Source organism: Physeter macrocephalus, chromosome 2, assembly GCF_002837175.3.
Source record: "Physeter macrocephalus isolate SW-GA chromosome 2, ASM283717v5, whole genome shotgun sequence".
Classification (NCBI taxonomy): Eukaryota; Metazoa; Chordata; class Mammalia; order Artiodactyla; family Physeteridae; genus Physeter; species Physeter macrocephalus.
The window spans coordinates 7112655-7182954 of record NC_041215.1 but is presented as its reverse complement, the minus strand read 5'-3'; the positions used below and the strand labels follow the sequence as shown (position 1 = coordinate 7182954).

The window sequence follows — 70300 nt, the reverse complement described above, 5'->3', positions numbered from 1 at the left end:
AAAAATACAATATTAGAGCATTTGCATTCCACTTTCAGGTGTACACTGCTACTTACATGGGTTGTATAGCACACACGTCAAGAGCTCAGGAAGGGTTCTGGAAAGATGGACCTGGTTTTAAATCTGACATCACAACTTACTAGCTGTGTAACCTAAGCATGTTACTTCTTAAGCCTCATATCCCTCATCTGTAAAATAGGGATTGTAACAGTATGACTCTCATAGGGTTGCATTAAATACAATAATGTATGCTAAGTGTTTCAGGAAAGTACTTACAACACCATACTCAATAAATGGTATTCTATCCGTTTGTTGTTATTGCCTGAGCACTAAGGTTCTTGGTAAATATTGCGTAATTAATGAATATTTAGCATATTTTATATTAGGAAATAAGCGTACCACTAACTTTAATTCTATCCTAAGTTAAATAATGATAAATAGTTGCAATACTATTTAAGAGCAGTTTACTGTTTACAAAGCCCTTTAGACATCCATAAACTCATTCTGATCTCCACAACATCCTTAGGGGATAAACACTTTTAAGATACGTATTCTAGAAATAAAGAAACTGGTACCCATCAGGGTAACACGGAGTCAAGGTTACCTAAGTCTCCTCCAACCAGATTCTCCAGCTCAGGGATAAAGTGCTTAGTGTCCAAAGTTCTTAACCCAAACATCCACTAAAAGGAGGCATATTCCAGCAAGTTTCCCACCCTCCTCAAGCAGAGTCAAGAACGTGAGCCCAGGAATAAGCCCGGGGTAATAAATCCCGTCAGACGGCACTGATGACATTTATCATGCATTGTTTCATTACGAGGTGTCCTCCCACACCTTTAGGGCGGGGGCTAGTCCTGACCCCACTGCCACCAGAGCGCCCAACACAGGGCCTGGCACCCAAGAGGCCCTCAGTAAACGTTTGTGGAAATGGCATGGGAGGCTGGTAGGAGGCCTTCCAGAGACCCGAAACGAGGCCAACTCCACGGTGGAGATTAAGCATCCCAGTAGATCCAGAGTCGTTGGCGGAGAGGGTCCAACCAGTAACCAGGCTGGAAAGCATGGCTGAGGACGGGCGCCGCTAAGGGGAACCCGGGAAGCTGACCCTCTTGAGGGGAGAGAGGGGGAGCGGGTCTGGCCGCAGCCATTCCTGGAAGGCTGGGGACCGACAGAGGCTCGGGGGCCGGGGGCAGCAAGCAGGGCATCTGGCGCCTGGGGGGGAGGGGGCCGCCTGCTGGTCTGAGAAGAATCTCGGGCCCAATCTGAGCAGGGTTCTGGGCTCCTCTAGGGACCCACTCCCTAGCCCGCGGTGGCATTCGCTTCACCGAGTACTCGCTGCTACCTGAAACTGCAGCAGCTTCTCTGTCTGCTCCTGGGTTAGATCCCGCTCCTCAGGCGCCGCCATTTTGCAGCCGCCTCTACGCTTCTGACCCGTCCGCACCGTCACCCGCCGGAAGTGACCTCAGCAGCAACCACATCCGGTCTGAACAGCCGCCGGCGCGGAGCTGCGTCTGCGCTTGCCGGCCCAACCTGGAGGCCGGGGATGGTGACAATTTCCGCCGCTAGAGGGCACCACTCTCAGGCCGATCCCGAACACTTCCGAAAATTGTCGGGGGAGTGTCTGCCCAAGTCGCCCTTAGGAGTTAGGCGACGAACGGATCTACCAGAGACTTGACTCTCGAATAGATCGCAAAGAGCCGAGAGGTCCCGAATGCCCCTCGAGAAGCTTCGGAAATTCACGAATGCCCCTCGGCAGATTTCGCCTTCTTCCTAACCATTTTCATCTCCAATGTTTCTGAATGTTTCTTAGGAAGTTGCGGTCGTTCAGAAATACCGGCCGTTTGATGTTTGATTCCTGCCATGATGTTTCCAAGATCCCCTGACCATCTCTCAGGAGGTTCCGAAAGTCCCTGAATACTGGGGGCGGGGTGGGGTGGGGGCGTTTCCCACGCCGCCTTCGAGCCGGAAGCTGTAGAAGGTGTGCGCCCCTTGAAAATTGTTGGCTCTCGGCCACCCGGGCACGCCAGCCTTAGGCAGAGCTTTCCGTCCACCCTCTTGCGACTCTGCTCCTGCCTGCCTCAGGCCCTCACGCGTCTCTCTGCCCACTGGCCCGTCTTCCCTGTGACCAACCGAAGGAAGATCCCAGGACTGGGATCAGGAGACTTGGATTCACGTTCTAGTGTCCACCTGGCAAAGTGCTGGACATCTCCGGGCAAACCACCTCCTCACTGCTCTAGTTTTGCCATTGATGGAATGAGATTCACCAACAGCCCCAAATATGCTGTCTCAGCTCATTCTCCTTGGAAGCAGTCCCCCACCCTTTCCACTGCCTTATCTCCACCCCTCAATGTCTGCCTTCTTCTGCATTTTCCTTGCCCCTTTTAACCCGCCACCTCTCTTCAGATCTCCCATTTTCATTTCCATTTCTTTTCTCCTGCCATCCACCTTCTCTGTCCACTGTCCAGAAGGCCTTGGGAGGCAGAGGGTTCATGGTCTGGTGCTTTTCCACAGGCTACCGATCTGACTCCTAGCAAGGCACTCAGCCTCCTGGGCCCCCGCTGTCCTCCCCATCTGTGGAATCTCACCCCATGAACTTCACGGGGTTGAATTAGATGAGACAGAACCGGAAGTGCTTTGAAAGCTGAAGTTCTGTGAAGAGTACATTAAAGGATGGAAGGACTTAAGTTTTGGCTGTTTCTTTCTTTCAGGCCTGAATCAGGTCTTACTAGGTCTGCCCAAACTTCATAACAATGTCCTAGAATTTTTCTTAGACCCTTAAGGTAAAATTATAAGCAAGTAGAGCCACTTTGGAGAATTTCTTTTACATCAACCGGAAGAACTAGATGAGGGATTGCAAAGTCAGGTGCCATCTGGAGTTGTTGCATAATTCTGATTTAAGATGTATTCTTTCCACACACAAACTTTGCGGTTATATTAAACACCATTGAATGTTCTTCTCTTCCTTTAAGACACAGACACCCTCTTAGTCTACATTTCCCTTTTCTTGTTTGAATTAAAGATGTGGCTACAAGAAATATTTTACTTAAAAAAAAAAAAAAAAGCAACAGCAGCAACAACTCGACCATAGGAATACAATATGGCAAACTGGAGAGTCCATTCCCTAGACAAAGGCGGTTTCTGCTTTTTAGCTGTACTTTTTGGCTTACATGTAAGACCAGTACTGGGGAGGGATTAATTAGGAATTCGGGATTAACAGGTAGATACTACTATATGTAAAATAGATAAACAACAAAGACCTACTGTATAGCACAGGGAACTATATTCAGTATCTTATAATAACATAATGGGAAATAATCTGAAAAAGAATATGTGTATGTATATATACATATAACTGAATCACTTTGCTGTACACCTGAAACATTGTAAATTGACTAAACTTCAATTTAAAAAAAAAAAAAAAAACACAACTACTGAGCCTGCGCTCTAGAGCCCGCAAGCCACAACCCCTGAGCCTGTGTGCCACAACTACTGAAGCCTGCGTGCCTAGAGCCCGTGCTCCACAACAAGAGAAGCCACCGCAATGAAAAGCCTGCGCACCGCAACGAAGAGTAGCCCCTGCTCGCCGCAACGAGAGACAGCTCGCGCGCCACAAGGAAGACCCAACGCCGCCAAAAATAAATAAATAAATAAATAAAATTTTTAAAAAAAAGACCAGCATTGCCACAACTTCCCCTTTTCTAAGAGCATCTAACAAATAAGGATCTGTGTATGAAATCTCCCCATTTTGAAATGGTAATAACTAATTCAGTTTTTAAGAAAATTACTGTGTCAACCATAACTGCAAGCCACATTTCAGCCCATGAGCTACCAGCCCACCACTCTGACCTAGGCAGAATCCTCATGGCCTCTGTTTGCCACGGGAAAAGCAGGCCTTGGAAGAAACCTAAGCTTTTTTGATAAGTTCAAGATGAAGAGCGTGGAAAGTGGCATCAAATATTGGCTTGCCATCTTCTTTAAGATTAATTTTTTCTGACCTTTATTTTCCTTTTTAGAGCCGTGTTGTCCAATCAGAATACAATGATAGCCACATGTGTAATTTTAAATACTATAGGATCACATTTAACACAGATGAGATTAATCTTAGTAATATATTTGATATAACCCAATATATCAAATATATTATATTTTTTTGTACTAAGTCTTCAAAATCTGGGGTGTATTTTACACTTCCCTAAATGTCTATTTGTACTGGCCACATTACAAGTACTGGGTTACCACACATGGTTAGTGACCACTGTATTGGACAGTGCATTCTAAAGCATTCTGAAGATATTTTTTAATAGATTTATTAATTATATTCATCTACATATCACCTATGTGTGGCATCTAAACTACAACACAAATGAACGTAACTACTAAAAAGAAACAGACTCACAGACATAGAGAACAGACTTGTGGCTGCCAAGGGAAAGGGGGGTGGGGGAGGGAAGGACTGGGAATTTTGGATTAGCAGATACAAACTATTATATATAGAATGGATAAACAACAAGGTCATACTGTATAGCACAGGGTATTATATTCAATATCCTGTGATAAACCATAATGGAAAAGAATATGAAAAGAATGTATATATGTGTGTAACTGAAACACTTTGCTGTACAGCAGAAATGAACACAACATTGTAACTCAACTATACTTCAATAAAATTAAAAATTTTTTTTCATCTACAGATTTTAGGGGTCGATTCAACAAACATTTACTGAGTGCTTATTCTGAGCCAGGCTCTGGACCAGATGCTATAAAGTTAAGACACAGCCACTGTCCTCGAAAGAACACACAGTTTAATGAAAAATTAAATGAATTTTCATCAGTCTCTGGACTGGTGTGTGTGTGTGTGTGTGTGTGTGTGTGTGTGTGTGTGTGAGAGAGAGAGAGAGAGAGAGAGAGAGAGAAAGAGAGAGAGGTTTTGAGTGCACACAGGGATCTGTGACTGAGAGCTTTCTCAGAGAATCTAATGAATATTTGTTTCTCTAATCCTAGTAATAAGGCTTTGCTGACGCCTTACCATTTTGTTCCTGATAAAGGATGAATTCTGTCCTGCTGAGTCATGGAAATCCTAGAACAAGCCCTCAATTTCTGAGTAACTGGAACATAAGATATTTTCTGTCAGTTGGGGACATGGCATTTTGATTGCTGTGTAAAGCAGACCATTGAGATGTCAGCAACAGTTTTTTGTTTGTTGCCCTCCTATCCATCAAATTATTCATTATTGATTAAGTGGAGCTAGCAGGAATTAAGGCGACTCAACTAGATTCATCCAAAAAGTAAGGGGAGTGAGAGTAGTAATACCTGCACCCAATAGTGTGTTTTAGATTCTCAGGCTTCTGCTAGGGGTGTTTGGACTGATGAAAAAAAATTAAGCTTGGAAGCAAAGTTTTGCCTTATGTAAGTCACAAAGTACATCTCATGCTCTGCAGGGACACCTGAGTATTGCACCATTAATTGTGTGGTTTTGGAAAGTGAACCTCTCTGTCTCAGTTTGCTCATCTCTCAGCTGTAAACAAATAGTCTCCACCTCACAGTTTGTGGCAAGGGTTAACTCAGAGAGGACATGTAAAATTCATGGCCTCCTCATAGCCACCTTGCAGATTTAGGAGAGGACAGAATGAAATAAAGTATTAACGGAAGGCTTTATCCAGCACTATTCACAATAGCCAAGACATGGAAAAAACCTAAATGTCCATCGACAGATGAATGGATAAAGACGATATGATTGATACACACACACACACACACACACACACACACACACACACACACACATATATCCAATGGAATATGACTCAGCTATAGAAAAGGATGAAATAATGCCATTTGCAGTAACATGGATGGACCTAGAGATTATCATACTAAGTGAAGTAAGTCAGAAAGAGAAAGACAAATACCACGTGATATCACTTATATGTGGAATGTAAAATATGACACAAATGATCTTATCTACGAAACAGAAACAGACTCACAGACAGAGAACAGACTTGTGTTGTCAAGGGGGAGGGGTTGGGGGAGGGGTGGATTCGGAGTTGGGGATAGGCAGATGCAAACTATTATATATAGAATAGCTAAACAACAAGGTTCTACTGTATAGCACAAGGTACTGTATTCAATATCCAGCGATTAAATCATAATGGAAAAGAATATGAAAAAGACTATATATATATATATAAAAACTGAATCACTTTGCTATACGTCAGAAACTAACACACATTGTAAATCAACTATACTTCAGTAAACTAAATTTGGAAAAAAGGGAGAAGGCTTTATCATTGCTAAAGCCCTTTGCAGAAGTTAGATTTTGCTATAGATTGATTCAATATGTGTTACTGTCTTACAGTTACTCAGCTCTGGCGGTGACCTAGCCTCAGGAATCTCCTAGAATAACAGGAAGTCAACTGCAGTATCAGGAGGAAAGTGACAGAGACCCAAAGGTCGATAATAGACTGTATCTGTCACATAGGTCCTCTTATCTCCCCATCTCATCTCTCCCCTGGAACGCTGCAGTTCCCTCCTAACTGGTCTCCTGGATTTTACATTTGCCCCTCTCTGATTCAGTCTCATCACAGATGCCAGAGAAACGTTTCAAAAAGTAAGTCAGGGGACTTCCCTGGTGGCGCAGTGGTTAAGAATCCGCCTGCCAATGCAGGGGACACGGGTTTGAGACCCGGTCCGGGAAGATCCCACATGCCGCGGAGCAACTAAGCCCGTGCACCACAACTACTGAGCCTGTGCTCTAGAGCCTGCGAGCCACAACTACTGAAGCCTGCGCACCACAACTGCTGAAGCCCGTGCACCTAGAGCCCGTGCTCCACAGCAAGAGAAGCCACAGCAATGAGAAGCCCGCACACCTCAACAAAGAGTAGCCCCCACTCACCACAACTAGAGAAAGCCCGCGTGCAGCAACAAAGACCAATGCAGCCAAAGATAAATAAATAAATTAATTAATTAAAAAAAAAAAAAGTAAGTCAGATCCTATCACTCCCCAGCTCCAAACCCTCTATTGGCTTCCCATTGTCCTTAGAATAGAATCCAACCTCCTTCCTGTGGCTGACAAGGAAGCCTAACTTACGCTTCTCTGACCTCGTTACTGTGAACTCATTACTCTCAAACCTCCACCTCATTATTCGTATTCATACCTCAGGGACTTTGCATTTGCAGTGCACTCTGCCTGGAACACTTTTCTTGAGCCCTCACATGGCTGGTCCCTTTTGACATTCAGATCTCACTACATGTGTACAGCATCCTCAGAGAAAACCTAAAATGTATGTTTTCTTCAAATCACTTGTCATTAGATGATACTGTCTTATTTACCTGTTTATTGTTTATCTGCCAGCTCTGCATTCCAGGAGAGAAAGAGAGGCCAAGTTGGCTTGGGCCACCACTGAGTCCCCAGTACTGAGAGCTGCACTGGGCACAAAGTCAAAGGTCTGTAAATATTGGGCCCAGGCTAGATCCTTAGAGCAAGGACCTCATGAATGTGGGTGGACTTATGGGAGTAGAGCCTTGGGAACTAAATCAGGAAATAAAGCTACTGCCTGTGGGATATAGAGGGAAAATCTTTAAGTAGAGCATCTCAAATCAGAGGATAAAAGGAGGACCACCTCAGTTTTGCGTGATGGGGGAAAGGATGCTGAATACAGTGACCTTTAAAGCAGAGATTCTTTTTTAAAGCAAAGATATTTTATTGCTTTTTAAAAACCCCGTGTTCAGGGCTTCCCTGGTGGCGCAGTGGTTGAGAGTCTGCCTGCCGATGTAGGGGACACGGGTTCGTGCCCCGGTCCGGGAAGATCCCACATGCCACGGAGCGGCTGGGCCCGTGAGCCATGGCCGCTGAGCCTGCGTGTCCGGAGCCTGTGTTCCACAATGAGAGAGGCCACAACAGTGAGAGGCCCACGTACCACAAAAAAAAAAAACCAAAAAAAAAAAAACAAAAAAAACCCGTGTTCATAAAAAAATTTCATGATTTGTGAACTGTGAACAAGTTCAAACAACACCTCAGTTGGCAGGGTGGGAAAGGGAGGAAAAGCAGGAGACCTATTTAGAGATGGTTTAAATAACTCAGATGCATTGAAATTGTCCCTACAATCTTAGACTCTGTCTGGCTTGGGGCAGGGGGAGGGGAACATGTTTCCAGGGGATATAGTGTAGGTTCCACTGAACCAGATGCTGGGATTACCATCTGGATACTTTGAGCTCAATATGCCAATGAACCTGGAGGTGGAGGAGTTACCATACTGGCAGGGCAGTGCCCCTGATTACAGTGAGGGGCCAGGGTTGCTGTTACACACAACAGAGTCAGAAAGAGTATGTCTGGAGCCCAGGGGATTCACTTGGGACACCTCTGGTTGCCTTTATACCCAGTGACAACAGAAAACAAGCAATTGCAACAACTACAACTTGACAAGGGCCAGGTAACTAAAGGCTCAGACTCCGCAGAAATGAAAGTCTGGATCACTCCACTGGAAAGCAATCAGGCCAACTGAAGTATTAGCTAAGAGTGACAAAATCTAGACTGAACAGTGGAGGAGGGAGATGATGTGATTATCACTTACAGCCTTGGGACCAGCTTCAGCTGCGGAGAACTGTAGCTTGTCTCACTAACTCACGTTCCCTAAGTCTTAAGAGAGAGTGTAGCTGGTTACTGCCTTAAAGGGAATTTTATGAATGATTGGACTTGTACCACCCCTTTTGGAAGGAGTGAGGGCATTTTGTTCCCACAGTAGAGGAGAACCCATATTGTCATATGGACCAGGCATAATGAGAGGGAATGAACAGCATGGAGGGGTCCAAGGGGTGTGCTGTATCAGATGCCTCTTATGTTTTCACTTCAGATCTTTGCAGTCTCACCTGTCTCCAAGGCCCTTGGCCACTTGTTTCACCTTGGCCACTTCTGTGGTGACCAACTCTACACGGATTCTGTCTAGTCACCACCATGGTGAGCCATTTACACAGACACAACCCGACAGCACTTCACCTCACCCGTGCACCACCAGCCTCCCGCCTCCCCCCCTACAGCTTGCCTGTTGCTACTGGAGCACAAGACACTGCGGATCAGCAGGGGGCCCACACATGCACTACCCAGAAATGTGGGGGAATTCATGTGCCATGGGCCAAAACCCTGATCAGTGACAGACGGGAATCCACCACATGAAAATTTCTCATTTCCTGCCCTGTGTTGAGCTGTCTTGAGATGCGGTCATTTATATGGTCTCTCTGAACCCATGGGATGGAGCAATGTACTTCCTACCCTGTACTTGTCCCTATTCCTTGCCTCCCTGCTTCATTCTCTCATGGCTGATACCTTGGAATTGTACTCTCCAGTAAAGTATAAACATGTAAGCTTTTGATTCAGGCTATGTTTTCTATGGGACCTAGCCTATGATGCTGTGTATCAAATTAGTGGCTCAACCACGGAGAAAATAATAAGAAAATAATAACTTTAAGTGAATTTAAAACACAGTAGTTTGCCTATAAATTCCTGATAGGCTATATCCTAAAAACAGAAAGAAATCTTAAATGATATTTAGTAATCATGGGTCAATAATAATATTGATGTTGTTATTTTAAAACTACACAGACATAGAAAACAAATTTATGGTTACCAAAGGTGAAAGGAGAGGGAGGGATAAATTAGGAGATTGGGATTAACAGTTTCACACTACTATATATAAAATAGATAGATGCACATATGTATAACTGAATTACTTTGCTGTACACCAGAAACTAATACAACATTGTAAACAACTATACTTCAATAAAAAATAAATAAAATACAAACTATATATTCATGTAGATAGAGCAAAAAAGAGTGATTATGTTATGCATTAGAACCAAGATTTTTGGTGAAAGATAAGTGTATATATATATATATAAAATCAAAAGGATTGAGTAAAAACATTGTAATCTTAAACTTGAATTAGAAATATTAGTAAGAACACAATGTATTTTTCTCTTTCAAACAGAAAATGTGTTGTCTAGTTCTGTTGACTGAAGAGGTCTATAAGAAATAACTACTGAGGAGCCCAGACAGTGGTTTCTAAATATCATTTGCCACTAACAGGTCATAGAACTCTTCGAAGAAATGACTAATTCCAGTCTGGGGGCAGGAAATGTACAGGATGAGCCAGGAAGGTGTACCAGAGAACAAAGAAGCTGTCAAACTGTTACAAGGGGCAAAAGATGGGAAAATTTAAGCATCAAAAAGTATAATGACTATCTCTCTTCCACTGAATTGCCTTTGCAACTTTGTCAGTAATCAGTTGTCTATATATGTGCATGTCTTTTTCCAGACTATTTTCTTCCATTGATCTGTTTGTTTATCTTGATACTGATACCACACTGTCTTGATTACTGTAACTGTATAATAAATTTTGAAATCTGGTAATGATAGTCCTCCAACTTTTTCTTTGCTGAAGTTGTTTTGACTATTTTAGGTCCTGCTGGGATTTTGTGATTGCATTGACTCTGTAGATTAATACGAGGAGAATTTACATCTTACTATTGAGTCTTCTAATCAATGAACAAAGAATATCTCTCCATTTATTTAGATCTTAACTTCTCTCAGCAATATTTTGTAGTTTTTAGTGTACAAGTCTTTCATTTTATTTGTTAGGTTTATCTCTAAATATTTAATATTTTTGATGCTATTGTAAATGGCATTTTAAAATGTCAATTTCCTCTTGGTCACTGCTTTTGTATAAAAATACAATTCATTTTGTGTGTTCATCTTGTATTCTGTAAACTTGCTGAACACACATATTGGTTCTACTAGATTTTTGTAGAATCTATTTTTCTACTTAATCATATTGTCTATATATGTATATAAAGGTACTTTTATTTCTTCCTTTTAAATCTAGAACCTCCAGTACAATGTTGAAAAGAAGTGTTAGAAGAGGACAACCTTGTGTGATCTCTGTTCATAGAGGAAAAGAGTTCCGTCTTTCACCATTAAGTTTAATGTTAACTGAAGGTTTTTCATAGCTGTCCTTTATCAGGTTGAGGAAGTTTCCTTCAATTCTTAGTTTGCTGAGAGTTTTAATTAGGAAGATGTTGGATTTAGTCAAAGGCTTTTTCTGCATTGAAGTGATCATATGGTTTTTCTCTCTTGGTTTTTTTTTTTTTTTTGCGGTACGCGGGCCTCTCACTGCTATGGCCTCTCCCGTTGCGGAGCACAGGCTCCGGACGCGCAGGCTCAGCGGCCATGGCTCACGGGCCCAGCCGCTCCACGGCACGTGGGATCTTCCCGGACCGGGGCACGAACCCGCGCCCCCTGCATCGGCAGGCGGACTCCCAACCACTGCGCCACCAGGGAAGCCCTCTCTCTTGGTTTTTTTTAATGTGGTCAATTACATTCATTGATTCTTTAAAAGTGCGGTAAAAAGTATATAACATAAAATTTACCACTTTAATCATTTTATAGTATACAATTCAGTCTTTTTATAGCTGAATCGTATTCCATTGTATGGGTGTACCATATTTTGTTTATACACTTGTCAGTTGATGAACATTTGGGTTGTTTCCACATTTTTGCTATTGTTAATAGTGCTGTTATGAACATTTGTAAGCAACTTTTGGCTTGAATACCTGTTTTTGATTCTTTTGGATATATACTTAGGAGTAGAATTTCTGGGTCATATGGTAATTCTATGTTTAACCTTCTGAAGAACCACCAAACTGTTTGCCACAAAGGCTGCCTCATTTTACGTTCCACCTGCAATGTATGAGGGTTCCAATTATGCAACATCCTGGCCAATACATTTTCCTTTTTTAAAAAAATTACAGCCGTTCTAGCAGGTATAAAGTGGCATCTCATGTGGTTTCAGTTTGCACTTCCCTAGTGACTAATGGTGTTGAGCATCTTTTCATGTGATTGCTGGCTATTTGTATGTCTTCTTTGGAGAAATGTCCATTCATGTCCTTTGCATATTTTTTTAAATTGGGTTGTTTGTCTTTTGGTTGTTGAATTATATGAGTTTATTATATATTCTGGATATTAGATCCTTACCAGATGTGTGATTTGCAGGTATTTCCTCCCATTCTGTAGGTTGTATTTTTCTCTTTCTTGATAGTGTCCTTTGATGCACAAAAGTTTTTAATTTTGATGAAGTCAAGTTCATCTATTTTTTTCTTTTGCTGCTTGTGCTTTGGGGTCATCTCTAAGAATCTATTGCCAAATACCAAGTCACGAAGATTTACGCTTAGGTTTGAGAGTTTCACAGTTTTAAGTCTTACATTTACATCTTTGATCCATTTTGAGTTGATTTTTTATGTTATGAGGCAAGTGTCCAACTTCATTCTTTTGCATGTGGGTATCTAGTTGTTCCAGCACCATTAGTTGAAGAAGTTATTCTTCTCTTATTGACTAGTCTTGGCACCCTTTTCAAAAACATTTGACGATAGGTATATGTGTTTATTCCTGAGCTCTCAATACTCTTCTATTGATTTATCTTTATGCCAGTACCTCACTCTTGAGCACTGTAGCTTTGTAGTAAGTTATAAAAGTGGGAAGTGTGAATCCTTCAACTTTGTTTTTCCTTTTCAAGACTGTTTTGGCTATTCATGGTTCCTTGAGATTCCATATGAATTTTAAAATCAACCTTACCATTTCTGCAAAAATGGTCATTGGGATTTTGATAGCAGTTACACTGAACCTGTAGACCACTTGGGGCTGTTTTGCCATCTTGACTATATTAAGTCTTTCAATCCATGAACACTGCACATCTTTCCATTTGTGTAGGTCTTCCTTAATTTCTTTGAGCAATATTTTGTAGTTCTCAGTGTACAAGCCTTGCACTTCCTTTGTTAAATTTTTTCCTAAGCATTTTATGCTTTTGATGCTATTGTAAATGAAATTGTTTTCTTAATTGCATTTTTGGATTGTTCATCGCCAGTGTATGGAAATACAACTTTTTTTTTTTTTTTTCGGTACGTGGGCCTCTCACTGTTGCGGCCTCTCCCGTTGCGGAGCACAGGCTCCGGAGGCGCAGGCCATGGCTCACGGCCATGGCTCACGGGCCCAGCCGCTCCGCGGCATGTGGGATCTTTCCGGACCGGGGCACGAACCCGTGTCCCCTGCATCGGCAGGCAGACTATCAACCACTGCGCCACCAGGGAAGCCCCAATACAACTTAAAAAAAATTATTTTATTAAGGGCTTTCCTGGTGGTGCAGTGGTTAAGAGTCCTCCTGCCAGTGCAGGGGACATATGTTCGAGCCCTAGTCTGGGAAGATCCCACATGCCGTGGAGCAACTAAACCCGTGCACCACAACTACTGAGCCTGAGCTCTAGAGCCCTCAAGCCACAACTACTGAGCCGGCGTGCCACAACTACTGAAGCCTGCGTGCTTAGAGCCCATGCTCCACAACAAGAGAAGCCTCCGCTCACCCCAACTAGAAAAAGCCCACGCGCAGCAACGAAGGCCCAACGCGGCCAAAAAAATAAATAAAAGACATAAAACAAATAAAACATTAAAAAAATTACTTTACTGAAGTATAGTTGATTTACAACACAACTATTCTTTGTCTGTTGATCTTTTTATTAATAAATTTATTTATTTATTTATTTATGGCTGCATTGGGCCTTCGTTGCTGCACATGGGCTTTCTCTAGTTGCGGCGAGCGGGGGCTGCTTTTGGTTGGGGTGCGCTGGCTTCTCATTGTGGTGGCTTCTCTTGTTGTGGAGCATGGGCTCTAGGCGCACGGGCTCAGTAGTTGTAGCTCGCGGGCTCTAGAGCACAGGCTCAGTAGTTGTGGCGCATGAGCTTAGTTGCTCCATGGCACGTGGGATCCTCCTGGACCAGGGCTTGGACCAGGGCTCGAACCCGTGTCCCCTGCATTGGCAGGCGGGTTCTTAACCACTGCACCACCAGGGAAGTCCCTGTCTGTTGATCTTGAACCCTAAAACTTTGTTAAATTCATTTATTAGCTCTAATAGTTTTTGATGTGTAGTCTTAAGGATTTTCAATATATAAAATAATTTCATCTGTAGATAGAGAACATTTTACTTCTTCTGTTCCAATTTGGATGCCTTTTATTTCTTTTTCTTGACTAATTGTTCTGGTTAGAACTTCCAGTACAATGTTGAATAGAAGTGGCAAAAGTGAGCTTTCTTTTATAGGAAGGTTTTAAACTAAAAATTCTGTTTCTTTAACAGATATATGGGTATTCAAGTAGTTTGTGCCTTTCAAGGAAAATTCATCATAGACTTAGATGTAAAACACAAAACTATAAAACTTCTGGAGGAGAACATTAGACAAAAATCTTTGCGACCTGGGGTTAGGCAAAGATTTCTTAGATAAAATACAAAAGTATGATCCATAAAAGAACTGATAAATTATAATTCATCAAAATATAAAACTTCTGCTCTTCAAAAGTCTCTGTTTAGAAAATAAAGACAGACTGGAAGAACATATTTGCATATTACATCTGATGAGAGACTTTAGTCAGAAAATATAAAGTACTGTCAAAACTCAATAGTAGGGACTTCCCTGGTGGACCAGGGGAAAAGAATCCATCTTCCAGTGCAGGGGATGAGGGTTTGATCCCTGGTTGGGGAACTAAGATCCCACATACCGAGGGGCAACTAAGCCCCCAAGCCACAAGTGCTGAGCTCTCGTGCCTCAACGAGAGAGCCTGTGTGCTGCAAAATAGAGCCCACATGCTCTGGAGCCGCGCACCACAACCAGAGAAAGAAAAAAAACCTGCGTGCCACAGCTAGAGAGGAGCCTGTGCGCCGCAACGGAGAACCCACCATGCTGCAACTATGACCCGACGCAGCCAAGAAAGAAAGAAAGAAAGAAAGAAAGAAAGAAAGAAAAACTCAATAGTAAAATAAGCAAACAGTCCAATTTAAATACTAGGTAAAAGCCTTTAAATAAAATATAATAATATTATACTAACTTTAGTTAATGATATATCAATACTGTTTCATTAACTGTGACAAATATACGATATTAATGTAAAATGTTAATGGGGGAAAGTGGGTATGGGATGTATGGAAACTCTCTGTACTACTTTCACAATTTTTCTGTAATCTAAAACTCTTCTAAAAAATTAAATTTTTAAATGATAAAAATAAAAGTTAAGCCTACTCCTACCCTATGATCCAGCCATTCCACTTCTAGGTATTTACCCAATAAAAAAGAAAACATGTATTCACACAAAGACTTGCACACAAATGTTCATAACAACTTTATTGATTAACGGGAAACAGAAACAGCAACTGGAAACAACCCAAATATCTATCAACAGGTGAATGGATGAACAAATTTTAGTACTCAGCACAATAAAAAGGAATGAACTATTGATACATGGAACAACATAGAATTACGCTGAGTAAAAGAAGCCAGACAAAAAAGAATGAGTCTTGTATGATTCCATTTACATAAAACTCAAGACAATACATAAAACACATCAGCGGATGTCTGGGGATTGGAGGGAGGCAGGGAGGTAAGGGAGAGAGGAATTACAAAGGGAACATACATGTTTCAGGTTATTGGAGATGTTCATTATCTTGATTGCAGGGAGGATTTCCTAGCTGTACACATATGTCAAAATTTCTCAAATTGTAAAATTTAAATATGTGCAGTTTATTACATGTCAATTATACGTAAATAGAGGTACTTAAAAAGTATAATACCTGCAATGAATTGAAACACATCAAGTATATATGAAACCAGGAGCTTATTATGATATCAAAAAGAGAACAGCCACAAACCCATGCTCGTTAATTGCTTTTGGAGATTGCCAGCACATCAGTTCATTTTTCTGAAAGCTGATAAATTAAGAGAAGCAATCAAGCATTGGTCTTACCTGTCCTCTATGAACTCTACCTGTGGGCAACCAATCTGATAACAAGAGAAAATTCTTTAAGAATTTCCAGCTAATGCATCACAGAAATAATGAACTGGGAGATTGGGATTGACATGTATACACTGATGTGTATAAAATGGATGACTAATAAGAACCTGCTGTATAAAAAAATAAATTAAATTAAAAATAAATAAATAAATTTAAAAGAAAGAATTTCCAGCTAATGCAGATATAGTGAGAGAAATAGAATCACCACAGTTTCAACCCCAAATAAAGTAACTGATTTAGATAAAAATCACAAAGAGTGCTAAAAGTCTGAGATGAAAAGCTGATCTGAAACTTTATTATCAAATGATCAGGCTGACAACACCTAAACCTGCTGATCAGTGTTAATGTTACTAAGAGGCGACTAGACATGATGTGATATATGATGTGATACAATGGGAATTTCCCAACATCATGTATGAAATATTCTTGCAAAAAATTCATCTGGAATCTGCTCAAGCCTCTAGATCAAGGTTTCTCAGCTTGGGCTTTACTGACATTTTGGGGTGGATAATTCTTTTTTGTGAGGGGCTGTTCTGTGCATTGTAAGATGTTTAGTAACATCCCTGGCTCCCACCCACTAGCTGATATTAGCAGCCGGCAAGTTGTGACAATTAAAAAAGGTCTCTAAACATTGCCAAATGGTCCCTGGGGGGGTGAGATCAACCCTGGTTGAGAACCACCACTCTAGGTCTGACTACTAATTTATAGGAAGTAATAAAGGTCCTGAAGAGCAAGTTAAACACCACCACAGGAATGCAAATGGATAAACCTACACTGAGATAAACTCTACAAAGCAATAGGATTTCTTCAGCAACAGCAACAACAAATTGCAAGGAAAGATGACTAATAAGAACCTGCTGTATAAAAAAATAAATTAAATTAAAAATAAATAAATAAATTTAAAAGAAAGAATTTCCAGCTAATGCAGATATAGTGAGAGAAATAGAATCACCACAGTTTCAACCCCAAATAAAGTAACTGATTTAGATAAAAATCACAAAGAGTGCTAAAAGTCTGAGATGAAAAGCTGATCTGAAACTTTATTATCAAATGATCAGGCTGACAACACCTAAACCTGCTGATCAGTGTTAATGTTACTAAGAGGCGACTAGACATGATGTGATATATGATGTGATACAATGGGAATTTCCCAACATCATGTATGAAATATTCTTGCAAAAAATTCATCTGGAATCTGCTCAAGCCTCTAGATCAAGGTTTCTCAGCTTGGGCTTTACTGACATTTTGGGGTGGATAATTCTTTTTTGTGAGGGGCTGTTCTGTGCATTGTAAGATGTTTAGTAACATCCCTGGCTCCCACCCACTAGCTGATATTAGCAGCCGGCAAGTTGTGACAATTAAAAAAGGTCTCTAAACATTGCCAAATGGTCCCTGGGGGGGTGAGATCAACCCTGGTTGAGAACCACCACTCTAGGTCTGACTACTAATTTATAGGAAGTAATAAAGGTCCTGAAGAGCAAGTTAAACACCACCACAGGAATGCAAATGGATAAACCTACACTGAGATAAACTCTACAAAGCAATAGGATTTCTTCAGCAACAGCAACAACAAATTGCAAGGAAAAAAGGGTGTGGGGGGAAATGTGTAAATTAAAAAAGATTTAAGAAACATCCTTAAAGCCAGTGAGCTAGGAAGCTCCCCAAAGTTAAATTTCACCACATATGGATAGAGTGAGACCCTAAGAGACCCCAGACTTTAAGGGTAAGTAAGATATGGACCTCTCATACCATAGAGACCAGCTACTTGCCCAGGACAGGGAATTAATGGAGGCTCCTGTGAGGGAGACACTCCAGTTTGCATTACAGAAGGAGAAGAAATGTTCCTCCAAAATGCTAATTTAGAACTAAGACTCAGGTACGGAACAGATTGGTGGTTGCCAGAGGCAAGGATGAGGGGTGGATGAAGTGGGTGAAGGGGGTCAAAAAGTTCAAACTTCCTGTTATAAAATAAGTAAGTCATAGGGATGTAATGTATAGCAAAGTGACTATGGTTAATAATACTGTACTGCAGATTTGAAAGTTGCTAAAAGAGTAGATCTTAAAAGATCTCATCACAAGAAAAAAAAGTTTGTAACTATGTAGGGTGACAGATGTTAACTAGATTTATTGTGGTGATCATTTCACAATATATACAAATATAGAATCATTATGCTGTACACCTGAAACTAATATGATGTTATATGTTATATGTCAATTTAAAAAAAAAAAAAAAAGAACTAGGACTCAGGGTTTGTTTCACGGTTTTTAACCTGGCAAAAAGGCAAAGGGCAGGACCATCTCCTGAACAAGCCCTGTCAGCCCAGGCCCAGAAAAAACAGGGCTACGTTATGGGCAGTAAAGATGCTGAAAGTCAGGAGAACAGAGAAGAAAATGTCAATTTCATGTTTGGGCATAGAGAAAGAGTCTCAGCACAGCCAGATCCTTTAACTGGATGACCCTGCAGCCTTCAGTGGCCTCCGAGGGCCTGAATTTTCTAGGCAGAGACAGGTATATCAGAGACACAGACATCCCAGGAAAATTGTGAATTCCCAAGATCAACAACAGTGAAGGTATTCTCCTTCCTTCCATGGCCCCCAGGGTCCATGTGCCCAATCCAGCACCAGCCAGGACGCACCAAGAATGCCAGGAACCTCAGAATGCCATCTCCATCTTTAGGGATGTGTATTCATTGTCAACCAGAAAGCCCTCCTCCAATCTCTACAGAGAAGAAAATTTTGTTCAAAGAAATGTCTCCATTCAGTTTCAGCAACTCCATTAAGTCTCTGAGAAGCACATCCTCTAATGAAGTTTAACTCTGCTTTTCACAAGCAGTGATATTTATCCTTCATAAACACATTCGTTTGTTTTTTTTTTTAAAAAAAAGATTAAGAGGAGATTTCTACTTTTCTCCACTGGCCATGAAGGAGTAACAGGGTTCAAAATTACTCTCCCACAATACACAACTAGAAAACTGGACAAAATATGTGATAGAATTGTTTTTAGAAATTGACACAGCACAGAATTGTGATCCCTGAGAGAAGAGAAACAAATAAGTAAGCCCTGTGATTTTCCAGGCTTTCTGCCTGAAGGAATTTCTAAACTGCTGAGTATGAAAGGGGACCACAAACAGAGCTCAGTTGTTTCAAAAATAGGAGACAGAGATAGGAGTTTGGGGAGATTGAAGTGGATAGGGTTTACAGGGCAGGGTGCTGGAGAGGAGGGAACGAGGCAGAGCAAGTATTCCAGAAATATGCATAGGAATTGCCCTTGATTCTATGACCAAATAACAATCTACATGTGGTTACATGATTTTATATGTAGAAAACCCTGAAGCTTCCACACACACACAAAACTGTTAGAACTAATATTGGGTGGGCCAGAAGGTTCATTCGTTTTTTTCCATAAGATGGATCTAGTAGTACTTATTTGTCTTCAACTTCATTTGAAACAATTTTATTAGATTGTATGTGACAGCTGTCATATCAGCATGCATTTTAAAAAGGACTTATCAAAATTGTGTAGCCATTTTAATATTGAAGATGGAAGAAAAAAGCAACATTTTTGGCATATTAGGCTTTATTATTTCAAGAAAGGTAAAAGCGCAACTGAAATGCACAAAAAGATTTGTGCAATGTATGGAGAAGGTGTTGTGACTGATCAAACGTGTCAAAAGTGGTTTGCAAAGTTTCGGGCTGGAGATTTCTCACTGGACAATGCTCCACAGTCGGGTAGATCAGTTGAGGTTGATAGCGATCAAACTGAAACAATAATTGAGAACAATCAATGTTATACCACGCAGGAGATAGCCGAAATACTCAAAATATCCAAATCAAGCGTTGAAAATCATTTGCACCAGCTTGGTTATGTGAATCGCTTTGATATTTGGGTTTCACATAAGTTAAGCGAAAAAAACCTTCTTGACCATATTTCCATATGCGATTCTGTATTTAAACGTAATGAAAATGTTCCTTTTTTTTTTTTTTTTTTTTTTTTTTGTGGTACGCGGGCCTCTCACTGTTGTGGCCTCTCCCGTTGCAGAGCACAGGCTCCGGATGCGCAGGCTCAGCGGCCGTGGCTCCCAGCCCGGGGCACGAACCCGTGTCCCCTGCATCGGCAGGCGGATTCTCAACCACTGCGCCACCAGGGAAGCCCCAAATGTTCCGTTTTTAAAACAAATTGTGACGGGCTATGAAAAGTGGATACTGTACCCCAATGTGGAACGGAAGAGATCGTTGGGTAAGCTAAATGAACAACCACCAACCACACCAAAGGCTGGTCTTCATCCAAAGAAGGTGATGTTGTGTATGTGGTGGGATTAGAAGGGAGTCCTCTATTATGATCTCCTTCCAGAAAACCAAATGATTAATTCCAAAAAGTACTGCTCCCAGTTAGACCAACTGAACGTGGCACTCAGTGAAAAGCATCCAGAATTAGTCAACAGAAAATGCACAGTCTTCTATCAGGGTAACGCAAGACCGCATGTTTCTTTGATGACCAGGCAAAAACTACTACAGCTTGGCTGGGATGTTCTGATGCATCCACCATATTCACCAGACATTGCACCTTCGGATTTCCATTTATTTCTGTCTTTACAAAATTCTGTTAATGGAAAAAATTTCGATTCCCTAAAAGGCATCTGGAACAGTTCTTTGCTCAAAAAGATTAAAAGTTTTGGGAAGATGTAATTATGAAGTTGCCTGAAAAATGGCAGAAAGGGGGGCTTCCCTGGTGGTGCAGTGGTTGAGAGTTCGCCTGCCGATGCAGGGGACACGGGTTTGTGCCCCGGTCCGGGAGGATCCCACATGCCGCGGAGCGGCTGGGCCCGTGAGCCATGGCTGCTGGGCCTGCGCGTCCAGAGCCTGTGCTCCGCAACAGGAGAGGCCACAACAGTGAGAGGCCCGCGTACCACAAAACAAAACAAAACAAAAAAAATGGCAGAAGGTTGCGGAACAAAAAGGTGAATATGTTGTTCAATATGGTTCTTGGTGAAAATGAAAAATGTGTCCTTTATTTTTACTTAAAAAACCGAAGGGTCATCTTGGCCCATCCAATACATGGATTCAATAAAGCAGCGGGATACAAAGTCAACATACAAATTTAAGTTGCATTCCTTTAAAACAACTCCTTCAATGAATGGTTCTGGGAGAACTGGATATTTACACACAAAAGAATGAAATTGAACTCTTACCTAACACTGCATACAAAAATTAACTGAAAATGGATCTATGACTTAAATGTAAAACCTAAAACAATAAAACTCTTAGAGGAAGACCCAGGACAAAAGCTTCCCAATATTGGATTTGGCAATGATTTCTTGGATATAACACCAAAGGCCCAGGTAAAAAAAAAAGAAAAGATAGACAAACTGGACTTCATGGAAAAACTTTAAATTTGTGCCTCAAAAGACACTATCCACAGAGTAAAAAGGCAACCCACAGAAAGGGAGAAAATATTTACATATCATAAGGAATTAATATCCAGAACACATAAATAAATCCTAAAAGTCAGCAACAAAAAACAAACAAACCAACTTAAAAATGGGCAAAAGGGGACTTCCCTGGTGGTCCAGTGGTTAAGAATCCGCCTGCCAATGCAGGGGACACAGGTTTGAGCCCTCGACTGGGAAGATCCCACATGCCGCAGAGCAACTAAGCCCGTGAGCCACAACTACTGAGCACACGTGCCACAGCTGCTGAAGCCCGTGAGCCTGGAACCCATGCTCTTCAACAAGAGAAGCCACTGCAATGAGAAGCCTGTGCACAGAAATGAAGAGTAGCTCCCACTCGCCACAACTAGAGAAAACCCGTGTGCAGCAACGAAGACCCAATGCAGCCAAAAATAAGTATATAAATTAATTAATTTTAAAAAAGGGACAAAGGACTTCAACAGACATTTCTCCAATGAAGATATACAAATGACTAGTAAGCACACGAAGAGATGCTCAACATCACTAACCATCAGGGGAATGCAAATCAAAACCATATTGAGAAAACACTTCACACCCATTAAGATGGCTGCTGTCAAAACAAAATAAAGCAGAAAATAGCAAGTATTGTCAAGGATATGGAGAAATTGGAATGCCTTGTGCACTGTTGGTGAGAATGTAAAATGGTACAGCCGCTATGGAAAACAGTATGGCAGTTCCTCAAAAAATTAAAAATAGAATTACAATATGATATAGCAATTCCACTTCTGGGGATATATTCAAAGGAATTGAAAGCAGGGTCTTGAAGAGATATTTTCACATCCATGTTAACAGTAGCACTATTCCCAATAGCTAAAATGTGAAAACAACCCAAATGTTCATCAACAGATGAATGGATAAACAAATTGTGGTATACACATACAATGGAACATTATTCAGCTTTAAAAAGGAAGGAAATTATGACATATGCTACAACATGGATGAAACTTGAGGACATTATGTTAAGGGAAATAAGCTAGTTATACAAAGATAAATACTTCATGATTCCACTTATAAATACTTAGAGTAGTCAAAATCAGAGACAGATGGTAGAGTGGTTGCCAAGACCTGCAGGGAGGGGAGAACAGGGAGTTATTCTCCCCCTTGTATGGGTAAAGAGTTTCAGTTTTACAAGATGAAAACAATTCTGGAGATGGATGGTGGTGATGGTTTGCACAGCAATATGAATGTACTTAATGCTCTAGACCACATACTTAAAAATTGTTAAGACAGTAAATTTTATGGTATGTGTACTTCACACAATAAAAAAATTAGACAAATTGACAAGAAAAAAGACAATTGGCAGATTAAATCAAAAAATCATTAGTATATTGTGTGGTTTAAACCATACATAGAAATAAGTGTAGAATAAAAATTGCACAAAAAATGAGAGGGAAGAAATGGAGGTATAATGTTGTAAAGTTTTTATACATGAAAAGATACTACATTATTTGAAGATAAACTCTGATAAGTTAAGGATGAGTATCATAAAACCTAGAGCAACTACAAACAAACGAGCAAACAACAACAAAAAACATACACAAAGAGGCATAATTAGTAAGCCAATAATGGAGGTAAAATTGAATCCTAAAAAATATTCAGGCAAGAAAAAGGAAACAAAGAACAAAGAGGAGGAGGGAGAAGAGAAAACCAATAGCAAGATCTAAACCCAGTCAGATTAATAATTATATTAAATGTAAATGTCTAAACACTGCAATTAAAAAGCAGAGAATATCAAACTGGACTTAAAAGCTAGACTCAACTATATGCTTTCAATAAGGAAATCACTTTAAATGTAAAGACACAGGTAGGTTAATAGGAAAGGATGAGAAAAGATATACCATGCAAACACTAATCATAAGAAAGCTGAAATGCTTATATTAAGATCAGACAAAATAGATTTCACAACAAGGAGCATTATCAAGGATAAAAAGGATCATATCATCATGTAAAAGGCTTAAATCCATCAGGAGACCTTACAATCCAAAATATGTATGTACCTAATAATAATAAAGCCTCAAAATGGTGAGAAGCAAAAACTGATAGAACTAAAAGGAGGAAAAGACAAATACACAACTATAGTTGGAGATTTGAACACTCCTCTCTCAGTATTTGATCGAACAAGTATAAAGTAAATCAGTAAGGATATAAAAGACAAAGAACACTACCCACCAACTTGAATTAATTGACATAAAATACTCCACCCTGAAACTGTAGAATACATATGTTTTCAAGAGCACATGGTAGACTGTATGGGTCATAAAACAAGCCTCATAAGATTTCAGATTATTGAAATCATATAGAATATATTCCCTGTAAAACCCTCCAAATATTTGCAATTAAATAACACACTTCTAAATGACTGAGAAGTCAATAAAAAAAGTCATGAGGGAAATTAGAAAATATTTGAATTAAATTAAAATTAAAAACAACATATCAAAATTTGTAAGATGAGGCTAAAGCAGTGCTTAGAAGGAAATTTATAGCATTACATATTTATATTAGAAAGTAAGAAAGGTTTGGGGAATTCCCTGGCAGTCCAGTGCAGTGGTTAGGACTTCATGCTTCCACTGCAGGGGGCATGGGTTCATTCCCTGGTCCAGGAACTAAGATCCCGCAAGCTGCTCAGTGCGGCCAAAAAAAAAAAAAAGTAAGAAAGGTTTAAAATGAGTACACTAAGCTTCTCTAAGTAGGTGGAAGAAGAAGCCCAAATTCAAACTCAAAGCGTAAGAAATGGAGTGATAAAAACAAAATAACAAAATGTTAGCAAATTGAATCCAACAATATACAAAAATGATACTGCATCATGACCAAGTGAAATTTATTCCAGGAATTCAAGGTTGGCTTAACATTAAAAAATAAACTATTCTTTAGTTAACTTCTCAGTAGTTGCAGAAAAGGCACTTGACAAAATTTAATACCCATTCATGATAAAATCTCTCAACATACTAGGTGGAAAGGAACTTCCTCATCTTGAGGAAGGGCATGTATGAAAAACAACTAGCATCATATTGATGATGGATGACTCAAGATTTTCCCCTAAAATTAAGTCCAGGAAAAGGATATCCACTCTTACCACTGCTATTCAGCATGGTACTGGAGGTCCTAGCCAGCACAATAATGCAAGGAAAAAAGGCATGCACATTAGAAACAAAAAATAAAATTATCTATATTTTGCAGATGATATGATAATTATGGCAGATTGTGTTTTCCGAAGATGGTTTCACAAATATCTCCCATCCCATATGCTCTTCTTATAATGTGACTTGGACACTTTCCCAATTAAGAGGTGGCCTCTATGTCTCCTTCTCTTGAAAATGGATGGTCTTTTGTGACTCTCAAGACCAATAGAGTATTGTGAAAGTGATGCTTTGAAACTTTGAAGGCTATAGGACACATAGGTGATATAGCTTCTGCCTTGCTCACAATAGTACTTGTTCTTGAAGCCTTCAGCCGCCGTGTAAACAGTCTGATTGTCCTGAGGATGTTATGCAATAAAGACGGCTCAAATAGCCCACACAGTAAGATCATACAGAAAGGCTCTGAGACTGTCTGACTGGAGAGAGATGTCCACCTTAGCCTCTCTGGTTTTAGCCCCCTTGCTCTTTCAGCTCTAGCTACCATCTGAAACTCTGAGCCAAAACTCCTCACCTGAGCACTTCCCAAATTCCCGAACCAAAGAAAATGTGAGAGATAGTAAAATGTTTGTTGCCCTATCCAACTAAGTTTTGGGGTAAACTGTTTTCTAGCAAAACCTAGAAAATCATGTACATAGAAAATCTTAAGAAGTCTGTTTTTTAAAGCTATTAGAGGGGACTTCCCTGGTGGTCCAGTGGTAAAGAATCAGCCTTCCAATTCAGGGGATGTGAGTTCGATTTCTGGTTGGGGGACTAAGATCCCATATGCCTCTGCAGAGCCTACGTGCTCTGGAGCCCGCGTGCCACAACTAGAGAGAAGCCCGCATGCTGCAACAAAGAGCCTGTGCACTGCAGCAAAAGATCCTGCATGCCTCAACAAAGATTTTGCGTGCTGCAACTAAGACCGACGCAGCCAAAAATAGATAAATAAAGATATTAGAATGCATGAGCTTAGCAAAACCATAGGATACAGGGTCAATATATTTAAAAAATCTAACAACACAAGGAAAAAATTTGTAACTATGTGAGGTAATGGATATTAACTAAACTTATTGTGGTAATCATTTTGCAGTGAATACATATAGCAAATCGCTATGTTCTACACGTTAAACTCTAAAGTGTTATATGTCAATTATATCTCAATAAAATGGAATATATTTAATTTCTATATACTAGCAATAAATAATTAGAAAGTGAAAATTTGAAATATGTCCTTTACAATAGCACCAAAAACCATGAAACACTTAGATAGCCAAGAAATATACTTTGAAAGCTACAAACACTGCTGAAAGAAATGGAAGAAGAGATTAGTGTAGTGATACAGTATGTTCATTTATCTGAACACTCAATATCATCGAAGTGTCCATTTTCCAGAAGGTGATCTGTAGATTTTGTTCCTTTCCAGTCAAAATCACAACAGCTTTTTTGGGCGGAAATTTAAAAGCTTATTCTAAAATTTATATGGAGATGCAAAGGATCAAGAAGAAGCAAACAATTTTGAAAGAGGAAAACATAGGTGGAAGAAATACACTATCTGACTACAAAACTTACTTATAGCTATAGTAATCAAGATGTGTAGTATTAGCATAAGGCTAGACACAGAGATTAATGGAACAAAACAGAGAATCAAGAAGTAGACCCACATATCTATGGTACGTTTATGTTCAACAAAGACGCAAAGTACTTCAGTGGGGGAAATTATATAGTCTTTTCAACAAATGAAGCTGGAACAGCTGGACATCATATGGAAAAAAATTAGCCTCAATCCTTATCTCACACCTTACGTAAAAATTATCTTGGAATGGATCATAGACCTAAGCATAAAAGATAAAACTATAAAACTTCTAGAAGAAAAACTGCCACCTTGATGTAGGGCAAAGATTTTTAAAAATAGGTCACAAAAAGCATGAACCATAAAAGAAAAAAATTGATAAATTGGACTTCATAAAAGTTAAAAACTTCCGGTCTCTAAATGACACAGTTACAAAAGTGGAAAGGCAATGAGAAAATATTCACAAAACATATATCTATTGAAGGACTTGAATTTAGAGTAAACGTAAAGAATTCATAACTAACTCAACAATAAGAAAACAATCCAATAATAAAATGGACAAAAGATTTGAACAGACACTTCGGAAGAGAAGATACACAATGGCTAATAAGTGCGTTAAAAATGATCAACATTATTAGTTGTCAGGGAAACACGAATGAAAGCCATAATGAGATACCTCTGCACACGTAGAAAGTTAAAAAGACCCAGTGTAGGTGGGGATGTGGAGCAACACGAACTCTCACAATTTACTGGTAGGAATGTAAAATGTACAACCACTTTGGAAAAGAGTTTAGCTGTTCCTAATAAAGTAAACATACACTCTCCATACAACCCAGTAACTTCTTCCTAGATGTTTACTCAAGAGAAATGGAAATATGTCCAAAGGCGGTAGATTTTGCATCATAGCACAAACTTGGAAACAATTCTAATGCCCATCGATAGGTGAAAAGATACACAATTTATGTTTAATTCGTATTACAGAGTTTTTGTTTCTGTTTTTGCTTTTTTTGGCTGCGTCGGGTCTTACTTGCCGCATGCTGGATCTTCGTTGAGGCATACGGGATCTTTCGTTTCGGTGCCCAGGCTCTTCTTTGAGGGGCGCGGGCTTCTCTCTAGTTGTGGCCCGCTGTTTTTTTTTTTTTTTTTTTTTTTTTTTTAACATCTTTATTGGAGTATAATTGCTTTACAATGGTGTGTTAGTTCCTGCTTTACAACAAAGTGAATCAGCTATACATATACATATATCCCCATATCTCCTTCCCCTTGCGTCCCCCTCCCATCCTCCCTATCCCACCCCTCTAGGTGGTCACTGTTTTTTTTTCTTTTTCTCTCTTCCTAGTTGTCGCGTGTGGGCTCTGTAGTTTGCAGCATGCGGGCTCTCTAGCTGAGGCGCGCGAGCTCAGTAGTTGTGGCACGTGGGCTTAGTTGCCCCGCGGCATGTGGGATTTTAGTTGCCCGACCAGGGGTGGAACCCGCGTCCCCTGAATTGGAAGGTGGATTCTTTACCACTGGACAACCAGTGAAGTCCCTCCTATTACAGAGTACTACAGTGCAGTAAAACATTGATATATGAAACAACATGGGTGAATAACAAAAAGTAATCTGTAGTAACAGAAAGCAGTGGTTGCTTGGGGCTGGAGGTTGCAGGCAGTAGGGGGAGTTGACTGAGAAGTAACATAAGAGAACTTTTTAGGGCAATAGATGTTTCATATCTTGAGTGTGCTAATAGTTATACAGGTATACACATCAGAACTCATGGAATTGTACACTTAAAATGGACACACTTTATTGATTATAAATTTTACCTTATAAAGCTGATTTTTCAAAAAGACTTAAGAGACATAAGTAAATGTAATATGGAGACATTGTTTAGATCCTGATTCTAACAAACCAACGGCAAAAAAATAAGACAATTATGAAAATTTGAATACCTACTGAATATTTGTTGATATTAATATTCTTAATTTTTATCTATGATAATTATATTGTGATTATATTAAGAGGGGGTAAGAAATCCTTCTATTTTAGAGACATATTTATAGATGAATTGATATAGCACGTGGGATTTGCTTTAAAAGAATTAAAGCATGGGGCAGTGGTGGGGATGTAGGTGAAACAAGTTTGGCCAAATATTGATAATTATTGAAGCTGGCTGATGGGCACACTGCGGTTTAGTATATTATTGTAATTATAATTTTATTATTATATTATATATTATAATATTATATATTATTATATTAATTTTGTTATCTCTACATTTGTATATGATTGAAATTGTCCATGATAAAAACATTTTTTAAGGAACTTAGGAGTTATATCAACCAAATGCAATGTTTTGACCTTGTCTGGATCCTAAGTGAGCAAACCTACAATAGAAAGATATTTATGGCACAAGTGGGGAAATCTGAATACGGACTAGATAATGGATGACGCTGCGGAATTTGGAGGAGAAACTTTTTTTGATGTGAAAATAATTTTGTGGTTATGTAAAGAAGAAGATGAAGATAAGGACTAGGAGTAGGAAGAGGAGAAGCTGCAGCTATAACAAGGATCACACCTGGCATGTGATCTTGGTTTCTTCATCTTCCTCTCAAAGGTACCAGAAGTTCTCATAGAAATTGTTTATGCTTTCCCCTGTCAGCTTTATTGAGATATGAATGACATACAACATTGAGTAAGTTTAAGGTGTACAACCAGTTGACTTGATACATTCATATATTGCAAAATAGTTACCACCATAGCTTTAGCCTGCACATGTATGACATTAATCATCACCATTTCTTTCTCTTTTTAAATTGAAGTATAGTTGATTTATAATATTGTGTTAGTTTCAGGGGTACAGCAAAGTGATTCAGTTATATATATATTTTTTCAGATTATTTTCCATTAGAGGTGATTAGAAGATACTGAATATTTTTCCCTGTGTTATACAGTAAATCCTTGTTGCTTATCTGTTTTATGTATAGTATAATTGTTTGTATCTGTTAATTCTGTACTCCTAATTTATTCCTCCCCCCATTTATCCCTCCCCTCCCCCCTTTTCCCCTTTAATAACCATAAGTTTGTTTTCTATGTCTGTGTGTCTATTTCTGTTTTGTATGTAGATTCATTTGTATTGTTTGTTAGATTCCACATATATGTGATATTATATAATAATTGTCTTTCTCTGTCTGACTTACTTCACTTAATATGATATTCTCTAGGCCTATTCTCTAGGACCACCCATGTTGCTGTTGCTGTGCCATATATATATATATATATATATATATATATATATATATATGGCACATCTTCTTAAACCAATCATCTGTTGACGGGCACTTGGGTTGTTTCCATGTCTTGGCTATTGTAAATGGTGCTGCTATGAACATTGGGGTGCACGTATCTTTTTAAATCAAGAGTTTCTGTCTTTTCCAGATATATGCCCAGGAGTAGGATTGCTGGATCATATGGTAACTCTTATTTTAGCCTTTTTAAGGAACCTCCATACTGTTTTCCATAGTGGTGGCACCAATTTACATTCCCACCACATTGTAGGAGGGTTCCCTTTTCTCCACACCCTCCCTAGCATTTTATTCTTTGTAGACGTTTTGTTGATAGAGAAATGGTTTATTCTTAAGCCTGAACATTTTGCTGTGCCAGAAAGTGAGAATGTGCTCAAGAATGATGTAGACATATCAGAAACACAGGAGCCAGCTTGAAGGGGCTCCCACTGACCCAATCTTGGACAATTTGAGCACTAAAATAAATAATGATAGTAAAATACTACAACCCACTTGGATCAAATGAATCTATGAATCTTGCAGACGTAACAAACAAACAAACACTTTCCCTATAGTAGAAAGCCAACTAATAAATGTATAAGGAATGATGGAACTAGAAAATTACCATTTGGCAACTATCATTATAATACCTGAATCATGCAAAAATCAGTAGATGCTGTAATGAATGAATCGGTGTAATTTTACAGAGTGACATAAAATTTACAAGTATTAATGTACCCTCCACAAGATATTTATTAATTATAAAGGGAAAAGTAGTAATTTTACAGTGGAGAAACCTGATAGACACCACCTTAACCAAGTGATCAATGTTAACATCACCAGTGGACATCCCTGGCGGTCCAGTTGTTAAGACTCCGAGCTTCCAATGCAGGGGATGCGGGTTTGACCCCTGGTTGGGGAACTGAGATCCCGCATGCCAGCAGCTAAAAAATAAAAAATACATAAATAAACATCACCAGTAACTGGAGAAATTGACATTATATGTTTCCTGACATGATGCACTGAGAGGAACTCAGAATCACATTTGTATCATTCCTGCCAAAAATGTTTAACCTGAATCTAATCAGGAGGAAGCAAAGACAACTCAAATTGAAGGATGAAATAACTGACCAGTAATCTTCAAGACGTCAATGTCATGAAAGAGAAGTAAAGAGAGGAACGGTTCTAGATTGAAGGAGTTCAAACAGACAAGGTAACTGAATGCAATACATAAATACATTATTTGGGATTTTCTTTGCTTCTATTGTTGGGACATTTGGTGAAATCTCAGTAAGTTATGTCCATTTTATAATGGTATTATATCAATATTAATACCTTGATTTTGATAATTGTATAATGGTTATATAAATGAATGTCCTTATTGTTAGGAAAACACGAAGTGAAATATTTTGGGATGTAGGGTCATGGTGTCTACAACTTACTCTCCAACAGTATAGGAGAAAGAGAGACAGAAGAAAAAAGAATAAAGACAATGTGATAAAGTGTTATCATTTAAGGAATCTGGTGAGAGGCCTATGGTAATTATTTACAGTTTTCTGTAAATCTGAAATTAAAAGTTGAAAAGGGCGGGGGGGATCCTTGAAAGTAAAATCAAAAAAAAAAAAAGGAGCTTATTAGTAAGAATGTAAAATGGTGTAGTGGCTCTGGAAACCAGTGTGGTGATTCTTCAGAACATTGAAAATACAATTACCATATGATCCAGCAATGCCATTCCTGGGTATATATCTAAAAGTACAGAAAGCAGGATCCCAAAGAGATAGTTGCACATCTGTGTTAACAGCAGCATTATTCATAGTAACTAAGGTGGAACCAACCCAAGTGTCCATGGACGGATGGATGAAGAAAATGCGGTATATACATCATACAATGGAATATTATTCAGCCTTAAAAAGGGAGGAAATTCTGTCACATGCTACATCTGTCAGAACATGGTGAACCTTGAGAACATTATGCTAAGTGAAATAAGGATACAATACTGTATGATTTCACCTTTGTGAGGTATCTAAAGCCGTCAAATTTATATTAGCAGGAAGTAGACTGATGGTTGCCATGGGCTTTGAGGAAGGGGAAGTGAGGAATTGTTTAATAGGTATAGAATTTTTTTGTTTGTTTGTTTTATAAATTTATTTATTTATTTTTGGCTGTGTTGGGTCTTCGTTGCGGTGCGCAGGCTTTTCATTGTCGTGGCTTCTCTTGTTGCGGAGCACGGGCTCTAGGCATGCAGGCTTCAGTAGTTGTGGCACATAGGCTCAGTAGTTGTGGCTCACGGGCTCTAGAGCTCAAGCTCAGTAGTTGTGGCACACAGGTTTAGTTGCTCTGCGGCATGTGGGAGCTTTCCAGGCCAGGGAGACTGATTAGTTGTGGCTCACGGGCTCTAGAGCTCAAGCTCAGTAGTTGTGGCACACAGGTTTAGTTGCTCTGCGGCATGTGGGAGCTTTCCAGGCCAGGGCTCAAACCCGTGTCCCTTGCATTGGCAGGCAGGTTCTTAACCACTGTGCCACCAGGAAAGTCCTAGAATTTGTTTTGTAATATGAAAAAGTTCTGGATATCTGTTGAACAACAATGTAAATGTACTTAACACTACTGAACTGTGCACTTAAAAATGGTAAAGGCCATACTTTTGAGATATTTTTTACCACTATTAAGAAAAAACTCTAAATTAAAAAAATAGAAGTTAACATAGTGAATGATTTACAGATGAAATTATATAATATATGGGGAGGAATAAAGGTTGCAGATGAAACAAGACTGACTCTATGTTGATAACACTGAGGTTCAGGGGTTAGTATGTAGAGTTGTATTATATCAATCTTTCTACTCTTCTGCATGCTTGAAATTTTCCATTAAAAATGTTTTAAAAATTTCTCCACTTCAGACTTCATAAGCTGAAATTTAGATTCTGTACAACTGTCCCATATCTTTACTCAACTTTATTCATGTCTTTTGAGCATTACTGAGCTTCACAATTAAATGGAGAATTAGAAGACAAGAACTGTGTTTAGATATCTCCAAAGATATTTAGGGAGGTGTCAAGAAAGTGGGAATCTCCAGCACAAAAAAGTGCTGCATGGTTCAAAAGATAACTTTTTTTTTTTTTTTTTTTTTTTTTTTTTTTTGCGGTACGTGGGCCTCTCACCGCTGTGGCCTCTCCCGTTGCGGGGCACAGGCTCCGGGGGCCGTGGGTGAGCCTCACGGGCCCAGCCGCTCCGCGGCATGTGGGATCTTCCCGGACTGGGGCACGAACCCGTGTCCCCTGCATCGGCAGGCGGACTCTCAACCACTGCGCCACCAGGGAAGCCCCAAAAGATAACTTTTTAACGATCATTTTTAATATTCATGATTAAGAATAAGAGTCATGTACAAGAGCAAGCATGGTTGCAGAATGCTCTGGACAAGTAACTTGTATAAATTAAGCATGGAGCTAAATTCTGCTGATGGCTAAATTAGGAAGGAGCAGGAAGGAAGGAAGAAATAGTTGGGAAGAGTGCCTGTAGTGGCACCAGAGTCTCCGGGAATCAAGTAAGAACATCCAGGGGAGAGCACAGCGGCCACATAGCATGTTCACTAGTCCTTCTGTCTCTACGAAATCTGGAGTCGAAATTTATGGCTGGTTTGTTAAACTAGGAAACTTTCAAGGTCTTTTCAGCACCTGAGCCTGCAGCTGGGGGAATGAGGAAGAGGAATGAGATGGATGATGGTAGAGTGCTGTGCTTGGACCAGGTTGTGCAGGGCCTGAAGCTTCTTTCTTTCTTTCCTACACTACTGATAAATGATTATATTCTCATCATAACAGTGAAAACTACATCAAAGTATTACTGTGCAAAACTGAAATTGCCCTTCGGTCTAGCCTTCTGCTCCCCACCCCCAAGGGAACCCACAGTTTGCAGCGCATCTTTCGTTCCTCTTTTCCAGGTTATAGTTGACTTTCAGGTTTCAAATCAGAAAGAGAAAATCCCAAAGCCCAGATCCAATGGCGGTTCTCCGGGCCGCCCAATACCCTGTGTTTAAATGTCAGAGCGCCTTTTACGCTGTGCTGTCTGGCCATTTCCCATCTGTAGGCCTCTTAGGTTGTAATCTCCCCGTCGCCAAGGCTCGGTTTTACTGTATTTTGGAGACTGTTTATTCAGGGTGACTGAGCGGCAGGCTGCCTGGATAAATTAGGTCTGCCTCTCCCAAGCTGGTTCATACTTAAGGGACATTTAAGGGACCCAGCCTCCAAGTAGGGACCCAGTCAGGACACACAAACTCTGGCGGTCTGAGCTGAAGCCTCACCGAATGAAAGGAAGTGCTGAAGAAATGCACGGAAGCAACACGGCCTTGTGGGAAAGGCCCTGGACTTGCAGGAAAGATGCAATAAAGCCGTGGGACTTACTGTCATTTCTCCAAGGCTCATGATAATGGGCTTCATAATACCCGCCTAGCTTAGGAGAAGAAACTTTTGCAGAATGAATCAGGAGCCAGGTTGCGCAGCGACCACCCCCTCGGTGCTCCCGAAGCCCGGGCTGCCAACCTGCGTTGGCCCTGTACACGCTATGGTCACTTTCTCCAGTCCGCTTCGCCTCTAGACCCTGCGGGAGCTGCGCCCTGTCCTGGTGTCCTGGAAATGCGTGCTGCTGGCCCGGAGCCGGGAGCGCGGCCCGGGCCTCTGGGCCCCTCGGGCTGCGCCGCCGTCCTGCTGCCGCCCTCCTGTGGCCGCTGCGAGGCGACCTCCGGCCGTCCTGCGGGCCTCCTCCCTCGGCCGGTGACATCACCGCATTCCCGTCCCGGCTCCTCCCGCCTGCAGCCGCAGTGACAGGCGAGCCGGGCCCGGTGGCGGAGAGGAAGTGCGGGGCCGCCGCGCCGAGCCTGTCCCCGCCGAGCCCGTCCCCGCCGAGGCCGGCTCCTCCGGGCGGCTCGGGTGACAGTGTCTGGGCCGCCGGGCGCAGGGCGGGGCACGCGCCGGGCAGAGCCGAGCGCCAGGCGGACGCTTCAGCAGAGACGTGGGGAAAATGGCTGATGACTTTGGCTTCTTCTCGTCGACGGAGAGCGGGGCTCCCGAAGCGGCCGAGGAGGACCCGGCGGCTGCCTTCCTGGCCCAGCAGGAGAGTGAAATCGCGGGCATAGAGAATGACGAGGGCTTCGGGGCACCTGCTGGCAGCCAGGCAGCCCTCGCGCAGCCGGGACCCGCGAGTGGGGGTGAGTCAGCCCGGTGGCCTGGGGGTTGGGGGGCCTGGGGCCCGCGTACCGGGTGGAGTGAAGAGGGCCTGCTATGGCCAGCCAGGAGCAGGCCTGGGGCTAGTGTGTACTTGACCGGGACCTGGAGGAAACGCGGCGGGGACGGGGGTCGGGGGGGCGGGGGGGCGGGGATATTTTGGAGATCCCGATCTGAGGCCTTGCCTGGGGCTGTGGATCTGGTGGCTCCCAGGATAGAAATTCGTCATGACATTTCATCCCCAAGCCAACTGCACTATTGCCTGGCTCTGGAATCCAACAGCCCAGGCTTGAGCTTCCCAGTAGGCTAGCTGCCCCAGGCTGAGCCCTGCAGGTTTGGGCAGAACCCCAGATCTCCCTGCCCCTCAGAAGTAGCTCCCTCCTAACAGCTGGGGAAGCAGGGGACGCTGAGTGCTCCAAGAACTCACAGACCTTCCCTGGGGAACACCTGCCATCCTGCAGTCAGTGGTCTAGGCACTTTTCTTACATTTAATCATTTCATATGCATTATTAAACCCATTTCAGAGATGGCAAAACCGAGGCTCAAAAGGTACACTACTGAAACAACTAGTAAGTGGCAGAGTGAGGACTCTAAACCATTTCTCTCTAACTCTAACCCTTTCCACCTGACCACGCTGTCTTCCATATGCCAGGCTCTGGCTCTGAGTTAGGCACCAGGGTGGGGGCAGGAGCACAGAGGGCTTCAGTCAGATGTGGTCCTTTCCTCCTGGGGTTTGTAGCTCAATGGTTTTCCAAAGGTGGTCCAGGACTCAGGATTTGGGGCCTGGTCCTTGCAATACTGTGTTTATCAACAATGTTCCTGCTCTGGCTCTGCCTGAAAGGGCAATTTCTTAAAGTATCTAGTAAAAAGGCAGATATCACTTTAAGGGGTACCTCCAAAACAGCGCTTGCTTCTTGTTAATGTTGTCATTTTGGTAGGAGTTTATGGGCCTGTTGGAATAAGTGGTACCTTACATATTTTAAAAAAATGTTTACAAGTAAGGATCCTTTTAGTCATGTTTGTATTCATTCAGCATTTACTGAGCACCTACTGTGTACCAGGCCCAGTGGGGATACAGATATGAATAAGACAGTTCCTGTGGCTTGAGGAGCTTGAAGCATCTCTGTATCCTCTTGGTATGAGAAACATAACAAGCCTTTTGTAACATATAAGAAACTGGAGGCCCAGAGAGCCTGAGTATCTTGCCCAAAGTCACATAGCCATGAGTGACAGATCTGGGACTTGATCCCAGGCTTCTCAACTGTGGGCTCCATGCTCTTTCAAATGCTGTGGCAGTCACCCTGGGAGGCGATGAGATGTAGAGGTAGGGAGGGGGGTCTTTTGCTACCCAACCAAGCCAGCAGTGGAGGACTTCTGAAGAAACAGCAGCTCCTAGCACTTCAGTGGGACCCTCACACATCCTAGGGAATTCCTAGGAAATGTGGGCCCACGTTCATGTACCAGTATTCATTTGTCCACATCTTCCCCTTGAGACCGCCAGCTTCCCCAGTCGGGTTGGCCTGGGAGAGGCCCTGCTGGGAGAGCCAGTGTCAGAACCACCTAAGAGAGAAGCAGGTAGAAGTCAGGCAGAGGGCCACAGAGGTGGCTGGGGGTTGAGCAGGCTGTGACCTCTCCCAGGACAATGGGGCTCCAGGGCTTTACAGCCTGGATGGGAGGTTTCCTCTCCGGCAGGGGTGGTGCACAGATTGGCCCCAGACCTGAGGTGGCAGGGAAAGAAGCAGGGACATGGCCTTCTGAGGGTCTCCCAGACTCACAACCACTAAAGCTTCAAATGCTCAGCTGCTCTGCTGAGTGGGGCATGGGGATCCAGGAGGGGTTATGGGATGGCCATAGGTGGCCAGATAGGATGGAATTGATCTGATCCTCCTAGGCCTAGACGGTGATGAGCAAGTAATCCCCCGAGACCAGTGATGAGTGCCAGAAGCCCAAATGAGGTGCGGAAAATGTGCCTTGGGCTGCTGGGAGCTGGGCGGAAGCTCCCGCAGCCAGCACCACTCATCACTGCTGAGTCTTGTCTCTTAAATGATGCCCCTGTGCTGAGTGCACTGACGTTGGGCTCACAGGTACCCCTGGGGAAACTGTTTAGTGTAGGCCTGAGCCTGAGCCACTTTGAGTCTCTCCTCTGGGGCTGGAACTATGGCCAGCCTGAGCAATGGATACTTTGTTTCCATTCATCAGCCTTGGGTAGGGCCCAGGAGGTGTGTACATTTTCACACCTAGATTTCTAAGCACTCCACCTGGCTCTGACCCCGACTTGCCCAGTCATTTCCTGGCAAGCCCATTTCCCCTGATGGGCCTCAGTAACCTCTCAGGAATGTTCTGGACCCTTGTCTGCCCCCGTTCCAAAAGGGGTCAGGGATCTGAGAGAAGCAACACCCACGGGGTTATCCTTGGGACTCGTATCTGCCGTACTCCGGTTCTGCCGGCTTTGGACTGTGGACACGTGATTATCAACGTGCCATGGGCTACTCACTGTGGGGACAGAGACTTGTAATTCTGTGTGTGGGTGTATGTAGATTCCCAAAGAGGTTAAGCCTCATTCCAGGGGAACACTCATGGGACTGAGAGACTGGGGCACAGAGACTTTCTGAAGGCCAGGGTGGGCACCTGTGGACAAGGGGCCTGAGGCTGGGACTGGTTGGGGGGGCGGGGCCGCAACTTCCCCTCCAGAAATGCCAGGTGCACAGACCAGCATCATCTTGAATGGACCCTGGGAACGTAAGGCCCTGGTAGAGGAGATGCCCCAGGAGAAGAAGCCACTTTGCAGAAGATGCTGCCACTGATTTAGGGGCCAGGCCACCCATGCAGGAGAAACCCCATCTGGATGAGTAGGGAGGATGGCTGACAACGGTTGGTCAAAATCAATCACTGTTTGGCTGTGAAAACAAAGTTGATTATAATCTATATCAGCTGGGCATTATTTCCATGGGATTAAGTATCCTTCTCTTCAGTCCCCAAGCTGAAAACACTGTCACCGTTACTCACAGCTCTACCTGGCTGGTAAAGTGTACTTGTCCATCTGCAGTGATCTCGTGCAGCCTCCTGTGGGTCTTGGCTAAGAGGCATTGCAGTTTCTGAGACTCCTCAGGCCTTGTAGGTAACAGTGGGCCTCCAAAGAGCAATTCATCTTCCATTTAGCCAACACTGCTCACCCTTAGGAGCTGAATGGGGTACAGAGCCTGATAAGGGAGTGAATGACCCGTAGGAGGTCACAGTAATCGCATAAGAGCGTGGGGGGTTCTGTACGATATTCTGGGATACCCCAGAGTTGAGACCTTCCATCAGCACCCAGGGAAGTAGGGGAAGTAGTAGAGGGCTTCCCAGCGGGGGTGACTTGTGAACTGGGTCTTGGAGGACGACTGGCTCCCAAAGAGCATTCTTTAGTGAGGGAAGCAGGAAGAAAGGTGTGGGATGCGGCATAGTGTGTTTGGGGAAGGAAGAAACCAGAATAGGGTTTGTGGGAGGGACTGGTGGGAAGTGAGACAGGAAAAATGGGCAGGGCCAGATTGTAAAGATCCTCACGAGCTATGGGCCAAGGTTCAATGTACTCATTCAACGAATATTTATTGGGCTCCTATTATGTGCCAGGCACTGTTCTAGGTGCTGGATCCCAGCAGTGGAAAAAACAAAGTCCCTGCCCTCCCAGAGGGCATTCAAGTGGGGAAGACAGATAATAAGCACATACAAAAATAAACATATCAGGCTGTGGTAGGTGCTACAGAGAAAAGAACTGCCCAGGGGAGGAGGTAGGGGTGCTGGGGGATGAATGTCAGGGGTGGTCAGGGAAGGCCTCTAATAAGGCAGTGTTTGAGCAGCTGCTGAAGGGTGTGAGGGAGCAGCCCACATGGAAATGGGCAGGAGAGCTTTCTAGGGAGAGGGGACAGCACCTGCCGAGGCCCCAGGGAAGGAGCAGGCCCTATCGGCCACCATGGTCCACGGGAAGTGGATTTCCTTTTGGTTTGTGTTCATTATATTTATGATTAGAGGAGTGACATAGGTAAGTGTATGCTTTTCAAAACGTCAACCTTGGCAGCTGGTTTGAAAGAGGTTTGGGAGAGGGTGAAGTTGGAGGCAGGGAGGCCAGCGAGTGGACAAAAACCATTTATTCCTTCTTTCTTTAATGCACTGATTCATTTGCTGATTCAACAAATAGTTTCTGAGCGTGTCCTAAGTCACAGGTACTGTGCACGGCTCTGGGGAAGATAGCGGTGAGGATAATGGACACAGGTGTGCCCGTCCAGGTGCTTGCCACTAGCGGGGCAGACAGGCCAAAGTAGTTGTACAGGTGGGCCAGGCAGGGGGCAGAGGGCAGAGGGCAACTTTGAGGATTCTTGTTGCAGCAGAAGCCACAGGAATTTGTGACTAACCAGATGTCAGGGAAAGGGACCGCGAGGAGTCATTGTTTAGGTGAGGGCAAAATCAAATCCTTCTGGGAGGGGCAGGAGGAGGAAAAATAGGCCAGGTGCTGCCTCGTGGGGGCTGTGATTCCTGCTCTCCCAGGTGGAGCCATTGCTCAAGGCACCACAGGGACAGGCAGAGACGCGCAGGACCCTCTTCCTGAGCCCTCGCAGACCCTGCCCTGAGCCTCCAGAGCCTCTGCCTGCTCACCGAGCACAAGCTCCACAGACAGTCGGGCCATTCCCAGTCGTGGCTGAGGGGAAATTAATTTCTGGTAGGTGAGGGGCTATTACTGGCTGGGTGACCTTGGGCAATCACGTAGCCTCTCTGAGCCTCAATTTGAGAATCTGTAAAATGGGTTGATAACAACTTTGTCACAAGGCTATGGTGAAAATCAGAGGTCATAATGGCTGTGAGAAGGCTTTGTGCACAGTCAAGGATTGAGCCCAGGTTATCTACGTAGCCACAATGTGTGCGTGTAGGGCTGGGAGTCAGTATGCACATGGACATATACAGAGGTTGCTTCGGGGGCTAATGTAACACCCTGATTGCTATAAGCTGAGCAATGAGTGATGCTGTCTCCTGTTCTCTTTCCAGCTGGTTCTGAGGACATGGGGACCACAGTCAATGGTGATGTGTATCAGGTAAGCAAGATTCTGTCGTAGCAGGGGAAGGGACTGACAGCCTGGGTCTCAGTAACTTTTGGCCCCCATCATGGGTAGGATTAGGGATTCAAGTTCTGTTCACTGGGATGGGACCATCAAGAAAGGTTTTGACGTGGTTTTTTTGGTCATGTAGGAGAAGGGGATGAAGAATAAGGACCACAGGGATCAATGGGGTGTGGCCTCAGGTTGCCCGTGATGATGTCCAGCTTCCAGAGGGAGAGATTAAGTGGTCTGCAGTGGCATGGACTAAAGGAAACACAGGGCCCTGCACACGTGTGTGCCGTTGATGGGAGGCTGAACCCAGTGGTCATCTCCACCATGTCTGAGCATTTTAACTGGGTGAGCCTTGGACCCAGAGATTCCACTTCTCAGAATTTTCCCAAAGGAAATAGCTGGTCAAGGACACCCAGATTCTTTGCAGGATTATTTATAATAGCAGACAAACTGGAAACAACCTAAGTGCCTAGTATTGAGGGCCTGGGTAGGTAAATTGGAAAACCATTCTGTTGTTAAAAAGAGCAGTCAGAGCTTTCTGTATTGACCTGAAAAGATGCCTATAATATAGTAAATGGAAAAGCAGCTTGCAGAATAATATGCACAGTATGGTCCTGTTTTTTATTTTAGAAATATGTTTTCATGAAAGATCTGAAAGGATGTGTACCAACTGTTAACAGTGGTTAGCCCCGAGCTTGTGGGAGAAGGGGGGTTAAGGAAAGAACTTTCACTTTCACTGGATTGTCTTAAAATTCTTTGTAGTGATCCTATGACACACACGTGCACACACTCACCCCCCGCCAAAAAAACAGCTAGTAAAGATATTTCTAGTTAAAGACTGCTTCTCTCCACACTCACTTAACCCCCCTCCCTTCATACATACACAGATCATTTTGAAAGTACTTAAAGAACTTGGACCACAAATAGCATCCTCAGGACCCCACAGATGCAAGAGTCCTCACCCCCAACCTGCAGATACCTGGGTGGGGGCAAAACCTTCACTGGATAAACTTTAATTCCCACTGGACTGGCTCAAAGACCCTTGACTGCTGGAGCTGCAGCTGCAGGATCTCCTGAGCTCTGCTTTGTTGAGGAGCTGGCCTCCTAAATCCTCAGGGAGAACAAACAATACTTTCTTATGTAAGAGGGATGGGCTGGTACCTTACACAGGGCAACTGGCCAAGTCCCATTTCTGGAAAATTACTCAACTACAAGCAAGCTAGAAAAGTCAGTCCCTAGGACTTTAAGGGCTTCGTGTCTCCCTGGGCCTGAGAGCACCAAATAAGCAGCACTGACGCTGGTAGAGTTTGGCAGAGCGTTGAGACTCAGGCTGCTCCTGTCCTGGCCACACTCAAAAGGACGTGGCCTGACCCAAAAGGTCTGTGTCCTAAAGTGGCCCTGGAGCTGGAGATACACTTGGGACCGGAGAAGTACCTAAAACACCATGAGCAGGATAATTTTCTCTTTCTATACATTAGGATCTTGAGGCCTTCTCCCTCACTGCCCCAGGCCTTGCTTTGTATTTAATGGATCTGAGAAACCCTGGGCCTCCTCCCCAATCTCGGTGGGAACTCTTATTCTCCCTGCTACCAAGAATAACCCCAGCTATGTTTATCTGTAACTCATTTCACATCTGTGCCATGCTAGCATCCTTCCAGGCAGGGGAGGGGTCACAGATGAGGCGAGTCACTCAGAAGCTTAGTGGCCAAGTTCAGGTTCATCTAGGTCTCCTGCCCCTGATCTGGTGCCCTTTGTACCATCCCCTGTTGCTGGACTGGGCAGGCCACAGCAGCCGGCTGGCGGGTGGGAAGCCCCTGCGGACTTTTCTTAGGAGGGAGCATAGCGCAGGGTCTGGCTTGTGCACCCCAGGCTTTCAAGGGTCCTGGGCAGAACTTTCCTGCTACCTTTCTTAATCTTTTCTGGAAGACAATGGGCCACTAGGGGGTCCAAGTGTGAACCTGATCCCCAGCAAGGCCTAGGGATAAGCCTGTATCCCCGTTGAGCTACTTAGAGGAATCAACAGCTCAGCTCAGCTTAGCTTTAGCTGGTCAATCCCACAGATTGGTTATGCCTCATCCTCCTGGCTGTCCCTGGAGTCACACAGCACATGCTCGGCCAGCATGGCCCCCCGGAAGCCCTTGTGGTGGTATCCAGTGTCCAGCGGAGGGGTCCCTCGGGAGAGGAGTGCTGGGGAGCTGGGCTGAGACAAGCCTGGCCCTGACTGTAGCCTGTGGCCTTTTGGTCCTGGCCATTCCTGACCCCTTCCCTTTCCAGCTTGGTAGGGGCTCAGAGCATTCCTGCAGCCCCTGGTGAGCCCTCCCCCTGGCGGCTGACCCGATTTCCTCACTGTGACAGTCAAGTGATTAAAGAGGAGCCCGGCTATGGCCCTCCCGACCTCACTGCTCACTGGCAGGCGCAGGGCAGGAAAATAAGTCCAGAGCAGCTGCAGAAGGGGAGCCAGCAAACAGCTTCTCAGGGCCTTGTCTGCTGACAGCACCACTGTGTTCTTCCTGGTTGCGGCTATGGTGCAGCGCGAGCCGGCCTGCTGGGGGCCTGCCACGGGCAATGGTGAGCCCTGCAGCTCTGCCACCCGTGCATGTGCATGTGCATGTCTGCTACAGGCTACAGGGGTCGCAGGGCAGTTATCGCATTCAGGCCCCATTTTGCACCCCGAATGGGATGTTGTCACTCCCATTTGACAGGTGACAAAACCTAAGGAGCCCAGGGAAGGGACTTCTTAAAGGTCGCACATCAGTGAGTGGCAGGAGGGGACTTAAGGCCCAGTCGCTCTGATGCTGTGGCCCCGTGCCCTCCACATCGCTTTGCAGGCAGCCCCTCATTCCTTCATTTAGTCAGCTCGCATTCTGAGTGCCATGCGCTGTGCTCAGGGCCTCGGATGTTAGAGGCAAATCCCATGGATGTTTGTCCTCAAAGAGCTCAAAGGACAGAGGCCTGAAAGTCATGCAGGATGGCAAGGGCTCGGGTGTGGGGCTGGTCTCGAGTTCTTACTATGCGTCAGGCACCACCCAAAAGCTTTATGTGGATTAACTCATTTCATCCTCCCGACACCCCTATGATGTAGGTTCTGTCATTATCCCCATTTTACAGATGAGGAGGAGGATGCACAGGGAGGTTTAATAGCTCTATAGTTGCACAGCCGGGAAGAGCTGGGACCTGAATCAGGCTCAGGCGCAGACGCTGCACTGAAGTCCGAGAGTGTGACAGGGACGGATGCTGGAAGTGGGTTCCAGGCCGTCCAGGGGCATGTGGGTGGTCCTGGCTAGGGGGACAGCATGTGCAAAGGCACAGAGTATAAGACACGCAGTCTGGGGCTTGCCTGGAGCCTGGCACCTGCTGCAGAGAAGGGTGTGCTGGGGGAACCTGAAGAGACCATGGGTGCAGGGCTGCTGTGCCCGCAGGTGGGAGGGATGGGGGTTGCGGGGGCGGGCACAGCTCCCAGCCAGAGCCTGTTACTAGGCCGTGCTGGTGGAGGACGCAGGCCCAGCTTGGCCAGGCTTTGTGCCCAGGGCCTGGGCCACGGCCATCTCTGGGCACAGCATGCTTGGACCATAGCAGTGCCCCGGATGTGCAGTGCAGCTGCTCTAGGCTCCGCCCCGCCCACCCCTCAGACCCAGAGAAGCCCCAGGGTTTCTCAAGCTGCTCCTACACCCAGACTGCTCCTACGCGGGGCGCTGCACCTACACGGGGTGCTGTGGCGGGCTGCGGCAGAGTCTGGATGGAGTCAGACAACCTGTGCTTCATTTCTGGCTTTTCCCAGCCGGACGGCTTTGGACTAGTCATTGCTCTGAGCTGGATTTCTCACTTGTGAAATTGGGATTAGAAGCCCTGCACTGCTGCCTCCGCAGGTCTGTTGAGAAAAGTGCTCTGTAGCCCTGGAAGCTGCTTCTAAATCCCTGACCTAGCCACTAAGTGAGCCAAGCGGGGTACATGTGTGGGTGTGAGAGAGACAGACGGGGAATGGGGCGTGGGGCAGTGGGAGTGGGGGTTCAGTCTCTAATCTTGGGATGGTAGACTTATCAGGGAGACCAAAATCACGTGACACAGAAGTAACTTTGGTCCCTATTGTCTATGTGTGGCCACATGTGTAGCTATGTGTGACACCCAGGAATTCAGTTTGAATTCTGGCCCTGCCAGTTCCTGGCCGGGTGACCTTGGGACTTTGGAGCTAGACTTTTCCTACCTGTAAAACAAAGATAATGAAACCCACCATGTAGGGTTGTAAAGACCAAAGAGAACTGTTTAATTGCAAGTTCTCTGCCAGTTTTAAAACGCTGTAACCTGTGAGTCTTAATTTTAGGGCAGTCTTGATGGAGATGGTGGGTCCTGAAGGACACCATGGGATGACTTTTGCCCAGAGGACCCCCTCCAGCCCACCTCTCCCACCCCATCTGCTCCACACCTGGTGGCATCTCTGTACTCAGATTTTTCCAAAGGCACTGGCCTCATGTGGTCCTTAAGCTGCCAGCTCTTGGTCTGAAATGCCCTTTCCCTATCTCTTCCCAGCCTGCTCTGCTCCCAGGCTAGAAAGGTCATGCCCTCCCTCGTCCCCACTCTTTTCATGACCCGTGTTATGCATGTACCCCAGCCATGGTCCTCATTTGTGAGGGACTCCCTCTACCAAGCTCCTGGATGATGGGCTGTCTCGTTCATCCCTGACCCCAAGCCTGAACATCTGTTAATTCATTCAAGTAATGTTCTTGAAATCCTCCCACAGCCAGGCCCTCTGTGTTCTACATACTATACAGAGACAGGCAGTCTCTGTCCTCATGGAATTCACTTACTGGGGGGTGGGGTAGGGTGGGGTGAGGAGGGCAGATAGTAAACATGTAAACAGACCAGGCTTTTAAGATATCCTGAGTGCCAAGAAGAAATAAAATGTAGCACCTGGATAAACACGTAGAAAGTAAAAGTAACTGCATTTGTCTGCAGATGGCACAGTCTATAGGATTGGGCAGAGGTCCTGGTAGCCTAGCCTTAGGACAGGGTTGTTCCCAGAACTGGAAAGGTACATCCGTGATCAACTCGTGTTGTCCAGATTAGGGCCCTGGAAAGGCCCCTCGAGCTGTCTTGAGAGACTGTCTCAGTTGAAGTGTAATGCTGGGCAGGAAAGAGGAATAAGGACAGCGCCCCAACTGCCCCACCCAAGGGTGGGTCTGATCCGAGGAGCCAGGCTGCACCTCTCCGCCCTGGGCCTGCCCTTCCTTCTCCCCAAAGACAGCTGGAGATGCAGCCCTGATCTTCCATCTGCGTGCTCCTTCGCCCTGCTGGGAGACGCTTACCCAGCCCTTCCTCTGAACCAGCACATGCTGGCCCCGGGGGGGATCTTCATCCACATGGCCACTGCTTACTGAGCACCAGCTGTGTGCCCACAGCGGGCACCACTGCACAGATGTTGTTGGGTGGGGAGAAGATCCTCTGGTATTCGTGACAGTTTTGATCAGTGCTTGCAGGAGGAGCATGGGGAGCAATGAAAAGATGGGACAGGAGTTCAGAGGCTATAAACAAGGTCCTGGAGACACCCGCAGTAGAAGGTGAGGGTGTGACAAGGAGCACAGAGAGGACAGGGTGTGAAATCTGTTTGGGGTCTGGGAAATATCCCAGAGCTGGTGACCTCTGAGCTGGAAACTTGTGGGGTGGAATAAGATTTCGTCAGCTAGGGAAAGGAGGGAAGACAGCTGAAGGCCAAAAGCACAGAGGAGACAAAGGCGGGCAGCATGGGCGTGTGGGATGTGTGCAGACAGGAATGCACGGGGCGGACAGAGCTCCAGGGTGGGCGTGCCAGGAGATGGGGCTGGATCATAAAGTCTCCAGCTTTGCGAGACCAGAGGGGAGCCCCATACTTGCTGGGCTGAGCTCTCAGCCTACAACGCTTCAAGTCACCACCCTGGCAGGTGGCGTGGAGAATTGGGCAGAGCCCTGGCTTGGGAGCCAGAGGACTGGATTCTGGCCCTGCTTCTGCCACTGTGCTGTGCCATCTATCCTGGCCTCAGTTTCCTCCTCCATAAAATGGGAATTAATAATAATAATAATAATAATAATAATAATAATAATTCTAGCTACCATTTACTGAGCCATCACTCCATGCAAGGCACTCTTGTAAATGTCTTATAAATATTGTTGCATCAAATCCTCACAACTAGCTCTTAGAGGTACTTTTATTACTATTCCCATTTCAGATGAGAAAACTGAGGCCAGGCAAGGTTGAGCAACTTGCCTGGGCTACACACATATATAGCAGGCAGGAGAGGTGGGATTTGAACCCAGATGGTCCAGCTGCAGAATCTGAGTTTTTCATCACTGTATAGTCGTAGCCATGGCCACCCTGCCTATCTCGGGGCTGCTCGTTCACTCAGCAAATAGTTATTGAGTACCTGCTACATGCCAGGCACTGTGCTGGATGCTGAGGACACAGCAGTGAACAGGACAGGCAAGGTCCCTGTTGCCACAAGGGTGACATTCTGATGGAGGAGACAGACAATGGACAAGTAAGCATATTATAAAGTGAGGCCATTTGGGACTGTGTTATTGGGTAAATAAAACTAATAGGGTGGGGCTTTAATGATAGAAACACAGGGAACTCTCTGAGTGCCAAGAAGCGTTTGAAGTTCTTTACACTTTTTTAACTCATTTCATCCTCATACTAACCCTGTGGGGTGGGTGCTATTTTGTAGCCCATTTTATGATGAGGAAAGTGAGGCACAGAGAGGTTGAGTAACTTGCCCATGGTCACACAAGGAGCAGAATTACTGGCAGAGGGCACAGCCAGTGCAAAGGCAGGGTACAGTCCCAGGAGACAGTGGGTATGAGGTGGTTTGAGATGTGAGGGGGTGTCCTGGTACTCAGGCGCCAGACACAGAGGGGCAGGTGGACAGGCTGGGTACACTGCCGTGTGTTTGTGTCCTAGGAGGCTAATGGTCCAGCTGATGGCTACGCTGCAATTGCCCAGGTCGACAGGCTGACGCAGGAACCCGAGAGCATCCGCAAATGGAGAGAGGAGCAGCGGAAACGGCTGCAAGAGCTGGGTGAGGGCAAGGCTGAGTGTGCAAGCTGGGCTGGTCCCCCTGGCCCCGGGCTCCCCACTGGGCTGGCTCTCTGGGACACGGTCGGGTGGGAAAGCCTTAGGCTATATGGGGCCCTGCCCCACCTTAGTGTGGGATTGGCCCTGCCCCACCTTAGTGTGAGGATGGACCCAGGGCTACCTACCGGGGGGCCGAGGGGAGAAGCAGCAGCCAGAAGCACAGCCGGCTGTGCCTCACATCCCTCCTGGAAAGCTGCTGTTCATTCACCTGTTGGGGGTTGCAGATGCTGCCTCCAAAGTGATGGAACAGGAGTGGCGGGAGAAGGCCAAGAAGGACCTGGAGGAATGGAACCAGCGCCAGAGTGAACAAGTTGAGAAGAACAAGATCAACAACCGGTGAGAGGAGCTATGAGGGTGCGAGGGGACTGTAGGGTCATGGGGGAACTATGGGGACATGAGAGGACCTACGGGGACATGAGAGGACCTATGGGGACATGAGAGGACCTATGGGGACATGAGGAGCTATGGGGACATGAGGGAACTATGGGGACATGAGAGGACCTATGGGGACATGAGAAGACTGATGGGGACATGAGAGGACCTACAGGGATATGAGGAGCTACGGGGACATGAGAGGACCTATGGGGACAGTGAGAGGAACTATGGTGGGGGGACTGTCTCGAGGATGGGTGATTTGGTGGCAAGAACACGGAGGAAGGAGAAGCCGAACCCACAATGATGTTTCCTCAGTGGCCTGTGGAACTCAGCGCGCTGAACTCTGCAGAGCTGGTACGCCGTTAAGCTCTGACCTCCTCACCACGACAGAGAAAAGTGAGTCTGCCAGTCAGCAGACGAGGTCCTGGGACCCACTGGAATGTAAGCCAGGCTGTCCTGGAGCCCAGTGGCCAACAGCTCGGCCTGGGCCTCCTGTGGCCATGGTTATCATGAGAGAGAACACAGGCCTGGCTGGAAGGGAAGAACCAAGCCGTGTGCAGGATTTTATTGCTTATAGAAATGATAATGCTTCGACCCAGAAGTGGCTAAAGAATAAAGGGAAATTAGTGGCCTATATAACTGGAAAGGCCAGGGATAAGGGCTGCAGACCCAGTGGACTCAGGCACTGAAACAAAGTCTGTCAGTGCTCACTGGTACTGCTCTCGGTCTGCTTTCCCCTACGTGGCCTTCACTCTTGGGCATACACCCCTGGAATGGGGGCAAAGGTGGCCACTAGCAGCTCCAGGCTTCTGCTCTATTTTCTTGGCAACTTCAGTGAAAATAAGCCTCTTGCTCCCAACAGCTCTAGCTGAAGTCCTCCACCTGACCTTCATTGGTCTGGTGTGGGTCACGTGCCCAGCCCAGGCCCAGTGATTGTCCCAGGGGGAGGGACTCTCCCATGGACCCAGCTTGGTCGAGAGTCCCATTACTTGGGTTGTGCATGGGGTCCGGTCCCACCCAAACCACAGGGACCGAGTGGGGGCAGCTGATGCTTCAAAGGACAATCAGGATGCCCCTCCTGGAAGAAGGGGGACAGATGTTGGTCAGGAAAGATAGCGGAGGCCCACCGGAGAATACCTTGTGGAAATGGTCTCAGACTAGAGACTGCCAGCAGCCCCTGCCTCTGAGGCCGTGCACTTCAAGGTACAAGACTTGCCAGGAAGGAAAAGGCTGGCTCTGGGAAGCCACCAGCTGGAAGCTGCTGCATGCCAGGCCCTGGGCCGGGCACTGGGGAGGCCGAGCTGAGAAGGACCCAGTCTGTGTCCTCAAAGAGCAGAGGAGGGAAACGCACGGGTACGGCTGAACGCAGTAGTAGGGGCCTCTGCAGGAAAGCTGTGGAAGCAAGGGAAGTGGGTGGCGGAGGGACCTCTGTGTCTGGGGACCTGGGCTTTGGAAGGTGGCTAGGAGTTCACCAGGAGAAAGAGGGCCGGGGGTGGGGGAGGGTATTCTAGACTAGGGAACAGCATGATATGAAAGAAAGGACGTTGTCCTTGGGCACCAGGGAGTGGCGGGAGAGAGGGCCGGAATGAGGGCTCGCGTGTGCAGGGCCTCGGAGGCGAGGGGCGGGCACACACAGGCGGTGGGGAGCCACTGAAGGTTTGTAAACAGGGGGACTAATATGATAGGACTGAGTTTTAGAAAAGGCCACCCGCTCGGGTGGGTGGGGGGGGGGGGGGGGGGAGGGGGGGGGGGGGGGGGGGGGGAGGGTATTCTAGACTAGGGAACAGCATGATATGAAAGAAAGGACGTTGTCCTTGGGCACCAGGGAGTGGCGGGAGAGAGGGCCGGAATGAGGGCTCGCGTGTGCAGGGCCTCGGAGGCGAGGGGCGGGCACACACAGGCGGTGGGGAGCCACTGAAGGTTTGTAAACAGGGGGACTAATATGATAGGACTGAGTTTTAGAAAAGGCCACCCGCTCGGGTGGGTGGAGGATCCCTGCTCTCCTCTCAGGACCGTGGAGAGTTGCCGAGCCTTCCAGAACTATGCTTCCTAACAGGTCTCCAACTGGAGGTACTAACGCTGTCTCTCTTTCTCTTTAACCCTCTGCCTGTCTGTCCATCTTGCCATCCTGTCTTCCCCCACCTAACCCCCTTCCCTCAAGGATCGCTGACAAAGCATTCTACCAGCAGCCAGATGCTGATATCATCGGCTACGTGTACGTGTCTCCTTTGCTCCTCTGCAAGGGCCTGTTGTGTGTGGCTGGCAGTTTCTTGAGTCTCCCCCTTGTGGGGTATAAATGAGTATGGCTGGGCCTGGGGCAATGATCAGAGCAGGAGGTGAGCCCGAGGGGTGGGTGCAGGCACCAACCCTCACCTCCATCCCTCCAGCAAATGTTTATTGAGCATCTTTGAGACAGCTTTGCTAAAATCCAGGCAAAGAAAAGAAAGGAATGTCTGGCCATCCCCAGGTGAGAGAGGCAAAGGGCAAAGCAGCCCAACTCCCTCCTTCTGAGATGCCTCTTGGAGGGGGGAGGTGGAGTGAGTCTTCTGTAGAACAAAACAAACATTGAGTGCTGGTGCTAGAGGTATAAAGAATGCACAGCCATCCCCCGCTCCTGCCCACAAGTGCACTGCTCCTCCTCAGAACTTCAGCCTGAATTTGGTCATGAGCCCCTGTCCAGACCACCAGTGGGTCCCTTTCAGGTGTTTCTGCTTTGGGGTCTAGTTGGCCCTGTGCCTGATCCAGACCAGAGATGGCAGAGATTTCCTCTTATGCTGCCCCACTGGCTGGTAGTGGCAGCCTGGACGGTGTGCTGGGGATTGTGAAGCCGAAGAAAAAAATGCAGTGATGAATGTGTGATGATTGCCACGTGTGTATGTGCCAAATATTTGCTGTTCCTCGCTCTGGATACGCCCCTGGCAGGCCTCTGACACTGTTTGGGCTAACGCTTCTCTCACAGATCATGGGACACACCAGAATAACAGCCTTCCACTCCTTCCTTCCGTCCACTCTGCCATCTGTCCAGTGCCAGTCTCTGGTCAGACAGGAATAAGACACACACGGTCTGTTCCCCCCAAGTTGCTCATGATCGGGAGTGTGTTGTGATAAGGCCACATGCAAGGACACGGTGGGCTCAGGGAGAGCCCGGGCAGGCTTCAGAGATCAGAGTCCACCGGCCCTTAAAGTGTGAGAAGGAGTGTGCTGGGTGGGGAGGGTGAGAAGGGAATGGCATCCTAGGTGGGAAAAGCTGCTGGGGCAAAGGCAATGAGATGGGAAATATCTAGCGGCCTACAGCGCCTGGGGTGGTGGGAATGGGGAGAGAAGGTCACTTTGGAGCCAGTTGCAAAAAGCCTGTCGTGAGATGTTAGAAAGCTCAGACTTGATCCTGAAGGCAGCGGGGAGCCATGGGAGGTTTCAAGCAGGAGAGGGGATGGAAGAAGGGCACCGGCGCTGGGGAATACCACAGGGGGTTCAGTGCTCCTGTTGCACCCGAAGAAATGGCCCAAGGAGCACCCAAGGGAGTCCTGAAGAGAGGAATAATCTAGACCAGCGCTCCTCAGACTTCCATGTGCCTATGAATCACCAGGGCCTCTCGTCAAAACGGAGATTCTGATTCAGAAGGACTGAGGTGAGGCCATGATTCTGCATTTGCAACAGGCTCCATGGTGATGCCAGTGCTGCTGGACCATGAACCCCATTTTGAGCAACAAGGTTAGAGGGAGCCTCTTGACCCAGAAGAGAGAGCTCCTACGATCGCTCCCCTCGGCCCCACTGGTCAGCCAATGCCACACAGCACCTTACATTTTCTCAAGCCTGCACACACCTGCTATGTTGTTTGATTCTCAGGCCAGTGAGACAGATCAGCAAGGTGGAGGCACTGATCCTCCCTTCCCAGGTTAGGAAATAAGCACACAGCAGGGAAACAAGATCACTAGCGAGGGGCCAGGTCACCTGATCTGGGGCCGGCTCATCCTCGATCCTGTGGGGATCACCTGGAGAGCTCCCTGCCATCAGTCAGTGCCTGGCATGTGGCAGAACTGGTCCTGCTTGAGAAGCAGGGGGGCTTCTAAGGAGAAAGGGGCTTTAGGGACACTTGTTGGCTAAACAGGACACAGACCCAGCCCTCCCCACCCCAGAATCCCTTATTGCTTTTCTCTTAATGACTCCCATGTTTAGGTTTTGTCCACTAAACTACATTTATTATACTTTGTTTCCGCATTGTTCCTTAATCAGTGGCTTCTATAACTGTCAGCCAGAACTTCTGATGAAAAACCCACCAGTTTCCATCCTAATTTGATTCTAATCAAAGGCAAAGACTCCATTGGAGCATTCCTCAGGCTGTGGCGCCACAGAGATAATAGTCATTTTGGGCTAAAAAGAGTTCTGTAGTCAAGTATGCTTGGGATATGGCAGATTCTATATCCATCGTGTACTCACATTCGTGGTGCACATAAGCACATTAAAGGCTTTGCAAGTCTTGTTTTGAAGATCTTTAACTGATTCTTCTATACATTTTTGACCACAACTCTTTTCTAAAGAACACTTACAGGGTCCACAGAACCCGGAGGCAATGCTGAACCAGAGACTTCAGCTAGGGGGTTAGTCAATGTCCTGCTCAGTTTTTGGAAATGTTGAAAATAGCTGAGGTACTGCATTAGTTCCTCCAGGGGCCTTTAGGTGTCAGGAGCCCCAGTTTGGGAACTGTTGATAGAGAGGTAATGAACAGACAGTGCTGGGGCAGGGGTAGGGGGCTACTTGAGCTACAGTGGCAAGGGAAGACCTTTCTGAGGAGGTAAGGCCTGCACTCAGACCTGAATTACAAGAAGCAACAAGCCACGAACAGGTCTGGGGGAAGAGGTGACCGAAAGTACAAAGGCCCTGAGGCAGGACCAAACTAGGCTTCCTCTGATGGCAAGGCTGTTCCTGGGGGCCTGAGGTCAGAGGGCCCGGGGCTGGGGAGGAGACGTCTAGACAAAGGACCCCAGAGTAGGCTGGACAAAGCAGCCTTGCTCAGTGGGAGCAGAGCATCACTGATTAAGGGGAAAGGCAGACAGCTATGAAACCTCTGTCCTATCTCCACCTGCAGGGCATCTGAGGAGGCTTTTGTGAAGGAATCCAAGGAGGAGACCCCAGGCACAGAGTGGGAGAAGGTGGCCCAGCTGTGTGACTTCAACCCCAAGAGCAGCAAGCAGTGCAAAGACGTGTCCCGCCTGCGCTCGGTGCTCATGTCCCTGAAGCAGACGCCGCTGTCCCGCTAGGAGCCTGCCACCAACATGGCCACCAAACAGGGGCCGGGCCGGGCAGAGGAGGAGCAGCTGCTTTGGCCACAGGGGGGAAATGCCTCCAGCAGCTGCTGCACAGCCTATTCCGTTCCTCGCCATCTCCTGGGGCCGGGAAGGGGAACCCTCACCCCCTCTCAACTGTCATTCCCTCACGGCCCTACGGCCCAGCCCCTCACATCTCTCAGTCCACAAAATTGTGACTGTCCCTCCTGATGTATTTTTTTTTCTTGGCTTAAAGGGTGTGTTGTTAACTCTTTTTACACTTATTTATTATCATTCTCATTTCTCTGGAAGCCACAACTGGTGTCAGGGCTGTTTGTGCTTAGAACTTTCCCAGCTTCATGGGCTTGAGAGAGGGTAGGGCTATTTCCCTGGTAACCCAGGAGCTCCCAGCTGGCAGAGGGCATCCTAATCTGTCTATGTCTGCTGCCTGCAGCCCCAGGAGGAAAGACAACCTCTCACAGAATGCTTTTGCAAGCTTGATCCTTTCTGATCCTTGAACCAACCCGTGACATAGGGATTCTGTTGGTCTGTCATATAGCCACAGACACCCAGAGGGGAAGCAGCTTGGAGGGAAGAGGCAAGACCAGAGGTTCCCGGTGGGGGCTTCCTCTTTGCCTGGGTGAGGGGCTGGTGAAGGTAGCCTCTGCCACAGCCCTTCCTTGGGATTGGTCAGGACCCTCTGCCTCTTTCAGCTGTGCTCTTCTGTGGATTTGGGAGAAACAATCAGTGACAACACCTTCCCATTCAACAGAGTTGCAAACAGTTTATGTTCAAGCCACTGTGATCTGAACAATGTTTAAAAATATTTAATTGCCAACCATATTAGTTTCTCAGAGCTGCCATAACAAAATACCACAGCGGCTGGTTTAGAACAACAGAAATTTATTGTCTCACTGCTCTGGAGGTCACAAGTCTGAAATCATGGTGTCAGCAGGGCCATGATCCCTCTAAAGGCACTAGGGAAGGATCCGTGTTCCTTGGTGTTTCTTGCCTTGTACAAGCATTACAACAATCCTGAGTTCATCTTCACATCGCCTGCTCTCTATACGTGTCTGTCGCTGTGTCCAAATTTCCCCTTTATATAAGGACACCAGTCATATTGGATTAGGGCCCACCCTACTGACCTCATTTTAACTTGATTACCTCTGAAAAGACCCTATTCCCAAATAAGGTCACATTCTGAGGTACTGGGGTTAGGACCTCAACAAATCTTTTTTATTTGGAGGGGGGGAGCCCACAACACCAACAGTTAAAAATAGTGGCCATCCTCTCTAGAAGTGCCATAGTCCTCACCACTTCATATCTGTTCCTTGTGGAGGCCAAGAGTCACCACAAGTACTGCTTTACATTTATAATCTCTGTCTTACAGCTGAAAGAGCATGGTGGTGGCAAGAAACTTAGTTGGCCTATGTCATCCAGCTGGTGTTGAAACTGATGGAGTTATGGATGGAAGGAACCTGAATCCAAATCAACACTTTAGGGCTACCTGCAGACCAGGAACACCTGTTTGAGACTTTACATGAATGAGAAACTCATGAGTTGCCTCTCTTCTAGAGGTTGCTCAGGTCCCCAGCCTCCTTTTTTCCTTAGCCATAAAACACTAGGTGCTGCCACAAACCACTGGCAAGCTTTGGGATTATGCTTTATGCTCTTTCTGTTACACCAGGCTGCTTCTCTAAGCCTCAGTTTCCTGGTCCATAAAATGCATCAAGAACCAAGCTGAGATGGTCTAGATCCGTGGAGCCTTAGGTGCTCTCAGGAGGTGGGATTGGGGTCAGGAGCAGAAGTGGAGGGCAGAGCCCCCTGCCTCTGACAGAACCATGGCAGGCCTCATATGAAGGAAGGTTTTCTACTGAAAGTTTGAAAACTGTTGGAAAGATCAGTTTTTTGTTTTTTTTTCATATAACATCACTGTAGAGACTCTCTACTTTTAATAAATACCCCAGGGTGATTGTTACCAGGAAAGTTTGAGAATCAGTAGACTATGGGAATTCTAAGAGCCCCTGCAGTCTTTAGTCTGTTTTCTCCTAAAACCAAAGACCAAAAACCATGGGGGTGAGACTGGGAATGAATTCACCAAACTACAAGTGGATCAGAGTTTATTAAGTAGGGAGTGGAGAAGGTGCAGCACAACTAGAAGTATGCAACACTCAAACTGAACCGAACCTGAGATTCCTGAAAAAAATCTGTCGGTTACACAATTGGCCACTTCTGCCCCCACTGATACAGGGGCTTGTCAGGGGAGATGAGGGAATAATGCCAGTGGCAGGACCGGTGGTTGCTCCTGGAGCTGGGAACGATCTCCGCGGAGCTTTCAAGGCCAGGCCACCGACTCAGGGTCGAGATTTCAGAGTGGATGCAGCCACACCCATCAAGATGGCTACGACCGTGAAGCCCTGGGCGGCGATTCGGGTGCGCATCATGAGCTGGGAGCGCTGGCTCTGACCCCGGTGGAAGCAGTAGAGGCCGTAGGTAAGGGCGGCCGCTGTACCCAGGCAGCCTGAAGAGGCGACAAAGCAGGTGGGAAGCATCCTCCCCGCTTTGTGCTCCCGCCCCCAGGGTCAAAATCTCTAAACGGCAGCTGAGGAGAGGGGGGTATGGGGTGGAGCTGAGGTGGGAGGGGCTGGCCGAAGCTGGGGTCCTCCGCGTCAGAATCGGCCCCATCTCAGCTCTCCAATCCCGTCCAGCTCCTGCTGCAATCACCGCCCAGCCCCTCACCGCCCGGCCCCTTCGCTACATCTCTGGACCACTCTCATTCCGGTCCCCCCTGGCGTCCCCGGTCCTCCCCGATTTCATTCCCCTCTACATCACTGTCTTCTTGGTCTACAGTACCTTTAGCGCCCGCTTGCTTACCTATGGGTACCAGTGGGTTCTCGCGGGTCTTGCGAAGAAACTTTTCCTTGAAGCCTTCTGAAGTGCTGTATACACTGGGGCTAAAGCCCTCAATGACTGGGGGCTGCGATGGTTCAAAGGGTGCCTCCGGCGTGACAGGGCCAGTAGTCGCCATGTTTTTGGCTACAGCTGCAGAAGAAAATCCGGACGCTAAACCCCGCCTCCTGATGAGCTCATCCAAGAGGGCGGGGAAAAGGACTTTGCTCAGTGTTGTACGCAGGTGTAATCCCTCATGGCACTCTGGGAGTCGTAGTAATGTCTGCTGTTGCTGCGAGGAGGACTACATTTCCCCAAAGCCTGCGAAACCACGCGATCACTAGCCGGAAGGAGTCGCTACACTTGGAGTGAGAGGCACCGAGTCTGAGTTATCCGTGCTGGGGTCAGCGCGATGCCTAAAGCCAAGGGGAAGACCCGGAGGCAGAAGTTCGGTTATAATGTTAACCGGAAGCGTCTGAACCGGAATGCTCGACGGAAGGCAGCGCCGCGGATCGAATGGTGAGGGGACCAAGGTTCAGGAGGCAGGGGGCCTCGGGCGGGACAGCCGGCGAGATGATGGTTACGCGATCGCCCTCTCTTTTCCCGTAGCTCCCACATCCGACATGCCTGGGACCAGACGAAATCGGTGCGGCAGAACCTGGCCGATATGGGTTTGGCTATGGACCCCAACAGGGCAGTGCCCCTTCTTAAGAGAAAGGTAGTGACGTGGTAGGGTCCCGGCCCTTGCCCTCCACCTCCAGCTCCCCCCCAGCCCCCCACCCCCGCCATACTTAGCTGGGTTTCAGAACTTAATCCTGTCTATTATCTCCCTCACGCCCTTCCTGGGTTTGCGACTTCCCCACAGCCAACTCGGCCAGGCTGTACTGACTGTGGCTGAGGGTTCCTTCATACTCCCTTCCCCAGCACACATTGGACTTGGGTTGGAGCTTCCCCTTTCCTTCTGCACTTACTTTTTTTCCTCTGAAATTAAACTGTTTGGGTCCCTTGGCATCTCAGCCATATTTTCCAGAATTTATCTTTTTCTGCCCTTAACTTTCCTAATAAGGAGTTTGGAATCTTTACTTACTGTTTCTTACACCTTTCCTCAGTTATCCAATCGTCCTTGGTCTGAGGCTTCCCTAGGGGTAGTTTTTCCCAGGGCTAATTTCTCCGGAATAATTCTTTTTCTGGACCGCTCTCAAAAATACCACCCCTTTTCACTAACTTCTTTCCTGCTTTATTTTAATTCATTGGCACTTGTAAATACTTGATGGTATATTATATTGTGTATTTGTTTATTGTCTGTGCCTCTTTCCCCCAACATAATCTCCTGGGGACAAGAATCTGTGTTCCATTCACTACTAAATCCTGTGGTGCTTAGGATGTGACTAGTGCTCAATAAATAGTTAACCTAATGAATGGGCTTGCTGATAGGATTTGTCCCATTGCCTTCAGGCATGTTTCTTTTTATCCCTTCATACCAGAAGAAAATGGCGCTACTGTTTCTTGAACAATTATGAAGCTATAGCCAAGCACCGTCAGCTTGCTCCTCTGCACAAGAGATGTCTGACATCTCTCCCTCATTGTAAAGTATAAAGTGCTTTCACGTGCATTGTTTCATTTGCTAACCGCACAGTTAAGTGAGGCAGGCAAGGGGTATTATGCCCATTTTATAGTTAGGCACAGAAAGATGAATTGCTTGCTTGAGCCTCTTGGGAAGCACGAAGCTTCCAGGGCATTAGTTCTTTTTGTCATCTATTCTTGCCTTTGTGGAGGGATCCTTGTGGGTAATACAGTTGTGTTGGGACGGGCAGGAGCCTTTAGACTTTCCCCTCATCCAGGATCTTTTCCTGTGTCTACTGGTCTCACGGTCTCTGTTCTCTGCAGGTAAAGGCCCTGGAAGTGGACGTGGAGGAGAGGCCTAAGGAGCTCATGCGGAAGCCCTATGTGCTCAATGGTGGGTGTGGGCCACATTCATCCTGCTCAGTTAGAGCTGGAAAGGACCCTCAGATGTTCTCATTTTACAGATGGAGAAACTGAGGTTCAGAGGGAAGAAGTGAGCTGGTCTAGGGCTCAGCTTGCAGAATTAGGACTGTGTCCCGGCTGAGACATTTTCAGGCTACTGGCTAAGCTCCAGTGTGTGAAGGGAGGTCAGAGATGTTCAGGGAGGATGTAACTAGTGCCTGAGAGGATAGAAGAGAAAACGGTAAGTCTCAGGCACACATTCAGCTTCTTATGAGATTAAGGATGAACAGATTTTTTTTAACGATTCCACCATGTAATCTTTCCAATGATAAATCCAATTTTATGTATATTAAGGCTATAGAGACTGAATATTAAAACAGAAGAGGGTAAATTCTGCAGGGAAGCAGGAATACTCTGGAATATTCTACCCATCCTTCCTCTTTGCTGTGATTTTTAACAGTTCTCCGAAAGTTTAAAGTATCTGAATGACCAGACATTTGATATAGAATTCTGTGAGTTCCTGCCTGTAGTCTATTTTAATGATTCTTGTAAGAGTTACTGACTGCACAGGACTGTATATACAAAATCGTGTGTACTCTCTGTAGTCAAAGCTAATCTTAAAAAGTTTTACTTTTAATTCTTTAATTAAAACAAATTTTAATTGTGGTTAAAAAGCACATAAAATTTACCATCTTAATCATTTAAAAATGTATAGCTCAGTAGTGTTAAGTATATTCACATTGTCTTGCAACAGAACTCCAGAACTTTCATCTTGCACGACTGAAACTCTTTACTCATTAAACAATAATGCCCTGTTCTCCCCTCCCCGCAACCCATGGCATCCAAGTCGAAGATAATTTTGACTATAAGCAATTTTAGCACCTAACCCGGGATAAGATTTGACTACCTCATTTCCATGAGGTAGCTATTTTTCTCCCTTCATAGATGAGGAATGGGGGAGTATTTACCTAGCTGTTTTAGGTGTGAGGCCATTATTGGAGCTTGGCTTTTCCCCTCACATGGAGCAGAGAGGTGCCTCAGGCCCTAGTTCTTACAGCTCGAGTTCTCATTTATTCACACCTTTCCATTTCACATATTAACTCTTCAGGAGGTTCTCAGAGAGTTTTAGAGCTGGAAGGGAGCCCTGTCCTGTGGACAGGCAATGCATTCATCTTCATCTCTGTCCCCAGGACCTGGCACTTAGTAGAGACTTTTAGTTTGGTGCCTTTCTTTCACCCATCTGATGCCCAAAGAGCGGTGACTTGCCTTTCAGTTCATTGCCATACTGATAGATGCTTGTGCCATAGACAGAGCCTGGGACCTGAGGGGCTAAAAAGAAGTTTCTAGCACTGAATTTGCAGATGGAAAAGCTCATCAGATGGTTGGTGTAGCAACTCTTGTGGCTTGGGATTGACTGAGCAGCTCAACTTGTGCAGGAAGCAAAGCCTTATTCCCTGTCTCTCGGCTTCTTTCAAATCAGACCTGGAGGCAGAAGCCAGCCTTCCAGAAAAGAAAGGAAATACGCTATCTCGGGATCTCATTGACTATGTTTGCTACATGGTGGAGAACCATGGGGAGGACTATAAGGTGAGTGGCTTAGGCCTGGCAGGAGGAACCACTTGGGCCCTTTGGGAAGGTACCCTGGACCAGTCAGGGTCTGATATGCTTGGCTATTGCCTGTTTCCTGAGACTGAGTGGAAACAGAGAGGAAAGAGAGACCCTAAGAAATGGATGCCATTGACAGAATGCTTATAATTGGATAGACTGAGTGGCCTGTGGTTCATATCGCACTCATTAATGTTTTACTTGCATGGTATTTTTATTAATCAACTTGAACTACAGGTGACCCTTGAACAACTTGAGAGTTAATCTGTCTGTATTTATAGTTGGTCCTCCAAGTCTGCGGTTCCTCGCATCTAGGGATTCAACCAACCACGGACCATGTAGTGCTGTAGTATTTACTACTGAAAAATATCCATGTATAAGTCGACCCATGCAGTTCACATCTGTGTTGTTCACGGGTTAACTGTAGTTGCCATTTTAATTATCGGAGGTTTCAAATAAAAGTCCTTATTTTTGGCTTCTCCTAACAATTGAAAGATCTGGGTACACTGGACCCCCGTGCCCAGGTGGGATCAGTTGGCGATGGATGGAGAATGAGCTACTCACCTGGTCCCAGCTCCTGCCTAGTCCCTGAGGGCATTTCCCCACATACACTATGGCTTTTGAGGTGAGGAATCTGAACCTCAGGGATGGGAAGTAGCTTGCCCAACTCAGGCCTAGGATTTGAACCTTGCCTGTCCAGCCTTCTTCAAGTGGCCCTTCTCCCTTCTTAGGCTATGGCCCGGGATGAGAAGAATTACTATCAAGATACTCCAAAACAGATTCGGAATAAGATCAATGTCTATAAGCGTTTTTACCCAGCGGAGTGGCAAGCCTTTGTCGATTCACTGCAGAAGAATAAGATGGAGGTTGAATGACTGGTTTACACCTGCCCCACGTTGAGGCTTCCTCCTGGACCAGAGAAACTGGAGCCAGGGTTTAAGGCAAGGAGAGGTGTGCGGCTACCGATGAGGCTAGCCAAACCCCATGGAATCAAAAGGTTACAGCACACACACACACACACACACACAATCTCACACACACAATCACACTCACACACACACACACACACACACACAATCTCTCACATTTCCCTTTGGGGAAGGCACTGTCTCCCAGAGGCTTCAATTTATGTTCTTCTGGAGTCTCTGGGAAAAGCCAGAACCTGCTGTTTTCAGAGTGGGTGGTTTGTTTGAATATAGTCTGTGTACAATAAAATACAGTATTTTACTTCTCTGATGGTTTTGTATTTGCCCCTCCCAGCCAAGCCCTGGGGCTGCCCCTACAAAAACCTACTCAGCCAAGGTAAAGAGGCCATTCAGCCCTTTTTGCTCCATATTCACATGCCCTTCTAGGCACAGCCTCCCTCCTCTTCTCCCCTGTTCTGGTTCTACTGCTCTCTGCCTTGGTTTCCTGCATAGCAGTTCCACTAACGCTTCTACAGAAGCCTGCTGGGAACCCTGGGCTACTTGGGAGGGGCTTCCAGTGCTTGCCTCAACCCAGGCCGGGGGCTGGTGGACCGGTTCTCCATGGCCCTGGCCTGAGGCCAGCTGTGGCTCAAGTGCCAGAAGGTAAGGAGCTGTATAGCTGCCTCCTGGTCTGTCTTCAAGTGACCTGCCTTTGCTACTTGTCTTTCCTGAAGGGAGGCTGAGGCCCCCAAACCTGCTTTCTGAGACCATCTGGGGACTGCTGAATACCACTGTGCTGTGTGCCAAGCACTGGGCTACACACTGCATGGCCGTTCCTTGGGGCCAGGCGTGCCTAATTCGGTGGCACGACTGGTATGTAGCAGGATCACAGACAAAGTGTGGGGTGGGTGCTGGGCATTTTCTTGTCTTGATATGTTATCCTCAGCTATTAATAATACAAAAAACCTCTGTTCCTAAGCTTTCTCCTTAAAGCACGTAAAATTTGTCTCTCCTCACTGCTCTTGAAAAGAAGGGCTTATGTTTTTACATAGAACATTTCACATAAAACCCTCTAAGGTTGTGTGGTATCCTCATCTTGCAGGTAAGGAAACAGGCTTGAGAGGCATTAACTTGGGGTTTGAAGTCAAGTCTGCACGATGACTAAGCCTAGACTTTATCTTGCTGACCTTCTCTTTGGACCCTGAAGGCAGCCCACCCGTCCCACACCATTAAGGCATGCTGGAAACTAGACAGAAACCACCCCCCATCAGATCTGGCCTGCTAGACTCCAGCAGTGACTAGCCATTGTGAACACCTCGAGCACAGCCTTTATGATTTGAGTCTGCAGCAGAGCTCCTGGGGGCCTTCGTGATTTGGCCTCCTAACTTCTGCCCTTCACAGCATTCCAAATACAGGCCTTTGACCAGGCTGGGCCCTTAACCTTGTTTCTTCACCCAGTTCAGGTGCCAACTTTAGGAAGCCTTCCATACCACTTTCCTCTGCCCCCAGGCTGGAGTTCCCATGCCCCAGACTTCCTGTAGCAGTGCCTATCACAGTCATAACTACCTTTTAGTCTGGTTGACATTCTCTACCAGACTGGGCTTGAGTGCAGGGACCTTGTCTGGGAATCCCAGAGCCCAGCCCAAGGCAGGTACTGGGGGAATGCTTGTGGAATGGCGCCACCTGCATTCTGACCTCTGGCATGGAGGCACTCAAGAAGTTCTTGCTCCCATTTCCACGCCTAGCTCTGGCTCCGACAGCTAGAACTCCTCGCAAGAAAGGGTTTGGGTTCCTCCCCAAAAGTACCGAGTTAGGCCAAAGCTTATGTTCCTTAATCCCCCCCACCCCCATGTGGACTGAAGGGCCAGGGGACCGGAACTTGCTGTTTGACACGTGTCACAGGAAGTGTTCTGGGACCACCCTCCATAGCTGCCCCTCACTGGAACTATAAGCACCAAGCACATGTTCCTCGAAATCAGAATTTATGTGAAACCATATCCAAATTTTTGGCGTTTATTGTATACCTCAAACAGCCACCAACACTCCGTTTTATGCAGTTTGTGGGTCCGTGTTCACAGGGCATGGGCTGGGACAGCAAGCCTCCTTTACCTCAGATCTTTGACGGCAATCTTCCCCTTGTCCCTTAATGGGCCCACCTCCTGGAGGCAGCAGGAAAACTTGGAGGTTCCCCTTTTCAGTTACTAGAAGGGACTTAAGAGGATGTGGGAGCACACAGCAAAGGTGAGAGGCAGACTGCTCAGATTGCCCAGGTCTGAGGTCTGGGGCAGGATGAGGACAATGGACACCACAGGCGAGTTTTAGCAGCTGGTTCGAGATGCTGGCAGTTGCTACTAAACTAGCATAAGAACAAAATGTTTCCCAAAGGCAAGTGGAAACATTCTTCTGGAGAACCTGGGGTTTCATTCAGACAGACAGGCTAGAGTTGTGAGATTTTTCATTAGCATTTCTCTGCGGAGGATCGGGAGGCCAGGATGGACCAACTTCACCTCCTCCCCAGTCCTTACAGCTGGATACCAATGTGTCAGCACAAGCTTGCAACGGGCAGTTCTGGGCACCAAGAAGTGCCAGAGGTGGCTTCTTAAATAGGCGGCCGGTCCAAGGTGATGGTCCCAGCAGCCTCAGGATCCCTCTTGCCTAGACCATCCACATGTCCAAGCTCTGGGCCAGGCTGGCCTCTCTTCAGAGGGATAGCAGCAGGTCAGAAGCCATGGTTTCATTTAAATAACTCTTAAGAACAGAAGCCCCTAGAGCCAGGGTAAGTGATCCAGGCACAGGTTCAACCAGCAAGTAGGTGCAGAAACTTCCTTCCCATGTGAAGTGGGCACTGTATGGTCTTCATTAGAATATGAGAGCTGCCCAGCCATTCACTCCCTATTCCCAAGCTCAGGTAGAGTCAGGGCAGTAGGGGGAACACAGCGTCACCCAGACTAGTCAGGAACCTCACTTTGAGATGAACAGCTCCAGGTAATGACTGGTTCCCTAAAGCAGTCATCTGGGCTCCAGAACCAAAGTCACATTCAGGAACAACTAGGTAAGAGCACCACAAGGCCAGGCAGTTAGCTGTTCTTAAGAAAGGCCTTTCCCCCACTTTGCCCAATCTGGTCCTGGTAGGAACTGGAGCAGATGAGTACTGTTTGCCACCCAGCCAGGATAGGCCAGCAGCTCCACACGTGAGGCACAGCCACAGGCCAACAGAACGTCTATACACTGTGCAAGTACCAGGGCGTGGCAACCCGGACCTTCAGTGCTCCTCAGTGGTGTCTTCTGGTGTGCCACTGGGATCTGTCAGTTCTGAGAGTGGTCTTTGAAAGTTGCTAAAGTACATATAGTTAAACTCTATTCAAGTTCACCTCCCCACAGTGGGGACTTTAAAAACTGTACTACATAGTGATACTCATTAGACCAAAGGCAGATCTTAATTAGTAGAAAAGGGTGCCCCCCTCAACAATGCTGGCTCCAAAGGTAACTTTTAAGTACTAGAGGACGACGTGGAGTTCATAGAACAGAGAAGTAAAGTCTCTCAACCTTCTAATGGCGAAATGAAAAGTGTCAGCAGAGCTTCAAAGTCTACTCTAAAACCCAAGTCATTCCCGAAATATTTAAAATAAAATCAGTCAAATCAATTCTTAAAACAGAAAGTTAATCGGAATTTCAAAGAAAGTGATTCTATTCTGAGACACCTACAGCCCACCTTCCCGGCCTGCCCGCCCCTCTTGCACCGGCCACAGCATGGAACTGCAGCACACTGAGTAAATGTCAAATGAAACAAAGGCACATCTCTGTTCTCAATTAAAAAGCAAACTGAGTTGGATATCTCCTTGAAAAAAAGGCCCATTTGTGGCGGTGACAGTTCAGTGGCCCATGACAGACAAAAGACTCCTTCTTTTGCCTGCACTAAAGAGAAGTGTCAATACAGAGACAGTCCTTAAACTGGCTGATCACTGGAAACAGGAGAATCATGGAATGTGTACTGGAGAGGAGAGCAGAAATTCTGTCCAACTTTGCCTTAGCTGGGCAATCAGCAGGTCTAGAAAGGCTGAGTGAGGTACCCAAGGCTACCCTGTTGGTTGGTCTGCTAATTCTCATTTCTTTTTATTTGGATAACTATGATGAAATTGCCTCTCCCAGAATCATGTTACCTACACAGAGTTCGTGTCCCTTTGACTACTGGGCCAAGTGGTGGAGTTCAAGTTCATATGGATCATCGTGAAGTATTATGACATCAATTACAGCCACAGAGGGTCAAGGGAGTGCGAGCTCTGTCTCCACTGACACATGTAGCTTACCACACTGTCATTCATGATTCCAGTTATTTTCCTCAAAAGACCCAAATTTTCCATGACAATCATCTGGGGTTTTAATAACAGCACCTAGAAACAGAGCCTAAACGTTGGCCTGTTCCTTTTATAAATAAATAAATAATTAAATGCAGTTTGCAGGTCAACATCCCGCTCCGCTGACAGTCTTCTTCCCAGGGACACAGGTAGGCTCCTTCCTTCCCCAGACTTATGTAAACATAGGCATTGGCACAGTTAGTGTAAGAGCAGCAGCTTCTGTCTCCAGATTTTGGTGGGGTGGGGGGCTGGGGGAAGCTTTCAATTTTTCTGATTAGCGGGTGAATACCACTTACTCTGTAGTCAAGAGGCTGGTGGGCCAGGCCTCAACCTCGGGGAAGCAGGGAGGTTTCAGAAAGCTCCTTGCTAGGATCTCTAGGTTCATCCTTGAGCTTCTTATCTTCATGGCTGGGAAATACATCTCCAAGTTAGAAAAAAAAAACATAGAAATCACTTCTCTTTAAAAAGGATGGCCCTGGGGCCAGAGAGGGAGGGATTGCACAAGGCCATGAGCCAGCTGGGGTTGGAGGATAATGCAGGAGTGGGGGTCTGAGCTCACAGTGTACTGCCCAGAGCCTGCCCACATTAGAGGGGTGTGAAGTCACCAGGAGGGAATGGTCTAGACTGGGCATACTTTGGACACCTACACCGGTCCTCAACCACTGGGACCTATAGGGCGGGGAGAACTAAGCCTGCTGAGCAGCTCACTGTACAGGTCAGAGGACGAGGCTGCCTTCCCTGGTGAAAGTGGGATTCACTCCCAGCCCAGAATGGGCAAGACACTGTTCTCTCCCACCCTCAGCCTCACCCGCCTCCCTGCTTCAGCCTCATGGCTAGCTCACCAGGAAGGCTTCCATATGGTTCCTGGCCTTGCCCAGGCCCTGCTCTTGAGAGGGCGAGGAGGGGAGAAGGGAAGTGCTGCCACATAGCCTGTGCACCAGGCCCCGGCTGGGGATGAAGAAGCAGGAGGAGCAGAACTGGCGTCCCAGGGCTGGCTGGTGAGCAGGTGGGTACCAGCCTAGGAGAGAAGCTCCAGGAGCAGTCTCCAGATGTGCACAGTGCCAGGATTTTCAAAGCCGGCTCCTGCAGGGGCAACGCTGGCTGCCAAGAGGAAGACTTCCCGCTGGTTATCGACAGCCTGAAGGCCCAGCTCCTGCTGCAGCTCCACCACACTCATGGCCTCGCTCAGGTCCTGGGATGAAACAGAGATGTCAGGCGGGACTGACAGTGTTTCCCAACAACCCACCCTTGTCATCCATGAAATAAACTGTTCTTCGGCTCCCTGGGGGAACAGCGGGGCCTAAGTTCTCTCACGGCCACTTGGTGTAAACTCTCTTCCTCATCTCTGACTTTCTTGGTATCAATCTCTTTCCACCCCATCATTCTTACCCACAGCCACTGGGCTAAGCAAGAGCACTTCCTCTAAGTCAGGTATTGTGATTAGGCACTTAATCTTACTTAATTCTCACAGTCCACACTTAACTGATGAGGAAATAAAGCTCAGGGATGTGATGTCATTTAGCCAATGAAACAGTGATAAGTGGCAGAGCCAGGTTTCAAACTCAGGTTGGCTTGATGACCAAGTTTATAACCTTTATAGGAATCCTAGCTCAGTTTCCTAAACTTAATGGGGGAGAGATATTACAGTAGGGTCACTTCCAGACAAGGGCCTTAACCTTCCCTAGACTTCTAGAAACCCAGTGACGAGAAAAAGAAGCCACTACGCAACATGGCTGGTGATGGTACATTTTAATTTCAAGCCTGGCCCAAGATTAAAATGATTCTTCTTGGAGCAATTCATAGAGTGCTGGGACCTCAGGTGTTGTTTCCTGTAGGTTCAAAATCACTATAAATTATAGTTCATATACAACATGATGATGTGATTCACTGTCCAAACTGGGGTACTTCTTTTTATTTTAATTAATTAATTTATTTATTTTAACGTCTTTATTGGAGTATAATTGCTTTACAATGTTGTATTAGTTTCTGCTGTACAACAAAGTGAATCAGCTATACATATACATATATCCCCATATCCCCTCCCTCTTGCGTCTCCCTCCCACCCTCCCTATCCCACCTCCTAGGTGGTCACAAAGCACCCAGCTGATCTCCCCGTGCTATGTGGCTGCTTCCCACTGGCTAGCTATTTTACATTTGGTGGTGTATATATGTCACTGCTACTCTCTCACTTTGTCCCAGCTTACCCTTCCCCCTCCCCATGTCAAACTGGGGTACTTCAGAGACTCAAAGTAGGTACTATTAATAGTTATACCAGAGCAACAGGCATAAATGGGGGCTGTCCCAGGCAGACCAGGACATACGGTTACCCTATTTATAAATGACCGCCAAGTATTTCCTGATAGGCAGGGGGGAACCTGAGGTCAAAGATGGACAGCCTCTCTCCAAGCCAGGCTGGAAACATGCCCCACAGCTATCAGGACCATGGGCACAGGCCACATGAAATATGACAGGACTCTATACTGTGGCAGAGAATGGCATCTTAAGTGTGTGATGCCGAGAGTTGCTGGGCCAGGAGAGGTAAAGTGAAGAGCAGGAACTTTGAGGAAGATCTAAGCTCAACTCCTGGCTTTGCCACATACCAGCTGTAACTTTGGGCTAACAGCAAGGCCTATAGTGGGGTTTTTGTGAGGTCAAGATTACCGGGTGCTTAGCACACTGTAAGCACACAATAAATGTTAGTTCTTATTATTATTTAATCTGTTCAACTTCTTATCACTTCCTAGCTGTAGCTCTCTGATCTAGAGTCAGAAATCATACAGACATAGAAGAGTGGAAAGGGTGCAGGTTTTGGAGTTAAGATATTCCAATTTTACTATTTTCAAGGTGTACAAAATTTCTCTGAGCTTCAGATTCCCCATGTGTAAAATGGAAAGAGTAATCCCATATCTTGTAGGGTGAACAGAAGCATAATATGAAATGTTATTTGAAACCACACCTGGGAAATAGTGGACACTTAATAATAATTTTTTTCATTTCTCTAGGATGACAAATGACAGGCAAAGAGGAAGGCAGAGAGAGGATGCGGATTAGGAATGAGGAAAGAGTACAGGTAGCAGAGGCGGGGGACAGTTTCTCAGCTAAGCGTTGCAGGTCATGGGCCTGGGCCCGAATACCTCTCCAGTGCTCCCTGCCCCTGCCCAGGCATCTGTGGATCAAGCCCGCCTGGCCTGAGCCAGCCTCCCATGGCCCTCACCTGCTTGTTGGCCACGATGACAACAGGCAGGTCAGGGTCTTTGTCCAGTAGCTTGTGCAGCTCCTGTCGGGCCCAGGGCAATCGCAGCCGGTCAGCCGAGTCCACCATGAACACCAGCACGTCCACTTCATTCACAAACTCCTTCCAGTAGAAGCGCAGATTCTGGCTGCCACCGACTGAGGAGAGGCCAGGGGCCAGCTCAGAGCCTCCCTGGGCCCTGGCTCTCTACATATAGCCTGACTCCACCCCACTTCCTGCCTTCCCAGGCTCCACTGGCCAGGAGCAAGGGAAAGTCCACAGGTTCCAGAGCCAATCAGACCTGGGTTTAGCTCCAGCTCTGACAGCTAGGTTGCCCTGCACAGGTCGCTACCTCCGAGCATCAGTCTCCTCCTCACTGAACTTACCTAACAGGTTGCAGCAAAACCCAAAGGTACCACATGCAATGCACCTTTCACAGGACTGGTGTATAGTATATGCTCAATAAATAGTACTCTGGTTCTTTCTCCTGGGCTGCCTTGCCTCCTCCCAAATCCTAGCTTCCTCCTGGGTCAGTGGCAGCTGTGGTCAGCAGCCAGGATTCCCTGCCCTGCCTGTGCACAGCCATTCTCCATTCGGCTTCTCTTGTTCCGTCTAGTCGCCCCATTTTCTTTCCTTGGAAACACCATACTCAATGGTGCCACCAAGTGGCTGCCCAAGTAGCACCCCCCAACCTGGGTTATTCCTGTTCCCCTCTGTCCCTCTGCAAAGTCCCCATTGGTCATCCTGCATCCTAGTGTTTCTGGTTATACTTCTGACACTTGTGGGCTCTAAGCTCTTTGAGAGTTAGAGCTATTTATCTCTGGATCCCCCCAAAGCCCTCAGCACAATGCCTGGCACATAGCAGGCACTCAACAAGTATATACTGAGTGCTTACTAGGTGCCAAGCACTGATCTGGGTGCTGGAGATACACAGGTGAGCAAGGCAGGCAGGGGCCCTGCTCTCAAGGAGTTCCCTCCGTAACCAGAAACAACACAGCAGGAACACATAAACACATTCCACAAAGGAAGGAAGTAAAACAGAAAAAGTGAAAGGGGCAGGGTGGGGTGGTTGTATGTGCTGGTGGCTCTGGACTGGTTGGTCTGGGAAGGTGGTCTAAGGAGGCAGCATGTGAGCTGAGTCTGGGATGACGAGAAGGAGCTAGTCATGAGATGAGGCAGAGAGAAGCATTACAGGCAGTGGGCAGAGCAAGATCCATGTGTTCGAGAAACAGAAGGCTGAGGTGCCGCCAGAAGGGGAGAGGAGGAAGCCATGACCAGCAAGGCTGCCCAGGGCTGGACCACACAGGGCCTGTAAAGCCACAGTGAGTCTGTGGGGAGCCCCTTAAGCATTTTAAGCAAGAATGACATGATCTGATATGGGTTTCTGAAAGATACCGCCGGCCAACATTGAGGACAGAAGTGGAAGCAGGAAGACCAGCAAGGAGACTGCTGTAGTCCTGACAGGTGACCATGGCTTGGACCAATTAGGCAGAGATGGAGGTGGGAAGAAGTGAACAGACGCAGACTCTACTGGAGGATAAAGCTGACAGAACTAGCTAATAAAATGGATATAGGAGGTGGGGGGAAGGGAAAAGTCATCAAAAATGCACAAAGTGCTCACTCTCAGCTGGGCTCCAGCCCAGGCACTGTAGGAGACCACAGTGAAGTGAGTGCTGTGGGAGGGGAAAGCCCCGGGACTTGAATGGGAGATCTGGGTTTGAATCCAGGTTGGGTGACCTTACTGAGCCTGGGATGTTAACAGGGCAGACCCCTGGGTAACATGAAAACACTAAACCCCTTCTTCCAAGGTGGAGGGAGGGGGATACTGTCTCTGCCAGACAGAGTGGGCCTTAAGTGCAGAAGCCCCACTTGAATTTTCTGTGTCCCTGGCACAAGAGATGGAGACAGGGAAAGCTTGTTGAAAGGACTAAATCTCAGGTGAATGTCAATGTTTGCTACAGTCAGGGAGAAAAGATGTAGCCAGGGCAGGCTAGCAGGCAAGGCCCTGAGACCAGAGGAACTGGGCCCATTCAGGCCAACAGCCAGGCTCTCAGAGTCCGATCCCACCACTTTAGGACTTAACTAAACCCACCTAGACTTTATGGTCTGAGTCCTTTGGCTGGCAGGAAGGCTACCCGTCCCTTCCCACTGAGTCTGTGGCTGGACACAGGTGGTTAAGTACTGCTCCGCTCTCAATACCCTCTCTCCCATCCTCTTCTGGGATCCCAAGAGGCCTAACACTGAGGGCAGGAGGATGCTCAGACCCTCTCTGATCACTCACTCAACAAGCTCTCCCAGGTACCTGATTGGGGCTGGGCCCTAGGGGCCAGAGCTGGATCGGATTTATCGGTGCCCCAGATGCCTAGTCAGGGACACAGGGTGGCATGTGGCAAACACTGCAGCAGAAGGAGCTCTTAACCTAGCCTAGGGGTCAGAGAAGGCTTCAGAGGGATATCATGTTTGATCTAAATCTTGAAGGATGAACAGCAGTTTAACAAGGGAAGAAGGGCTTTCCAGACTGGGGGAACAGTGCATGCAAAGCACAGAAGATTAGAAAGAAAACAGCAAGCACGCTTCAGAAACAAGCACTGTACATGGTGCTTAACTGGAGAGCCCAGAGCCAGATAGTCTGCATTAGCTGACTGGCAAGCTGTGTGAGCTTGGATAAATTATTTTACTTTCTGGGCCTCCTTTCCTCACATATAATGAAGGTAGTAACTGTTTCCAGTTTTATGGAGTTGTTGGGAGGGTTTTTAAACTGATGTCTGTCAAGGACTTGGCATACTGGAAACTTTAGTTGTTAGTATCTCAGTGTTAGGCATGTGGGCTGCAGTAAGGGTGAGGGACAGGGGACGACCAAGCCAGAGTACAGAGCTTGGACTATATCCTGTGTCGCAGGGAGGCGTGGGAAGGACTTTCTACAGGGGTGTGTCCTGCTTAGATAAAAAGCCACGGCTTGGGTCCAGCTGAGATGATGGGGAGACAGCGGGAGAGAGAGAGAGAGAGAGAGAGAGAGAGAGAGAGAGAGAGAGAGAGTGT

The 70300-nt window shown here is 46.1% G+C and overlaps 5 protein-coding genes across 9 annotated transcripts in view; 2 read left to right on the top strand and 3 right to left on the bottom strand.

The window, feature by feature from the left end:
• The window catches only part of FAF2 (Fas associated factor family member 2), a 59777-nt gene extending 58256 nt beyond the window's left edge, over positions 1–1521 (bottom strand). Inside the window, exon 1 of the mRNA XM_007103170.4 lies at positions 1337–1521. Coding sequence (XP_007103232.1) covers positions 1337–1399 — 63 coding nt within the window. The 5' untranslated portion in view covers positions 1400–1521. The remainder of the gene's footprint in view (positions 1–1336) is intronic.
• Positions 1522–34058: 32537 nt separating this feature from the next.
• CLTB (clathrin light chain B) lies at positions 34059–52579 on the top strand. Of its 2 annotated transcripts, XM_028497745.2 has the most exons (6): positions 34086–34478; positions 39511–39557; positions 46498–46615; positions 46896–47007; positions 49208–49261; positions 52133–52579. In XM_028497745.2, exons 1-6 carry the CDS (start codon positions 34292–34294, stop codon positions 52302–52304), a joined length of 690 nt encoding a protein of 229 aa, XP_028353546.1. In that variant the 5' UTR covers positions 34086–34291; the 3' UTR covers positions 52305–52579. The 2 variants fall into 2 exon arrangements, with proteins under 2 accessions (XP_023972121.1, XP_028353546.1); XM_024116353.3 differs by lacking the exon at positions 49208–49261 and having other exon boundaries at positions 34059–34478.
• A 93-nt stretch (positions 52580–52672) lies between these two features.
• HIGD2A (HIG1 hypoxia inducible domain family member 2A) lies at positions 52673–55387 on the bottom strand. Its single transcript, XM_007103172.4, has 2 exons — positions 55185–55387; positions 52673–54831 (listed from the first exon to the last, which is right to left on the bottom strand). Exons 1-2 carry the CDS (start codon positions 55336–55338, stop codon positions 54665–54667), a joined length of 321 nt encoding a protein of 106 aa, XP_007103234.1. The 5' UTR covers positions 55339–55387; the 3' UTR covers positions 52673–54664.
• A 139-nt stretch (positions 55388–55526) lies between these two features.
• On the top strand, positions 55527–59790 carry NOP16 (NOP16 nucleolar protein). The gene is made up of 5 exons (XM_007103173.4): positions 55527–55718; positions 55809–55917; positions 57087–57156; positions 58645–58751; positions 59501–59790. Exons 1-5 carry the CDS (start codon positions 55612–55614, stop codon positions 59642–59644), a joined length of 537 nt encoding a protein of 178 aa, XP_007103235.1. The 5' UTR covers positions 55527–55611; the 3' UTR covers positions 59645–59790.
• Positions 59791–61656: 1866 nt separating this feature from the next.
• ARL10 (ARF like GTPase 10) overlaps positions 61657–70300 on the bottom strand; it is an 11593-nt gene continuing 2949 nt past the window's right edge. The window contains exons 3-5 of one of the 4 annotated variants that reach the window (XR_008615779.1): positions 67244–67419; positions 64872–65221; positions 61657–64437 (exon numbers count right to left, since the gene is read on the bottom strand). Coding sequence is in view for 3 of the 4 variants with exons in the window: in XM_055079921.1 (XP_054935896.1) it covers positions 65048–65221; positions 67244–67419 (350 nt within the window). In the remaining variant the exon portion in view is untranslated. The other 3 variants (XM_055079921.1, XM_024116320.3, XM_055079929.1) reach the window with 3 other exon arrangements.

Excerpts from the sequence above, each read along its gene's own strand:
- HIGD2A (XM_007103172.4), bottom strand. The coding sequence starts at position 55,338 with ATGGCGACTACTGGCCCTGTCACGCCGGAGGCACCCTTTGAACCATCG. Across the intron at positions 54,832-55,184 it reads GAACCCACTGGTACCCATAG|GCTGCCTGGGTACAGCGGCC; the intron begins GTAAGCAAGCGG and ends TCGCCTCTTCAG.
- NOP16 (XM_007103173.4), top strand. The coding sequence starts at position 55,612 with ATGCCTAAAGCCAAGGGGAAGACCCGGAGGCAGAAGTTCGGTTATAAT. Across the intron at positions 55,719-55,808 it reads GCAGCGCCGCGGATCGAATG|CTCCCACATCCGACATGCCT; the intron begins GTGAGGGGACCA and ends CTTTTCCCGTAG. Across the intron at positions 57,157-58,644 it reads GAAGCCCTATGTGCTCAATG|ACCTGGAGGCAGAAGCCAGC; the intron begins GTGGGTGTGGGC and ends CTTTCAAATCAG.
- CLTB (XM_028497745.2), top strand. The coding sequence starts at position 34,292 with ATGGCTGATGACTTTGGCTTCTTCTCGTCGACGGAGAGCGGGGCTCCC. Across the intron at positions 39,558-46,497 it reads TCAATGGTGATGTGTATCAG|GAGGCTAATGGTCCAGCTGA; the intron begins GTAAGCAAGATT and ends TTTGTGTCCTAG. Across the intron at positions 46,616-46,895 it reads GAAACGGCTGCAAGAGCTGG|ATGCTGCCTCCAAAGTGATG; the intron begins GTGAGGGCAAGG and ends TGGGGGTTGCAG.